The sequence below is a fragment of the Schistocerca nitens genome, chromosome 3 (assembly GCF_023898315.1).
Source record: "Schistocerca nitens isolate TAMUIC-IGC-003100 chromosome 3, iqSchNite1.1, whole genome shotgun sequence".
NCBI lineage: Eukaryota > Metazoa > Arthropoda > Insecta > Orthoptera > Acrididae > Schistocerca > Schistocerca nitens.
This window is the reverse complement of record NC_064616.1, coordinates 473618308-473690396: the sequence shown is the minus strand read 5'-3', so window position 1 is coordinate 473690396 and position 72089 is coordinate 473618308.

The following is a 72089-nucleotide window of genomic DNA, read 5'->3' as shown; positions in this document are numbered from 1 at the left end:
TTGCTCAAAATGAAATACATCGCCCATTCAAAACGGCGAAAATTACCACAAAACTCGGACATTTCGACAAAACTCATCTTCCCCTCCTAAGACGTTACGCATGGTTAACACCTTATACACTTCCAGACAATGAGCCACACTCATTCATGATAGGCATTAATAACGTTCATATTTACACATCCTCAGAACACAGTCTGAATTTACTTGTCACATGTCACACATGAAAACAGAACTGAAAAGCTGGAAAAACGTGCACAGACTCGACGTGATACTCGCATTTGGGAAAATTAGAACAGTTAGTGCACTCACCCTTTGCATAGTGATGCTGTTGTGGAGGTCTGAGTTGTGGTGGTGGATTATTGCCAGGATGATGATCGACGCCTGCTCATAAAAAAATTCGCGATTAGTCATACGTTTTTCTGACGAACAGACTAGAACATTCTGTGGTGCGACGTCCTCCATAGTGTGTGCTGAAGACAGCGAGTGTTAAGGAACTGACGCAACAGGTTTTCATGGCCTCAAACGACTTTCAATGGCCGAAGGCTGGTTGCACCTGGTAGTTGGCCCACAGGCTGGAAGATGCTAAGCTGACAGCACTGATCCTAAAAACAGCAGCAGGGACCCATAGTTAATGGATGCCAATCTCGTGGTGGCCGCATCTAGCATCATGCCGCCTCGTGGAGCCGAAAAATAGTGATGGCACTGCAGGTCGAATAATTGATAAGAGGATACTGAGACGAACTGGGGAAAACAAGAAACATATGGCACGACTTCGTTTGATAGGCCATATCCTGAATCACCAAGGACTTGTCAGTTTAGTAATGGAGAAATGTGTGTATATGGGGGTTTTGGGGAGGGAGGGGGGTGTTAAAATTGTAGAGGGAGACGAAGTCATGAATAAAGTTAGCAGGTTCAAACTGATGTACATTGCGTTTGCTGTGCAGCGCTGAAGAGGCTTGCACAGAACAGACTATCTTGGTCCGTTGCATCAAAGTAGTCTTCAGACTTCTGGTCCATAATTTTTCAAAGTTCTTTACTGGGAGAACTCATGAGTAAGGTAGACCTCGTGTGATTCAGCATCCTCGGCTGTTGACATGGCAAAAGACGTTTCTACATTACTTTAAATTAAAGGTGTTGCTCATTCCCGTATGAGAAAGCTATTTAGTTCACACTATTGGCCGATACAGCGAACTGAAGTAGCGGTTCTTGTATATTTTGTTTTTGTAAACAGAAATGTCTCTGGTATGACATAAAACTGCAACCACACATGGAGTGACCACAATATAAGTGGTCCCCATCCAACAATAGCAACAACCTCTCTGGTAGGTGGATGAGCGAGTGGAGGTTGTTTGTCAACGCAGTAATGTCAATTGAAATTAACCGAGCAGTACTTCATGTTTCCTGTTATGATTTCCTATTACTCCAGGTTGGTGTTCGGGAGAAACGCAAAGTTACAGATGTGCCTCCAATACGAATAGCTGAACACTAAACTGATAAAGACATTAATACAAAGGGATATGTTTAGTTTACATCTGAAAGTTATTAATTTAAATACACTTAAATATATTCATGGTTCTTAAGAGCTAACAAGATAGATGCTTACATAGCGAAAGCAGAAGAACAAAGTACGATACGAAACAGGAAGTCATCCCCTAGCAGACTGCAGTAAAAAATGTGAAGGCTTCTCTGTTCTTTATCATCATAGAAAGTATTACATGTACTTATTAACACTTGTGGACTCTGTGGTACACACATATTTCATATACATGAAGAAAGAAACATTTTCTTGGTGTCTTACGTTTGTCTAACAAGGGGAGGCCGCCAATTGTGAAATTCAGATTCGATTCATACTGCGCATAATAAAAGCTCATGGCCAGAGGTGTAATGTGGCAAAGCACCAAGATGCACTTCTCAGCCGTTGTCGAGAAAATCAACAGTTAAAAGAAACCGTTGGGGTGAAATACTCTACGATATATAATTTCCTACAGCGTCGTCGCGCAGCGGTAAGCGGTCGGGTTCGTAATCCGAAGGTCGCCGGATCGAATCTCGCGCCATGCAACTTTTTTTTTAGTATTTGTTTTTTGTAATTATATATATAATTCCCGGCAATCAGTTGCAACAATTATGCATATAATAAGTTGCTGAAAGTAGTTTGTCGTGGAAAAACTGGCGACTTCGAACATGAATATGTTTTCCGCAAACAAAGTTGTATATAACAAATGTTATTAATTGTCTTCATAATGTTTACACGTGTAGTTAACGGAAGACGTAGAAACGATATTCCGAAACGAATACGTATGGTGCAAGTCAAACGTTCGAATTAGAGTAGAGACCCCACGATATATATATATATATATATATATATATATATATATATATATATATATATATATATATATATATATTTGAATTACAAAAAACAAATACTAAAAAAAAGGTTGCATGGCGCGAGATTCGATCCGGCGACCTTCGGATTACGAACCTATGCGCTTACCGCTGCGCCACGACGCTGTAGGAAATTATAAATCGTAGAGAGTATTTCACCGCAACGGATTCTTTTAACTGTCGATTTTCTCGACAACGGCTTAGAAGTGCATCTTGGTGCTTTGCCACATTACACCTCTGGCCATGAGCTTTTATTATGCGCAGTATGAATCGAATCTGAATTTCACAATTGGCGGCCTCCCCTTGTAAGATACATTTGACTACGATACTGACTGTTACATGAGTACTCATTCAAGTCGTGTACAACAAAATTACAAGCTTGGTGAATACAAGAAAAAACAATACCCTATTTTACATGTTTTAAATAAACAGTTTGACAAATCATTTACATTGGCAAGGAAGATATTTGTACAGGATACACTAACTTAAAATTTGAGAGGTATCAATGTTCTGAGGATAAGAGGTTAAGTCAGTTCAGTGACGTGTCTTCCCTGTGGGAATTGATGCAGCCACTGCTGGAGTGATGTCGCACTTGGCTTGTCTGATGTCAATCGGTCCGTGACGACCAGCTTGTGTGAGCCCTGGTTGTGCACTTCGCAGCAGAGGTGGGCATCGAAGCGCCTCCCGTCCAGGACCGTGGCCATGACAGTCGTGCGAACCTTCCCTCGCGTTGTCAGTTCAGACGGGGCAGCCGCATCGAGGTCCGACGGGAGAGTCGTGCGAAGAGTGAAACGTCCCCTTAGAAAAATTTATGAATGATTGTGCTGGTAAACCCCTGACGGTATTTTATTTTCAAACATCTGAGCAACACTGAACGTGCTCAGACATTTCTCTTTTTACTTATTCTTCTTGCTGTTTGCGTTAATTTGTAGTGTGTTGCTGCATTGCCTCGTCCCTTAGTATATATATCTGAGCTCAGTAGATTTAAGTTAGCTTAAGAGGGGGTAAACTATATAAGAAACTAACTATGAAGAATAGGGAAAGAATCCATTGAGAAGTTATATGAAAAAGATTTGGGCAAAAATGAGTATCGTAAAATGTGAAATATTTGTTTTGATAGAGGATACGAACAAAACAGTAGGGCTTAGGGACAACAGGGTTAGATAGGTTTTTTTTTTCTTTTTTTTTTTTTTTTTTGGAAGGAGCAAATGTTGGAATAAGAGAAAAGATCTAAGGAATGAGTTTTGGGTTGGACTGCAGTACCAGACGTCTCACTGGAAACAAACCCTGTCCTTTCCTTTTGTGTTATTCCTCTATGTGTCTGTGTACCCTTGTGTATTTGTGTTCTTCCTGTCCTTATATGTTTATCTAATAAGAGATATGTTGTAGAATTTTTCTAATACTATGTTATTTACTTTGTAAAGATGTTTAGACATTATTAATTCTGTTCTGTTTCAATGCTCATGTGTGAAATTAATGTTTCGGAAACTATTTTCATTATTTTATTTATTTATTTATGTCATAATTCCTCTAACACGGATGTATATGTTTATTTCTATTCTTCTGTAAAGCCCGTATTACTACAATTGTTATCTGTATTGTTATGTTCTTTAATGATGTATTTTGTACCTTTATAATTGTATTCTCATGTTATAAAATTGTAATTGACACCAGTTCATCAAATTAAGTAACTTGTAAGCATTAATTTCACTGCACACATTTCTGTAGGTCATAGTATATGCTCAATATGTGAGAAGTTGGGACTGTTAGTGTTTGCACGTGTGTTAATAATTCAGCAAGGGACTGGTTAACAGCATTGCTGGTTCTAAGGACAATTCCAAAAACTTTGTGAGTGCACAAGTGGTGGTTTATGGACTTGTTATATAGTACAAGACTCTTCGGTGGTGATTGTGCATCTGCACAGTCGCAACAGATGGCTGCTGGCCGTCTTTACAAGAACTAGAGTGGGTCTGCATCATTGATGGCCCACCATTATCTATACAAGGACTACAGTGGGTCCGCACCTTCGATGGCCCACCAATACCCTTACCTCTACAAGGACTACAGTGGGTTTGCTCTGTTGTGGCCTATTACCTGTCTGCATGTCAAGAGTCAGCACAGTCTTCCCGTTGGAAGGACAACACTACTTCTTCAAGACTGCATGGAAATCCACAACTTCCGTGTGCATTTTCTTTTACTGCTCAGACTTTGAGAAAAAAAAAAACCACTACAATTTGTCTGTGATGAATGATCAGGACTGTCTTTATGGACTGTGAGAAAATCTTTGGTTTTCACCAACATTGTATCGATAAGTGCGTGCATTTGATATCTTTGTTAGCGTTAATATAATTTTTTTAACAAATATGTATTGGTCAGTGCCCAAAACAATTTGTAAATTTTTTTGTGGGGAGAATGGGGGCTATGTATGTAGGCTGTTTAGGTTTTTATATTGGCAACGGCACATAGCGCTCTGTATGAAAATTACTGGCTGTGCTATGTGCAGTCTGTGACTGGTTGGCATTGTTGTAATATTCGCTATTGTAGTGTTGGGCAGTTCGATGTGAACAGCACGTAGCGTTGCGCAGTTGGAGGTGAGCCGCCAGCAGTGGTGGATGTGGGGAGAGATATGGCGGAGTTTTGAGAGTGGATGATTTGGACGTGTGTCCATCAGAGACAGTAAATTTTTTAAGACTGGATGTCATATTCTGATATATATATTATGAGTTTTGAACACTATTAAGGTATATACATGGTTTTTTCTCTATCAAAATCTTTCATTAGCTAACTATGCCTATCAGAAGTTAGAATCCTTTATTTAGCTGGCAGTATTGGCGCTCGCTGTATTGCAGCAGTTCGATTAACGAAGATTTTTGTGAGGTAAGTGATTCATGAAAGGTATAGGTTGTTTATAGCCAGGGCCATTCTTTTGTAGGGATTATTGAAAGTTATATTGCGTAGCGCTAAAAAATATTGTGTGTCAGTTTAGTGATGATCAGAATAAGTAAAGAGAGAAATGTCTGCGTACGTTCAGTTTTGCTCAGCAGTTTGAAAATCAAATAACGTAAGCAGTTTACCAGCACATTCATCCATAAATTTTTCTAAGGGGACGTTTCAAGAGGTCCGGCCCTCGAGCTGCGGCCGCACTCGACTACAGCAGTCTCGGGTAGAGTGAGTCCCTGACGTCACCCAAAGGGCGAGCAGTGCTGTTGCGAAAGCACCTGTATGCCCACAGGCACAGCAGAGTTGCGCAGGGAGACACAACCCAGGGGCCGCAGCATTACCGCTCCACGGTAAGAGAGCCCGTGACGTCAGTGGGTCAAGTGGCTCTTCGCACATTTCTAGCCATCCATGCGTGTCTAATAAACAATGGCCTTATGTGGACGAGAAACGACTTCCTAAATCTGCTCAGGAGATAACTGTCGATAAATGTGTAGCTATGTGTGCACGTGATGTAAGTTCGTGCGGAACTATAAGACGTGAAGGTCTTATGGATCTGAATCGGCACTGCAATGACCGTTATAGCTCACCGCACAACTGTGTCGCTGTACATGGCACAAAGTGCTCAAAGCCTTCGACATATAATTATGCCTCAGATAATTCTCACATAACAGAAGGTAAATACACAGCAACTACAAACAAGTGGACATCCAGTGCAAGAAGATACCATTACCTGGCATGTACTGTCTCCTGTTTTATTGACCGTACTCTCATATCTCTCATTTTCTTTACAACCCAGCTTCCACACGAACGAAAAACGGAGGTAACAATCTAAGAGAATTGTTTGGACAATTTATGTCTCTTGGTACCCACCATTCTACTTTGAAAGACATGCAGCGCAAAACTGATCAAGGTACCAACTCCCTGGAATAAATAGCTCACAATGTTAGAATGTCTTTGTGCGAAAAGCTATCTGAGAAGCGAGAAATTGCACGAAATGAAGGAACAGATATCACGCTGATGAAAGAACTTTTTACGGTATGTATGCTATTCTGTTACTGTAAATCTTATACGCAAAACGTTTATTTTATAGCTTTTAAAACTTAAGAATTTTTGTAGCTCTTCAAAGCGGCGTCCAAGGAATTAGAACTGGAGAATTCACCTACACTGCACCATCCGTAGACATGGACGATGACAATGTTAAAGCATTTGTGTCAGGCGCCCCAGGACAGAGAGACTTCTGAAATCGGACTTTTACATAAATGCCTCAGATTATCCTTCGATGAAAAGCTATTTGTCCAGAGACAATGTGAGGTAGCAACTTTCCTCTGGCCACAATTCCTCATTTAAAAGTGATATCTGAAGGTAAGAGGCGTAAAGTCATGCAAATGATTTCCCTTTACCGCATCTCCAACCGTCTTTTCTGTTTGTTCTCGCTAGTAGGTTTGATCGGAACTGGCTTAGCTTTCGATCTAGAAATAGTTATCTCAAAGTACTCTGCTCTTCTGGAAGTTACAAGAAGAACATTTAATGTTCGGAAAGAGGAGAGACGCTCATTTCTACATGTTCCTCCACAACTTATAACACGTGAATCCTTGGGACTCCATGTTGTCCTAAATGAAAGTTTGAGTTTTTGCCGTATATGCACTGAAATATGAATTTTGGTGTCCTCAGGTAAAAAGAAGAGAGGTGTAATGAGGCTGGACATGTATTTCACAGCCCCACCCCATCAAAAAACAAATCTTGTTGAAGCACATAAATTCTGCCACTCCATCCGCTGGATTTCTAGTTGTACAAGTTGAAGATGGGAGTGAGACATTTGGGTAGCCTACACTCGATGTCATTCAATATCTGCACCGAACTAGAGTAAAGCATACAAGGATAAATTTGGAAACAGAATTAAATATTTGGGAGATGCAATAAACATTTTGAAGTTTACTGGTGACACTGCAGTTCTGTCAGAGACAGCAAATAACTTGGAATAACAGTTGAACGGAATAGATAGTGCCCTGGAAAGGGATTATAAGATACCGCTCAATGGAACTAAATGGAAGGTAATGGAACGTATTCGAATTCAACCTAGCAGTGCCAACGGATTTTCCATAACGTGTACTACAAAAGCAATGCGTAATATATGATAAACACAAAGATATACTGATTTCGTTAATTTTCGTTCTCTTTTACGCACAACATACTTTTAAAAGATATATTTATTTGTAAGAAGGGTCGTAAACCTGAAAATACGAATATAACACCCGTTCAGAAACTTGACATCCACCGAAAAGACCTAAATTTTTAGGGTTACGTTTTACTGAAAAATTTAAAACAATTACAGAATCTGGTTGAAGAAATCATTAAAAATCACAAATATATTTTTTTCAAATTTTTAAAATATAATGTACATGACTAGATTACAGTATTCTAAAAATGTAGGCATAAAGTACCCCTTCCATCTCCTTTGGTATTGCGAGGATTAATTCAGGTAGTGTTAAGGAATCAGATTACGATATGAGACACTAAAAGGACTATTGGGCAGCAAAGTAACTGATGATAGCCAAAGTAGAGAGGATACTAAATGAAGACTGACTATAGCAAGAAAAGCATTAATGAATAAGAAGGATTTGCTAACATTGAATATAAATTTAAGTGTTAGGAGGTACTTCTTGAAGGTACCTGTATGGTTTCCAAGATGCTATTCCAGGCGGATGTAAAAATGAATGTGCGCAGTATAAAATACTGAACGCAAATATAAAGATTTGGTCCTGTCTCACTACCCCCTGAAGCAGATCTTAGGATCTGTTAACGGTGATATTTTTCCTCCTTCTTGCCCTTTAACATATAAATTGCAACATACAAATAAATAAATGTTTAAGGGAACTAGTAACGACTAAATATTAATGTTGTTTCTACTTGTACATTTATTGTAGATTGAAATCCCTTTATATATTACAAATATTTATATGTCGATGTGTAATGGACATAAAGAGATACAAATGAATTTCCTGACTAATATTACCGGTCAACTGCTCAAATCTGCCCCTTTTTATGGCTACGCTATCTAATATAAATAACGTGAGATGACTGACATAGTCTACGTCCCAAACACTGGAAGACACTACTATCAAAGATGATCTACGGTTGTGTGTAACCTCAGTGGAAACGAAACTTATATTATCACAGTTGTTCACCTTTATAGTCCTAATAAGCCGAAGCAATCAGCAATATCACCGAGTGTACTGTGTCCCATGCGTCGGAGTGATGGTTCTCGTACACGGCTGCGACGATGGAAGAACTCCAGCCACAAAATAAAATACTCATTAACCACCAGGATGGCAAAAGGTGGTCCTCTGACTAGTATAATCTAATACAATCCTCTCCTCTCTGTATTCTACAGACAAGAAGCGCGAACTCCCAGCCACAAGGACGGAATTCAGATACCGTCTCAACGTGAGTATAGACAGGAGAAGTGCTCTCAGTCACTGAACGCTGCTTACATAACGTCGATTCCGTACCCGATGGCGAAGTTCAGAATCTTATAAGTTAGCAACACCTTCGGTCACCTAAAGGAACTTCCCAGTGCCTTGTGGCATTATATCATGCAAATTATGCCTTAGAGATTTTGCTCGCATTTGTCCTATCATGATAAACGAACCTTGCGACAGTATTTCACTGGTGATAGCTCCCCCCAGCTTGGACATTATCCCCCTGAGTTCCACCGCCCGTCATCGAAAGTCAGTTTCGGCATGACGCTTGATGAGAAAGTTTAGCCATAGAATTGCACAGCAGCATTCGCCTGCATAACGTATTAAACTGCAAGAGTTGTCGCTTTTGTCAATCTCCATATCCACTGGCATAAGCCTTGCCGGCCAGATCATTAACCTCGAAAACACGTTTTCTCTTTCTCCTCCTCCCACGTTCAGAGGAGGCAGTGCCGTCACAGATGGTGCAGAATCTTCGTCCTTCGGAAATACTAAATGCGTCTGTACCATTTCAGTACCCGCAACATATGCAATACAATCTGCCTTATTGACAGCTTTCTGTGCAACCTCCAAAGTATCTACAACAAAATTACTGTCGGCAGTAGCACTCTGCATGTCACAAAAGTCATCGGCACATGCGCTTCCTGCACATCTGGTCCAGGCTGCTGAAATTCGCAACATCTGCGCTAGGGTATCCGTACTAATTATGCGAACAACAAACGAGGAGAACAAAACAGTACAACGTCAAGGACACTTAAACTAATTCCATTCTAACACGTACTGTAACTTAACATTTCCGCTTGAGCATGTACTCATGAGTACTACTTTACGTGCTTAAACGTAGTGAGCCACATTTATTACTCGAAATGAAATACATCTCCCATTCAAAACTGCGTAAAGTACCACAAAACTCCGACTTCTAAACAAAACTCATCTTCCCCTCCTAAGAAGTTACACATGGTTAACACCTTATATCCTTCCAGACAATGAGACACACCCATTGATGATAGGGAAAAAAAACGTTCATATTCACACATCCTCAGAATAGAGTCTGAGTTTACTTGCCACATGTCACACATGAAAACGGAACAGAAAAGCTGGTAATAGGTGGACTGACTCTACGTGATACTTGCAGGGGAGAAAAAAAGAACATTCAATGCAATCACCCACTCCATAGTGATGCTGCCTGTCGACAAAACTGCAACCCTGAGGTAGTCGAGAGTCATCGTCTCCAGGGAGGGTGGGTGGTAAGGTTCCTCCTTTCACTGAAATTTCGTGGTGACACACACTTCTGAAATCAAAATGCACAGGTCACCCCATGACGAAGCAGGCAGCAAAAGACTTTCCAAGCGGCCGCACATAAGGCCTCCCCGGTTTGTCTGACAAACTGGTTCCAGCTGCTTTCTGTGGCTGACACTGTCGCTGAGCCGGATGCTATCACCTGTCCTGTTTCAGAGGAAACCTCTCAGACTGCAACATCCGGGCAATCGCAGTGGGTGGGATTACTGGCAGTTGGCAGCTCCAACGTTAGGGGCGTTATGGGGTCCCTTAGGGCCTTGCTGACAAGGAGGGGTAAGAAAATCAATGTGCATGCCGTGTGCATACCTGGTGAAGTCATTCCAGATATGGAAAGGGTCCTCCCGGGTGCCACGAAGAGCACAGGGTGCAGCCAACTGCAGGTGGTTGCTCACGTCGGTACCAATGATGTGTGTCACTTTGGATCAGAAGGGATTCTCTCTGGTTTCTAGCGGTTAACAGAAGTGGTAAAGGCTGCCAGTCTCGCTTGCAAGAAGAAAGCAGAGCTGACCATTTGCAGCATAGTCGACAGGACCGATTGCGGACCTCTGGTATAGAGCCGAGTGGTGGGTCTGAATCAGAGGCTCAGACGGTTCTGTGACCGTGTAGGCTGCTGACTCCTAGACCTGCGCCAACGAGTGGTTGGGTTTCGGGTTCCGCTGAATAGGTCAGGTGTCCACTAGACGCAGGAGGCGGCTACACGGGTAGCAGGGGCTGTGTGGCGTGGATTGGGCGGTTATATAGGTTAGAGGGCCTCGGGAAAACACAAGAAGGTCTTCAGTCACAAAGCGTGCAAGCTGAACACAGGAAGAACGTAGATACAGGAACCAGTGGTATAACAGTTGTAAACTGTCGTAGTTATGTTAGGAGAGTACCAGAGCTCCACACGCTAATAGAAAGCACTGATGCTCAAATCTTTATAGGCACTAAAAGCTGGCTGAAGTTGGATATAAGCTCAGTCGAAATTTTTGTGAAGAACCTATCGGTGTGACGGCCGCGGTGGCCGAGCGGTTCCAGGTATTTCAGTCTGGAACTGCGAGACTGCTACGGCCACAGGTTCGAATCCTGCCTCGAGCATGGTTGTGTGTGATGTCCTTAGGTTAGTTAGGTTTAAGTAGCTCTAAGATCTAGGGGACTGATAACCTCTGATGTTAAGTCCCATAGTGCGCAGAGCCATTTTTGAACCTAACGGTGTTCCGAAAAGATAGGCTAAACACGGTTGGCGGTGGCGTGTTTGTTGCTCTCAGAAGTAGTTTAACTTGTCGCGAAATTGAAGTAGATACTTTCTGTGAGTTAGTATGGGCAGAGGTCATTGTTGGTAACCGGAGTAAATAATAATTGGATCCTTTTACTGACCTTCCAGTTCAGATGATACAGTTGCTGAAAGGATCAAAGAAAACTTGAGTTTGGTTGCAAACACGTACCAAACTCATACGATAATAGTTGGTGCTGACTTTAATTTACCCTCGATATGTTGGCGAAAATACATGTTTAGTTCCGGAAGTACACATTGTAATGTTGTTGCATTAAGTTGTTCTGAAAGCGGTGCTGATATTCAAGACAATAAAAGCGGGTTAAAAGCTGTGAGCTATCTGGGGAAGTTAACCTTGCATTACTGAGCAATTGTTTCACCAGGTACCCAGTCTAGCTTACCAAATTCCCAACCAGACCAACATAAATTATAATCTTCTAATAGTCATCTTACGACAACCGGTGATATATAAAAAATAAAAAAAGAAGTAAATCAGTTTATATTTGGACATTAATCATTGTTCCGTTAAAACTTCAGCATATTAAACTTGTTTCATAACTGAACTGGTGCCTTATTTAGGATTGTGAAAATGTGGGTTTATAATCTTATGGAACACATCAAATTTGGAGCCAAGATTTGGAGATTGCATACAACACTGCATTCATAAAATAACACACGAAGAACGTTGAAACATATGCAAGAGGAAATTAACAACAACCAACCTATTCAATTTTCACCCAAAGAAGTTACGTTCGTAGCGCAATCCACACACTGGTATACTAAATTCATACTAACTCTCTGTGAAATCTTCCCGAAAAGAATAGCTGAGGGCTACTTTGATGATTACACCACATGCTTCACGTGGTCAACTTGGTTTACATAAAGAGTGTAACTCCATAATAATTTTTATAATTAAAATAAATTACATCGAAACGCAATTTACAAAAGAAATACTTCGAACTGGTTACTATCGTCTTACTATTAACCTGATGGGTCAAACAATTGTATAACCACGTGGTACTGGTCTCAAAGTACACCCCACGTGGCTTGAACATAAAGAAACGTTGCTATATTGAAAAATATTGTCAAGACGAGACGTTATAATCTCACGCACATTCGCATTTAAGATTGATAATCTTACTTAGAGTTATGGCTCATCAACATGTGGTTCCACTTTACTCACAAAGTAGTGACAAAGCAACTACTGGAAGATATTCTGAACTTCACACTCGAATTACACTGTGTTGCAATTTAAGATAACATAAGATATTTTAGATTTAAACCTGAAATAAAGGTGATTAAATTTTCAGTTACGCTGAACTTAAGAAATCCATTGTGCTACGGACTTAGCAGAGTCGCACTTAGCTGGAGATCTTATCACTTTAGACGCTCGCCGCGGACAGAATGCCGTGGGCCCCTACCGATGGTGCTTCACAGATACAAACAGAGGCAGCTTCCTATACCAACATGACAAGGAACGGACAGGACCATACTAATAATAGAAAACTCTTTGCTTTTAGAAAGCGTAGCTACCTTTTCCGACGTTGGTCCTACTGTTCTCTAGTAGACAGGCTTCTCTGCTACCGTCAAGCATGCAACTAGAAATACATTTGCTCATTCATACTTTCACACAGAAGGGAAGGGGGATAACAGTATCTTATCGTATACAGTATATAAAATAAAGCGGATATAGGATCCGTATGAGACTGTGTGACATGAATTACATATAAACTGTGTTTTAAAGTGTAGTAGTGTGACACATCGGTCTTGATTATGTGTAAAAGTAACACATTCCACTGCTCAGTCTCCTCCCAGATAGAGTCAGAAACACCACAGTAAATTTAGAAGTGGAATGTTTGCCGTAAATGATAACAGATATAAGAAATTAACATGAAAGGAATCCAACAGAGTCCTTTCAACATAAAATATCATCCGAAATTTTGCTAAACGCATTCTCTGAAAATTATTTCTAGCAGTTAGTTCATGAGCCCACAGGAATAGTAAACGGTTGTGAAAACACACTTGACCTCTTAGCAATCCCGAGTTAATAATGAACATCAAAACCGATATATTGATTAGTGAACACAGGGTTGACGTAGCGTAATTGAATATTGTAGTACCCAAATCCACGAAAAATATACCTATTCAAGAAAGCAGATAAAAATTCACTTCACGCCTACCTGAGACAATCTCCACTCATTCCAAATTAATAATGTAAGTGTAGACCAGATGTGGCTGAAATTCAAAGAAATAGTATCGGCAGCATTTGAGAGATGTACACCAAATAAACAAACACACGATGGAGCTGATCCTCCTTGGTACACAAAACGGGTTAGAACACTGTTGCAGGAACAACGAAACAAACATGCCAAATTTGAACAGACGCAAAATCCCCAAGATGGGCGATCCTTTACACGAGCTCGAAATTTAGAGTGGAGTTCAATGCGAAACTCCTATAACAGTCTCCACAACTAAACTTTGTCTCAAAACCTGGCAGAAAATCCGAAAAGATTCTGGTCGTATGTGAAGTACGTTAGCGGCAAGAAACGATGAATGCCTTCTCTCCGCGATAACAATAGAGATACTATCGAAGACAGTGCAGCCAAAGCAGAGTTACTAAACACAGCCTTCTGAAATGCCTTCACAAGAAAAGACTAAGTAAATATCCCAGATTTCGAATCGAGAACAGCTGCCAACATGAGTAACATGGAAGTAGATATCCTCGAAGTAGTGAAGCAACTCAAAACACTTAATAAAAGCAAGACTTTTGGTCCAGACTGTATACCAATTAGATTCCTTTCCGAATATGCTGATGCATTAGCTCCATACTTAAGAATCATATATAACCGTTCGCTCCACGAAAGATCCGTACCCAATGACTGGAAACTTGCACAGGTCACACCAATATTCAAGAAAGGCAGTAGGAGTAATGCACTAAATTACAGGCCCATACCGTTAACATCGATATGCATCAGGATTTTAGAACGTATATTGTGATCGAACATTATGAATTACCTCGAAGGAAACGGTCTATTGACACACAGTGAACAGGGGTTTAGAAAACATCGTTCCTGTGAAACACAACTAGCTCTTTATTCACACGAAGTGCTGAGAGCTATTGACAAGGGATTTCAGATCGATTCCGGAACACCGGAAGTCTTTTGACACTATACCACACAAGAGCTTGTGGAATATCGTCTGCCTTATGTGAGTGGACTTGCGATTTCCTGTCAGAGAGGTCACAGTGCGTAGTAATTGACGGAAAGTCATCGAGTAATACAGAACTGATTTCAGGTGTTCCCCAAGGTGGTGTTACAGGCCCTTTGCTGTTCCTTATCGATATAAACGATTTGGGAGACAATCTGAGCAGCCGTTGTTTACAGATGACGCAGTAGTTTATCGACTACTAAAGTCATCAGAAGATAAAAACAAAATACAAAACGATTTAGAAAAAATATCTGAATGGTGCGAAATGTGGCAGTTGACGCTCAACAACGAAAAGTGTGAGGTCATCCACATGAGTGATAATAGGAACTCTTCAAAGTTCGGTTACACGATAAATCAGTCTAATCTAAAAGCAGTATATTCAAAAAAATACCTAGGTATTACAATTACGAACAACTTAAAATGGAAAGAGCACATACAAAATGTTATGGAGAAGGCTAAAGAAAGGCTGCGTTTTATTGACACGACACTTTGAAAATGTATCAAACCTACTAAGGAGGACACTACGCTACAAGAGGACACTACGCTTGTCTCTCCTCTTTCAGAATACTGCTGCACAGTGTGGGATGATTACCAGATAGGCCTGACGGAGTACATCGAAAAAGTTCAAATAAAGGCAGCACATTTTGTATTATCACGAAACATGGGAGAGAGTGTCACAGAAATGATACAGGATATGAGTTGGAAATCATTAAAAGAAAGGCGTTTTTCGTTGCGACGGAATCTTCTCACGAAATTCGAATCACCAACTTTCTCCTCTGAATGCGAAAATATTTTGTTGACACCGACCTACATAGGGAGGAATGATCACCACGATAAAATAAGGGAAATCAGAGCTCGTACGGAAAGTTGTAGGTGTTGATTCTTTCCGCGCACTATACGATATTGGAATAAAAGAGAATTGTGAAGGTGGTTCGATGCACCCTCTGCCAGGCACTTACATGTGATTTGCAGAGTATCCATTAAGATGTAGATGTACATGTGGAGGTCTAAGTTGAAGTGGGGCACGGTTGTCGGGATGACGATAGATGGCTGCTCATAAAAATTTCACTATTAGTCATACATTTTACTGAAGAACAAACTAGGACATTCTGTGGTGCAACGTCCTCCATAACGTGTACTGATGGCAGCGAGTGTTAAGGAACTGATGCAACAAGTGTCCATGGTCTCAAGCGACTGCCTTCAATGGTGGAAGGCTGTTTGCACCTGTTAGTTGGCCCGAACGTGGTCCACTGGCTGGAAGACGCTACGCCACAGCACTGATCTTAAAACCAGAAGCAGGGGCCCACAATTAGTGGAAGCCGAATCTAATGGTTGCTGCTTGGAGCATCATGTCGCCTCGAGGAGCGGCATACACCTCTCCTCGTAAATAGTAGCTACCAGATTGAGACACCTTTGACTGAAAGTAACTGTAATTTATGTTGGGACAGTGCGTTCTTGCTTTGCAAATCACAGCTCGCAGCCATGTACACCATAAGAAGTCTGTTGATTGGATGTGTAGTAACTGACCTACAAACGCCTTTCTGCTGTGTCTTCGTAATGGCAGTGCCAGCCCCTTTCCTGCAACACAATGTGGGAATCTGCCAGTGGCATTGCTTCATCTGACGTAATGGTGTTTTGTCGGCTCTGAGCTGGCCCACTAACTAAGTCTTTTGCAACAGCCATGGCAATATCATTTTTGTATCCCGCCTGGAAGGTAGCACGTGGGTCTGCTCCTGAAAACTGGAAGGTTGGCCGAATGAAGGAAGTGAGTAGGAGCAGGAAAATGTGAAAATTTCTCGGTACTGCTCTTAGAAATGGTTTTACTATTTCACAATATTAACTGAATACATAACTTTGCACTGAGATTCGAAGCCTTAGACCCATCATAAGTAGTACATAGTCTCAATAGCAAGCAAAGTCTCCCGGCCGTCTTTTCTTGATCAAAATGGGCAGAATCTGTCATGGAGATCGTACACCTCCACAGCAGCAGCTAGAGGGCGCTGTGATCGGTGTCTGTTGTAGTACCAGCTTACGAACTTTTACCTACGCCGTGGCATCGTAGCTATCGATACCTTATCACTCCCCCCTGAAACGACACGCCGTCGTTGAGTAGGGCTTCCGACGACAGGTGGAGGGACCCAGGGGAGCGCAGTGGACAGCGGAACTGCCGGGGCGTGGTTTCCAGCCACGACCCCGAATTGTTCGGGAAGGGGCGAGGCAAACGCCCCGTGGGAAACCACACCAGGCCGCTCACCACCACAGGGTATGCTCCGATGAGGAGGCAGAGCAACGACCTCTATGGGCCACGGCGGCGGTGGCGTGATGGCAGCCTCAGCGTCCATCGGTTCCGGAACAGTGGAGGAACGCGGCGGCGGCGGCGGCGGCGGCTGCGGCGACGACGACCGGAGGTGGGGACGTGGCGACGGCGAGAGGCGCCCGTCCTGTGGAGGTGACTGGACAGGCAGCGGCGACGGCGACGACGGCAGACGCGCCCGTGGTGGGGGCGCGAGCAGCGGAGGCGCCGTCGGTGGAGTCGTGGGCTGAGGCGACGGAATCCGTGAAGCCTCCAATTCTGCCGGAAACAGCGAACGGCAGAAAACCGAGGACGGCACGAACTGATCTGGTTCCGGTGTCGCTTGTCCGTGCTGGAGGGACCTGAAATGACAAATAAGGCGCCGGCAAGCTGGCGAAGAATGCGTCCCTGCTCTTAGCGCTGCCTGCCAGAGAAATCGCGATAGAACACTAAATCATGCGGCGCCAAGCCAAAACGCAGCGAAGCAGCGGGAGCGCAAGGCGGCGGGCGCAATTGCTGCAGGAGCGACAGATGGGTGCGGCCATGTAGCAGTTCCACTGGGGAACGGATGCCGAGCGGCTGCGAGCGATATGAAGCAAGGAAAGGCCAGAGCGCGTGTTTGTTAGAGTGTGTGGCGCGCAACTTGCTTATCTGCGACTTAAACGTACGGACAAAGAATTCAGCCTCGCCATTGGACTGGGGGTGGAACGGGGCGGAGGTCAGATGGCGAATGCCATTAGCAGCACAGAACGCTTCAATCTCTGAGGACACAAATTGGGGGCCATTGTCGGAGACAATAACTTCAGGAAAGCCCTCAATGCAGAAAATAGTCGTCAAACCGCTAATAGTACTGGCAGATGTAGTAGAATACATAGGTAGAACAAACGTAAAGTTGCTGTACGCATCAATGTCTATCATACGGCTGTCGCAGAAGCGACCCGCAAAATCAATATGAACGCGCTGCCAAGGCGCAGTAGGAGTCGGACACGCGAAGAAGCGCTGTCGGCGAGCAGATTGATGCTCCACGCAGGAGCGACAGTTAGCAAGCAAATTCTCAATACGTTTATCAATGCCGACCCAAGTGCAGTGACGACGCGCTAATTGCTTCATCCGCACTCTAAACCAATGACCACCGTGCAGCAAGCGGAGAATTTCCGACTGCAACGAACGAGGTAAAACTACACAAGGCTGATCATTGTCAGTTCGTAACAAATAACACCGAGGTTCACAAAAATGTCTCTGAGCACTATGGGACTTAACATCTGTGGTCATCAGTCCCATAGAACTTAGAACTACTTAAACCTAACTAACCTAAGGACATCGCACACATCCATGCCCGAGGCAAGATTCGAAACTGCGACCGTAGCAGTCGCGTAACACTGTGGTGTACAGACAAATTGTGACATTGCGCAAAGTAACGTCGAACATGTGGACCACGAATCTGCGTAGCATATGGAGGCCATTGAGTACGAATATACTGCAAAAGAATCTGCAAAGAAGCATCGGCGGCTGTCGCGGAAGCAATGCGACGAAAATCCACTGGAAAACCATCAGCTTATTCCTTATCTTGTGAACCAATAAACATGCATCACAATTCGGAAGAATCAAACACTTCGTCAGGACCGATAGGCAGACGAGACAAAGCATCAGCATTGCCATGCTGGGCTGTGGGCCGAAACAAAATTTCGTAATTGTAGTTAGAGAAAAACAAAGACGAACGTTGCAACTTTTGTGCACTATGGTCCGGAACTGGCTTTGACGGGTGGAACAACGACATCAAAGGCTTATGGTCGGTGACCAAATAGAACTTGCGACCGTACAAAAAATCATGAAATTTTGTCACACCATATAGAATAGCTAAAGCTTCTTTCTCGATTTGAGAATAGTGTTGCTGGGCAGAATTGAAAACTTACAGGCAAAGCTATCGGGCTAACGACAGACTTAACGCGGAGTGAGAGAACCGCTCCGACGGCGTGAGAAGATGCATCGACAGTCAAAATAACTGGTTTGGAGGGATCGAAAGGCATGAAACAGCGATTACTCAACAAAGCAGATTTGAGGTTGTGGAAAGCAGCGTCACATTCTGAAGACCAAACAAAACGTACGTTCTTACGCCGAAGGCGATGCAAAGGCGCTGCAATCTGCGCTGCATTTGGTATAAACCGAATATAATATGAAATTTTGCCCAACACAGACTGAAGTTCTTTCAAGTTCCTGAGTGCTGGCAAGTCTCTAATTGCACTGAGATGTGAGGGCGAGGGGTGGATACTCTGTACGTTAATCATATGTCCTAAATACTGAATCGAAGTTTGAAAAAAATTGCACTTGCCTCTGTTACACTTTACACCTTCCTGCAAAAGTACAATAAATAAGGCACGCAAATTCTGCAAATGTTCGTCAGGGGTGCGACCTTATACCACAATATCGTCCAGATAATTTGAGCAACCAGGGACAGTGGCCGACAACTGCTGCAGATAAGACTGAAAAATAGCAGGAGCCGAAGCACAACCGAACGGAAGGCGGCGAAACTTGAACAATCCAAGGTGGGTGTTGATCACAAAATAGCGCTGCCACTGTTCGTCGAGCGGAATCTGAAAGTGTGCGTCCCGCAAGTCAATCGTGGAAAAGAATTTTCACGCATCAAGCTTATCAAAAATATCTTCAGGACGCAGTAAGGGAAATGTTGCTACCACTGTCTGGGGATTTACTGTAGACTGAAAGTCAGCACATATACGGAGACGACCGTTGGGTTTCTTCACACACATTATAGGCGAAGCCTATGGCAAAGCAGAAACAGGTTCTATGACACCAATATCTTGCAAATGCTTAACTATAGAAGCTACGGCGTCGGGCAGTTCGTGCAGTACTGGGCGCGCACGCTGGAAAATAGACATGGCATTGTCTTTAGTTACAACATGCGCTGCAAAGTCTGTGGCAGTACCAAGGCCATCAGAAAAGAGTTCAGCAAAATCAACACTGTCTGCATGGTCAATAGGGTTGATGCAAAGTACATTGTCCTGAATTGCGAGGTCAAAAAGTTTAAATGCGTCCATGCCAAAAATATTCGTACCATCACTAGAGCAGAGCACATGGAAGAACACTGTACGTGTCGTGGCACCATACGTTGCTAGCAAACTAGACACGCCATGCACTGATATTTCCTGTCCAGTAAGTGTAGTCAGTGTGGAATGTGAACGATGAAGCGGGAGTGAATAAAGCAACTCATACGTCGATTTGTTGAGTAAAGAAACTGGCGCACCAATGTCCAGCTGCATGCGAACAGAGCGAACACAAATGAGCAAAGTCACAAAACGTTTCCTCGCATCGTGCTGAATGCGAGAGGAAGTGACTGGCAAAACTTGATTCACACGACGTGCTGTCGAAGCACGTGAAGCAGAAGGCTTTGAATAAATGGCATTAACATCCATAGGCTGATGTGAATCATGATCATGGCGGTTGCCGTTGCGGTGACCCCCACGCGAGTCACGCGAACGGGAGTCAATTGGTGAATTAGAGTTTCTCTTACTACACATAGCTTGCACATGTGCTTTCTTATTACAAAAATAACACCGTGCTTGGCGGGATGGGGAACTGTCCCGTGGGTGGGCACGAAAGCAGTTCGGACATGACTTCAGTTTCTTAGTGGGTGCCTGGTGTAAAATTTGTTTACTTGCGCGCGGCGGAGCGTCGTGGCTGGCCGTGCTGGCGGGTGGGAGGGCACGTGTTGTGCCGCGCTAACAGCACACACACCCGGGGTCACGTCGAACGCGGAAGCAGCCATGTCTAATGTATCTTCTCTGTGTAGCAAGTCCACTTCGTGCAAAGACGGGTTTTTATATCTCAGGATTTGTTCGCGGACGCGGTGATCCGCCACATTCTGCGCAATAGCGTCTCTAATCATTACATCCGCATATGAGTGTCCACACGAGTAATTAAAGTCACAATCAGAAGTTAGTCCCTGAAGGCCCGCTAACCAAGCTTTATTCGACCGAGTAGAGCCACACCGGAGGCGAAAGAATTTGTAGCGTGCAGCTACCACATTTACACAATCACGAAAGTGGGAGTTCAAAGCATTAATTACTTCATAGTAAGTTTGAGTTTCTGGGCGGGTGGTGTGAAGCAATTTCACGAGCACACGGTACAACAGAACACCCGCGTTGACAATGAAAAAAGCAAGCCGCTCTGTACCTGGTATGTTGTAAGCTGCGAAGTGTGCCTCGAGCTGTACGATGTATTCTGGCCAGCGTCCGACGTCAGGATTGAAGGTACGGAATGGTGGTGCCGTCGGCGACGGCGTCGGTACAGGCGGTGGCGCCGGAGGCACCGAGGTAGCTGCAGTGTGCAGTGTGACCAGTCCATTTATGGCCGCAAGCAGCTGCTTCAGTTGGTAAGCCTGAATACGTACAAGATTGGACAGCGAAGCCTGTTCCTGTGGCGAACCCATGGTTTACACAATTGAAAGTCTTAATAGCGAATCATGGGAACACCTAAAGACAGTCACTCAGCCACACGGGGATATCACAAAAAGCTATAGCAGTACCGAGTAAAAAAGGAAATGAGAGGAGAGGAAAAAATATTGTAATTCTTGTTCGTCTCTAAGTATTGTATCCCGCCTGGAAGGCGGCGAGTAGGTCGGCTCCTGCAAACTGAAAGGTTGGCCGAATGAAGGAAGTGAGTAGGAGCAGGAAAAGGTGAAAATCTCTCGGTACTGCTTTTAGCAATGGTTTTACTTTATCACAATATTATCTGAAAATATATCTTTCCACTGAAGTGGGAAATCTTAGACCCATCGTAAGCAGTACATAGTCTCAATAGCAAGCGAAATGTCCTGGCCGTCTGCTCTAGATCAAAATGGGCAGAATCTGACGCAGAGATCGTAGACATCCAGAGCAGCGGCTAGAGGGCGCTGTTGTCGGTGTCTGTCGTAGTGCCAACTTAAGAACTTCCACCTACGCCGTGGCATCGTAGCTATCGATACCACAATCACAATTTTAATCAGTAGCGCCACAAATTAGTGATGGCACTGCAGATCGAATAACTGATATGAAGATACTGAGTTGAACTGGGGAATACAAGAAACTTATAGCACGACTTCGTTTCATAGGGCATATCCTGAGGCACCAAGGAATTGCCAATTTGGTAATGGAGAGAAGTGTGTATATGCGCGTGTTTGGGGAGGGGGCAGGATATTAAAATTGTAGAGGGAGACAAAGCCTTGAATACAGGTAGCAAGTTCAAACTGATGTACATTGCATTAGCTGTGCAGCGCTGATGAGGCTTGCACAGAATAGACTAGCTTGGGCAGCTGCATCAAACCAGTCTTCGGACTGAACACCACAACAACAACACTGGGGAAGAGGGCGGGAGAGAGAAGTAGGCTTCTGGTCTACAATTTTGCAAGTTCTTAACTGGGAAATCTCATGAGTAAGGTAGTCCTCGTGTGATCCAGCTCCCTCGGCTGTTGACATGGCAAAAGACGTTTCTGTATTGCTCTAAATTAACGGCGCTGCTCATTCTTGTATGAGGAAAGCTATTTATCTCACACTGTTGGCCGATGCAACGAACTGAGGTAGCGGTTCTTGTATTCTTTTGTTGTTGTAAACAGAAATGTCTCTGGTACGACGTTAAATCGTATACACATGTGGAGTGACCACTGTACAATCAACAATAGCAGCAACCTCTCTGGAAGGTGGATGAGCGAGTGGAAGTTGTGAGCTGTAACTGTTAGCTTGCCTGCTTGCGAAGGTGGAAGGAAGACAGAGAATGTAAAGAAAATAGTCGTGATCACCTACCACTTACAAGCAGGTAGTCAGATCAGTACTGTCAATTGAAATTAACCGAGCAGTGCTTGTTGATTCCTGTTGTAATTTCTTATTACTCCAGGTTGGTGTTCGAGAGAAGCGTAAAGTTACAGATGTGGATCCAATGTAATTTTCATAAGGCAAGTGCATAACGTGATCGGTCAATCGCATTATGCTGTGTAGTTAATTGACTATCGGACTTCGTTTCTGAAAGACTGCAGGTTCAGTGGTGCACCATAAAATAACTGATAATTGTTAACCGGTATTTGGATCACACCAATGGCAGACTGGCTCCACGTCAGCGGTTTTGCATTTCTTTCATGAATAGCTGTACACAAAGCTGATAAAGACATTAATACAAAGCGATATGTTTAGTTTGTTAAATTAATACATCTCAAAGGTATTAATTTAAATAGACTTAAATACATTCATGCATCTTACGAGCTAACAGAATAGATGCTTACATAGCGAAAGCTGAAGAACAATGTACGATAAGAAACAGGAAGACATTTCCTAGCTGATCGCCGGAAAAATGTGAAGGCTTCTCTGTTCTATATTATCGTGGGAAGTATTACAAGTACTTATTAACATTTGTGGACTCTCTGCTACACACACATTTCATAAACATAAAGAAAGAAAAATTTTCTTGGTGTCTTATATTTGACTATGATACATTTGATTATGACACTCGCCATTACAAAAAAGGTAATTCAAGTAGCAAGTACAAAAAAACTACGAGATTGGTGCATACAAGAAGAAACAATACACAAATTGACATGTTTTAAATGAACAGTTTGACAAATCATTTTCATTGGCTAAAGAGATATTTGTACAAGATACACTAACTTAAAATTTGAGAGGTATCATTATTCTGAGGAGAGGAGGGTAAGTCAGTTCAGTGACGTGTCTGCCCGTGGGAACTGATGCCGCCACTGCTGGAGAGACGTCACAGTTGGCTTGTATGGTTCCAATCGGTCGGTGACAAAAGGCTGAGAGCGAGCTCTGGTTGTGCAGTTTGCAGTAGAGATGGACATCACGGCCCAGCCCATGCAGGAGCGTAGCCATGACATCCCTGTGAGACTTGCCTAGCGCTGCCGGTTCAGCCGCATCGACGTCCGACGGGACGCACGGCGTAGAGTCGTGCACAGAGGCCCAGCCCGCATGCTGCGGCCGCACTGGACTGAAGCAGTCTTGGGCCGAGCGAGTCCCTGACGTCACCCCAAGGGCCAAGCAGTGCTGTTGCGAAAGAACCTGTATGCCACGGGCTCAGCAGAGCTGCGCATGGAGACGCAGCCCACGGGCCGCGGCCTCACTGCTCCACACTGAGCGAGCCCATGACGCCACTGCAACAGTGACGTGTGCAAGTGCTCGTGTGCTGCGGCCTACGGGGTGTTGGTAGTACTAACCACACTTGCGAGCTACGGCCTAAGAGCAGTGAGTGGAGCAGTGTTTAGTGTAGTGTGTCATTTCCTCATAATGCACAAAATGAGCGAGGAAACTAATATCGATTGCAGAAGAAGGAGCGCATGTCAATAAAAAGGGAACTAAAAGAAAAAGTAATAAGTGGTGAGTAGAGAACCACACATCCTGAAGCGAATCTTAAAAGTTCAAATTGGACCGTGTTAAAGCCTATTGTCTATGGCGTTAGGAAAAATGTTAGTTTTGTTTACTGTTCGCTGTGCGGAGAAATTTACTCTCACGCTGAAGGGTCAAGTATCACTTCACACATTTCTCGCCATCCATGCATGTCTAATACACAAGGGTCTTGTGTGGACGAGAAACGACTTCCTAAATCTGCTCAGGAGATAACTGTCGATAAAAGTGTGGCTATGTGTGCATGAGACGTAAGGTCGTACAGAACTATAAGAGATGAACGTGTTATGGATCTTGTTCAGATGTTAGTTGACACTGCAAAGGCCATTATATCTCACCCCACAACTGTGTCGCGGTACATGGCAGAAAGTGCTGAAAGCCTACGACATATAATTATGCCTGAGGTAATTGCTCATATAACAGAAGGTGAATACTCAGCAGCTACAGACATATGGACATCCACTGCGAGAAGGAACAATTATCTCACAGCTACTATATCCTGTTTCATTGACTGGACTCTCAGATTTCGCAATTTTTTACAACTCAGTTTCCAGATGAACCAAAAACGGGCGGTAACATTCTAAGAGCATTATTTAGACGATTTATGTCTCTTGGTATCCACCACTCTACTTTGAAAGACATGCAGCACAAGACTGATCCAGGTACCAACATTGCCGTGGCACTGCGCGATATATTCGCGATTGATTTGTTCCTCCCGTATGCTAAATACAGGGCTAGGAAATAATTTTTATGCCGAGTATATATGCGTCAATTGTCCATATGTTCGTGGTCTTTTGATGCGGCGAAAGATCATTTCACTTACGTAAAGAAAAGTGGTCTTCTTAATGCTCTTGTTAGATAAATGAGCCAGCTGGAATAAGCAGCTGACAATGTTAGAATGTCTTTGTGCGAGAAGCTCTCTGAGAAGGGAGAAATAGCCCGAAATGAAGGAACTGATATCACGCTGATGAAAGAACTTTTCACGGTATGTTTGCTATTCTATTTCTGTAATTCTCATACGCAATCGTTTATTTTATAGCTTTTAAAACATAGGGATTTTTGTAGCTCTCCAAAGCGGCGTCCAAGGAATTAGAACTTCAGAAATCACCTGCACTGCACCTTCTTTTGACATGGACAATGACAATGTTAAAGGATTTGACTCAGGCGCCCTAGGACAGAGAAGCTTCTGAAATTGGACTTTTACATGAACGCCTCAAATTATACTTAGATGAAAAGCTATTGTCCAGAGATGCTGTGAGGTAGCAACTTTTCTCTGGCCACCATTCGTCATTTAAAGATGATATCTGAATATAAGAGGCATAAAGTCATGAAAAGGATACAATAGTTTCCCTTCTTCAATCCCAGAATGCACCCTAACGACATTTCCTATTACTGCATCTCCAACCGTCTTTTCTCTTCGTTCTCGCTAGTGGGTTCGAACGGAACTGAGTTCCCTTTCGATCTAGAAATAGTTATCTCAATGTACTCTTTTCTTCTGGAAGTTACAAAAATAACGTGTAATGTGAATCTTCAGTATTTGGTGGCGCAAAGACTTCCATTAAGTTTCGGGTGTGCAGCCGCAAGAAATCTCCTTCTTCTTCTAATATTTCGGCTGTATAACGTTCAACCATCTTCAGAGTGAGCCGCAAGACTGCCGCTCGAGTGCTCGCTTCGTCCCTTTATACTGTTGCACCTCGCGACTGCACATGCGGCCACAGATGCAAATGCGCCAGAGACGTTGGTCGGCGGCAGAGACGTGCATAATGCGCGAGTTGTATCTATGACTCCGCAGTTGATCTGTGTTGGCATATCGATATATCATTGTGAGCTGCACTGTGACGACGTCTTTGCGAGTTTATTACAGCAAGTGCAAGATTCCATGATTTATCAAGATTGAAACCACTATCTCTATTAATTAAATTCGTCGTCAAGCGAATTTCAATTGCCTCCTTCACTATCGTGTCCCAAAAGGATGATGTAGTTGCCAAAATTTTGACGTTGTCATACAACATACTGTTGCCATTATCAATACAGTGCTCTGCCACTGCCGACTTGTTAGGTTGTAAAAGTCGTGTATACCTCCGGTGTTCTTTACATCTTTCTTGGACAGTACGAGTTGTTTGTCCTATGTAAGAAAGGTCACATTCACATGGAATTTTGTAAACTCCAGATTTTCGGAGCAGCAAATCATCTTTGACGGAGCCCACGAGTGCAGCTGTCTTGGGTGGAGAACGAAAAATCACTTTTACTTTGTGTCTGCCGAGAATGCGTCCTATTTTTGATGAGAGGCTACCCTCATATGGCAGGAAGGCCATCGATTTAAAGGTTTCTTCATATTCTTCTGCTTTCTTTGTGGCCTCTTTCGGTTTCATTTTTAGTGCCCTCTGTATGTGTTCAAACACTCTTTGTAAGTGGGAAAGTTCAACTTGCAGACCGCTTTCGTCAGAAATAATATGCGCTCTGGAGTCAAAGTTCGGAGAACACTCATTGTCTGGGTAGGATGGTGGCAGCTATTTGCACGTAAATACAGATCGGCTTCCTATACACTTCATGTCCCAAAGTGCCATCCTCTCTGCACCGAACTAAAACATCCAAGAATGGAAGGCATCCCTCCTTTTCAATTTCCATTGTGAACTTTATTTGATCGTGGAGGGAGTTCAGATGTCTTAAGAAGTCTTGCAAGTTGTCTTCACCTTGGGGCCAAACTACAAAGGCGTCATCAACATACCTCCAGAATATCGTGGGTTTCAAGTCAGCAGATTCAAGCGCCTTCTCCTCGAAGTCCTACATAAATAAATTGGCCACCAGAGCGGATAAGAAACTACCCATGGCGACTCCGTCCGTCTGTTCAAAAAATTCGTTGTTAAATAAGAAATATGTGGAGGTCAGAACATGTTTAAATAAAGCTGAAATCTCTTTGTCAAAACTTCTAGCACTTACCAGCAGGTAGTCAGCTCAGTAATGTCAATTGAAAATAACCGATCAGTGATTGCTGATTCCTGTTGTGATTTCCTATTTCTCCAGCTTGGTGTTCGAGAGAAACGTATAGATACAGATTTGGCTTCAATGTAATTTTCATAAGTCAAGTGCATAACGCGATCGGTCAATAGAATTATGATTTTGAGTTAATTGAGTATCAGATTTCGTTTCTGAAAGACTGTACGTTCTTTGGTGCACCATAAAAGATCTGATAAATTGCTAATCAGTATTTGGGTCACACCAATGGCAGACGGGCAGCACGTCAGCAGTTTTGCATTTCTTTCACGAATAGCTGTATATAAAGCTGATAAAGACATTAATACAAAGAAATATGTTTAGTTTGTTAAATTAATACATCTGAAAGGTATTAAGTTAAATATTCTCAAATACGAGAGGCATTTGAAAATTCCATGCAAAGTCCGAGAGATGCCACCACCGGCGGCTTTAGAGGTCATGTTTAGTTAGCAGCATCTTTGGAAAGAACGCACACCAAGTTTCAGTCAATTTGGTCTATTTGTTTGTGTTTGGCATTCGTGCACATCATGGAAGTCGAGTGATTGCCAAAAAATGGACGAAAAAGAATTTCGTGTGGTGATTAAACATTACTTTATGATAGGCAAAACACCTCAGGATACTAAATAGAAGCTTAATAAAGTTTACGGTGACTCTGCGCCTTCGATTAGAATAGTTTATAAGTGATTTCAAAATTTTAGGGGTGGCCATATGGGCACAAGTGATGCTGAACGTTCTGGACGCCCTGAGGAGGTTACCACTGTAGAAATCATTGATAAAATCCATAATATGGTAATGGATGACAGAAGAGTTCAGATGCATGAGACTGCTAGTTCTGTGGGCATCTCGAATGAACGGGTGCATAATATTTTGCGTGAACATTTGGACATGAGAAAGCTATCCACAAGATGCGTGCCGCGATTGCTCACGCTTGACCAAAAATGGAATCGTGTGAAGTGTTGCAAGGATGGTTTGCAGCTGTTCAGAAGAATCTGCAGCACTTTACGCGTCGTTTCGTCACTGTAGATGAAACATGGATACGTTACTATACTCCTGAGACCAAACAACAATGTAAACAATGGGCTACCAAGGGAGAATCTGCACGAAAAAAGGCGAAGACCATTGCTTTGGCCGGAAAAGTTATGGCGACTGTCATTTGGTATTCGCAAGGGATAATCCTCATCGACTAAATGGGAAAGGGTGAAACTACTACAGGTGAATATTATTCATCGTTATTGGACCGTCCTTTTCCATCACGACAATGCACGAGCGTACACCTCAGCAATTGTGGTCGCAAAGTTAATGGAAATTTGATGCCAACTCGTTTCACATCCCTCCCCCCTTCACCTATTCTCCAGACTTGGCTCATTCGGACTGCTATGTGTTTCCCAGTTTGAAGAAATGGCTGGCGGGACAAAGATTTTATTCAAACGATTATGTGATTTCAGCAACTATTAGCTATTTTGCAGGCTTAGACTATTCCTATTATTCGTAAGAGATCAGCAAATTAGAACAGCATTGGAAGAAGTGTATAAGTCTAAAAGGAGACTATGCTGAAAATAAAAAAAGGTTTACCCCAAACATGTAAGCAGTTTTCATTTTTGAACGGACTTTTCAAACGCCCGTCGTATATTCGTAGTTCTTAAGTGCTAACAAGATAGATGCATACATAGCGAAAGCAGAAGAACAAAGGATGAAACAAAACAGGGAGGCATCTCCTAGCTGATCGCAGAAAGACGTGAGGCATCTCTGTTCTTCATTGTCGTAGAAAGTAATACATGTACTTATTAACATTTGTGGACTTTCTGGTACACACATATTTGATAAACATAAATAAAGAAAATTGTTCTTGGTGTCATACATTTTCCTACGATATATTTGACTATGATACTGGCTGTCACATGCGTAGTCATTTAAGTCGTCCGTAGAACAAAACTACAAGATTGGTGTATACAAGAAAAAACAATACACAATTTGACATGTTTTAAGTAAACAGTTTGACAAATCATTTTCATTGGCACAGAAGATATTTGTACAAATTAGAATAACTTAAAATTTCAGAGGAATCGTTGTTCTGGGGATAAGAGGTTAAGTCAGTTCAGTGACGTGTCTGCCCGAGGGAATTGATGCAGCCACAGATGAAGTGACGTCGCAGTTGGCTTGTATAATGTCAATCGGCTGGTGACGACCGGCTGAGCGCGAGCTCTGGTTGTGCACTTTGTAGCAGAGGTGGGCATCAAGGCGCGGTCCGTCCAGGACCATACCCATGATGGACGTGCGAACCTTGAGTCACGCTGCCGGTTCAGCTGGGACAGCCGCATCGAGGTCCGACAGGTAGCACAGTGCAGAGTTGTGCTCAGAGGACCGGCCCGCGAGCTGCGGCCGCACTGGACTGCAGCAGTCTCTCGCCGAGCGTGTCTCTGACGTCACCCCAAGGGCCGAGCAGTGCTGTTGCGAAAGAACCCGTATGCCACAGCCTCAGCAGAGTTGCGCATGCAGACGCAGCCCACGGGCCGCGCCCTCACGTGACGTTACTGCAACAGTGCCATGAGCAAGCAATGGCGTGTTGCGGCCTACGTACTTTTGATAGTACTGACCACTGTTGCGAGCTACGGGCTACGAGCGGTGAGTAGAGCAGTGTATAGTGTAGTGGTGGGAATTCTTCATTTTTGTCGTAACGCACAAAATGTGCTCGCAGAATAAACGTGGTATGCAGAGGAAGGAGCGCATTTCAAGAAAAAGGGTAGTAAAATAAAAATTAATCAGTGATGAGTAGAGAACTGGACAGCTTGAAGCGAATCCAAAAAGTTCAGTTTGGACCGTGTTAAAGCCTATATTGGATGGCGTTAGGAAAAACGTTCATTTTGTTTGCTGTTCCTGTGCTGTGAAATTTACTCTCATGCTGAAGGGTCAAGTGGCACTTCACACATTTCTCGCCATCCATTCGTGTCTAATAAACAAGAGTCTTATGGGGACGAGAAACGACTTCCTAAACATCCCCAGGAGGTAACTGTCGATAAATGCGTGGCTATGTGTGCACGAGACGTGAGGTCGTACGGAACTATAAGAGGTAAAGGTCTTATGGATCCTGTTCAGATGTTAATTGACACTGCAAAGGCTATTATCTCTCAACCCACAACTGTGTCGTGGAACATGGCAAAAAGAGTTAAAACCCTACGACATATAATTATGCCTGAGGTAATTGCTCATACAACAGAAATTGAATACTCAGCAACTACAGATATGTGGACATCCAGTGCGAGAAGAAACAATTATCTGGCATGTACTGTCTCCTGTTTCATTGACTGGACTCTCAGATTTCGCATTTTGTTCACAACTCAGTTTCCATATGAACCAAAAACGGGCGGTAACATTCTAAGAGAATTGTTTAGACGATTTATGTCTCTTGGTATCCACCACTGATGCAGATACCAACATTGTCGTTGCACTGCTGGATATATTGACGATTGACTTGTTCCTGCCGTATGCTAAATACAGGGCTACAAATTTATATTAATGCTGAGGATATATGCGTCAATTGTCCATAAGTTCACGGTCATTTGATTGCGGCGAAAGAACGCGTTATTTACGTAAAGAAAAGTGGTCTTCTTAATGATCTTGATATATGACTGAGCCAGTCTAACGATACTCGGTGGAATAAGCAGCTGACAATGTTAGAATCTCTTTGTGCGAGAAGCTCTCTGAGAAGTGAGAAACAGCCCGAACTGAAGGAACTGATATCACGCTGATGATAGATCTTTTCACGGTATGTTTACTATTCTATTACTCTAATTCTTACAGGCAATCGATTATTTTACAGCTTTTAAAATATAAGGGTTTTTGTAGCTCTTCAAAGCGGCGTCCAAGAAATTAGAACTGCAGAAATCACCTGCACTACACCTTATGTTGACATGGACGATGACAATGTTAAAACATTTGAGTCAGGCCCCCCAGGACAGAAAAGTTTATGAAATCGGACTTTTACATTTACGCCTCAAATTATACTTAAATGAAAAGCTATTTGTCCAGAGATACAGTGAGGTAGCAACTTTCCTCTGGCCACCAATCGTCATTTAAAAATGATATCTGAAGCTAACAGGCATAAAGTCATGGAAAGGATACGATAGCTTTCCTTCTTCATACTTCTCCATTCCCACAATATGCTCTAACGACAATTCCCATTACTGCATCTCCAAACAAGTTTCTATTTGTTCTCGCTAGTGGGTTCGAAAGGAACTGGCTTACCTTTCGATCTAGAAATAGTTATCTCAATGTACTCTGCTCTTCTGGAAGTTACAAAAACAACAATTAATGTTCGGGAACAGGAGAGACGCTCAATCCTACATGTTTCTCCACAACTGGTAACATGTGAATCCTTGGGAATCCATGTTGTCCTAAATGAAAGTTTGAATTTTTACCGTATATGCACTGAAATATGAATTTTACTGTCCTCAGGTAAAAAGAAGATAGGAGCAATGAGGATGGACATGTATTTCACAGCCCCACCCCACCAAAGAACAAATCTTTTTGAAGCACATAAATACTGCTACTCTATCTGCTTCATTTCTAGTTGTGCAATTTGAAGATGGGAGTGAGACATTCTGGTAGCCTACACTCGATGTCATTAGACATCAGCACCGTACAAGCAGTAAAGCATGCAAGGATTAATTTGTAAACAGATTTAAATATTAGGGAGATGCAATAAACATTCTGAAGTTTACTGGTGACACTGCAATTCTGTCAGAGACAGCAAAGAACTTAGAATAACAGTTGAATGGAATAGATAATGCCCTGGAAAGGGATTATAAGATAACAATCAATGCAACTAAATGAAAGGTAAATCCTATTCGAATTGAGCCTAGCAATACTAACGGATTTTGCATCACTTGCACTACAAAAGGGGGTTGTAATATATGACCAACACAAAGATATACGGATTTCGTTAATTTTCTTTGTGTTTTACGCACAGCATACATTTTAATGATATATTTATGTGTAAGAAGGGTCCTAAACCTGCAAATGAATATGACACATGTTCTGAAAATTCACATCAACTGACAAGACCTAAATTTTGGAGTTAAGTTTTACTGAAAAATTTAAAACAGTTACGTAATCTGGTAGATGAATCCATTAAAAGACACAAATACACTCCTGGAAATTGAAATAAGAACACCGTGAATTCATTGTCCCAGGAAGGGGAAACTTTATTGACACATTCCTGGGGTCAGATACATCACATGATCACACTGACAGAACCACAGGCACATAGACACAGGCAACAGAGCATGCACAATGTCGGCACTAGTACAGTGTATATCCACCTTTCGCAGCAATGCAGGCTGCTATTCTCCCATGGAGACGATCGTAGAGATGCTGGATGTAGTCCTGTGGAACGGCTTGCCATGCCATTTCCACCTGGCGCCTCAGTTGGACCAGCGTTCGTGCTGGACGTGCAGACCGCGTGAGACGACGCTTCATCCAGTCCCAAACATGCTCAATGGGGGACAGATCCGGAGATCTTGCTGGCCAGGGTAGTTGACTTACACCTTCTAGAGCACGTTGGGTGGCACGGGATACATGCGGACGTGCATTGTCCTGTTGGAACAGCAAGTTCCCTTGCCGGTCTAGGAATGGTAGAACGATGGGTTCGATGACGGTTTGGATGTACCGTGCACTATTCAGTGTCCCCTCGACGATCACCAGTAGTGTACGGCCAGTGTAGGAGATCGCTCCCCACACCATGATGCCGGATGTTGGCCCTGTGTGCCTCGGTCGTATGCAGTCCTGATTGTGGCGCTCACCTGCACGGCGCCAAACACGCAACGACCATCATTGGCACCAAGGCAGAAGCGACTCTCATCGCTGAAGACGACACGTCTCCATTCGTCCCTCCATTCACGCCTGTCGCGACACCACTGGAGGCGGGCTGCACGATGTTGGGGCGTGAGCGGAAGACGGCCTAACGGTGTGCGGGACCGTAGCCCAGCTTCATGGAGACGGTTGCGAATGGTCCTCGCCGATACCCCAGGAGCAACAGTGTCCCTAATTTGCTGGGAAGTGACGGTGCGGTCCCCTACGGCACTGCGTAGGATCCTACGGTCTTGGCGTGCATCCGTGCGTCGCTGCGGTCCCGTCCCAGGTCGACGGGCACGTGCACCTTCCGCCGACCACTGGCGACAACATCGATGTACTGTGGAGACCTCACGCCCCACGTGTTGAGCAATTCGGCGGTACGTCCACCCGGCCTCCCGCATGCCCACTATACGCCCTCGCTCAAAGTCCGTCAACTGCACATACGGTTCACGTCCACGCTGTCGCGGCATGCTACCAGTGTTAAAGACTGCGATGGAGCTCCGTATGCCACGGCAAACTGGCTGACACTGACGGCGGCGGTGCACAAATGCTGCGCAGCTAGCGCCATTCGACGGCCAACACCGCGGTTCCTGGTGTGTCCGCTGTGCCGTGCGTGTGATCATTGCTTGTACAGCCCTCTCGCAGTGTCCGGAGCAAGTATGGTGGGTCTGACACACCGGTGTCAATGTGTTCTTTTTTCCATTTCCAGGAGTGTATATTTTTTTCAGAATTTTAAAATGTAATGTACCTGACTAGATTACAGTATTCTAAAAAGGTAGACATAATGTACCTCTTCCCTCTCCCTTGGTATTGCGAGGGTTAAACCAGGTGGTGTTAAGGAAATCTGATTACAAAATGAGACCCTAAAACGACTATTGGGCAGCAAAATAACTGATGATGGCCGAAGTGGAGAGGATACAAAATGAAGACTGATTATAGCACGAAAATTATTATTGAAAAAGAGGGATTTGCTAACATCGAATATAAATTTAAGTGTTAGGAAGCATTTCTGGAAGTTATTTGTATGGTTTCCAAGATGCTGCTCCAGGCGGGTGTAAAAAAGAATGTGCGCACTGGAAAATACTGAACGCGCAAATGAAGATTTGGTCCTATCTGACTACCCCCTGAAGCAGATCATAGGATCTCTTAACGGTGATATTATTTCCTCCTTCTTGCTCTTTAACATATAAATTACAACATAAAAATAAATGAATGATTAAGGGAACTAGTAACTACTAAATATTAATGATTCTGCTTATACATTTATTGTAGATTAAAACATCTTTATTTATTACAAATGTTTATATATCGATGTTCAATGGACAACTGCCCAAATCTGCCCCTTTTTATGGATACGCGGTCTAATATAAATAACGCGAGATGACTGACATCATCTAAGATGACACTAGAAGACACTATTTACAAAGATGATCTACAGTGGTGTGCAACCTCAGTCGAAGTGCAAGTTACGTGATCACAGCTGTTCAGCTTTATAGCCCTAATATGCCGAAGCTTTCAATATCACTGAATGTACTGCGTCCGGTGCGTCGGATTGATGGTTCGCATACACGTCTGCGACGATGGAGGAACTCCAGCCACAAAATAAAAAACTCATTGAAACACTAGGACGGCAGAGGGCTGTCCTCTGACTAGTATAATCTAATAATATGTTCTCCTCTCTGTGTTCTACAGACCATAACCGCGAACTCCCAGAGTTCTTCCATCGTCGCAGACATGTACGTGAACCATTGCTCCGACGCAAGGGGACGCAGTACATTCGGTGATAGTGATTGTTTCGGTATATTAAGGCTATAAAGCTGAACGGCTGTGATCACGTAAGTTTCACTTCCACTGAGGTTGCACACCACTGTAGATCATCTTTGAAAGTAGTGTCTTCTAGTGTTTGGGATGTAGATAATATCAGTCTCTATGCGGAACTCTGCTGAGCCCCTGGCATACAGGTGCTTTCGCAACAGCACTGCTCGGCCCTTGGTGTGACGTTAGGGACTCGCTCGGTCCGAGACTGCTGTACTCCAGTGCGGGCGCACTACTCCGCACCGTGCGGCGCGTCGGACCTCGATACGGCTGCCCCGGTTGAACCGGCAGCGCGAGACAAGTCTCGCACGGCTGACATGGCTACGGTCCTGGACGGGCATCGGCTCGATACCCACCTCTGCTGCGAAGTGGACAACCAGAGCTCGCACTCAGCCAGTCGTCACCGACCAGTTGACATCATACATGCCAACTGCGAAGTCACTCCAGCAGTGGCTGCATCAATTCCCACGGGCAGACACGTCACTGAAATGACTTAACCTCTTATCCTCAGAACATTGATACGTCTCAAACATTAAGTTCGTGTAACTTTTACAAATTTCTCCCATGCCAATGTAAATGATTTGTCAAACTGTTTATTTAAAACATGTCAAATTGTGTACTGTTTTTTCTTGTATACACCAATCTTGTAATTTTGTTGTACTGACTATTTGAATGATTACTCATGTAACAGACAGTATCGTAGTCAAATGTGTCGTAGGAAAACGTAAGACACCAAGAAAATATTTCTTTCTTTATGTTTATGAAATATGTGCGTACCAGAAAGTTCAAAAATGTTAATAAGTACATGTAATACTTTCTACAGTAATGAAGAACAGAGAAGCCTTCACATTTTTTCTGCGATCAGCTAGGAGATGCCTTCCTGTTTCGTATCGTCCTTGTTCTTCAGCTTTCGCTATGTATGGACCTATTTTGTTAGCTCTTGTTGTCGTTCTTGTGCTCTTCAGTCCAGAGACTGGTTTGCGGCAGCTCTCCATGCTACTCCAACCTGTGCAAACTTACTCATCTCCCAGCACCTACTGCAACCTATATCCTTCTGAATCTGTTTAGTGTATTCATCTCTTGGTCTCCCTCTACGATTTTTATCCTCTACGCTGCACTCCAATACTAAATTGGCGTTCCCTTGATGCCTCAGAATATGCCCTACCAGCCGATCCTTTCTTCTAGTCAAGTTGTGCCACAAATTTTCTCTCTTCTTTAATTCTATTCAGTATCTCCCCGTTAGTTACGTGATCTACCCATCTAATCTTTTACATTATTCTGTAGCACCACATTTTGAAAGCTTCTATTTTCTTCTTGTCTTAACTATTTATCGTCCACGTTTCACTCCCATACATGACTACACTCCATACAAATACTTTCAGAAACGACTTCCTGACACTTAAATCTATACTCGATGTTAACTAATTTCTCCTCTTCATAAACATTTTCCTTGCCATAGCCAGTCTATATTTTATATCTTCTCTACTTCGACCATCATCAGTTATTTTGCTCCCCAAATAGCAAAACTCATTTACTACTTTAAGCCTCTCACTTCGTAATCTAATTCCCGCAGCATCACCCGATTTAATTCGACTGCATTCCATTGTCCTCGTTTTGCTTCTATTGATATTCATCTTATATCTTCCTTTCAAGGCACTGTCCATTCCGTTCAGCTGCTGTTCCAGGTACTTTGCTGTCTCTGACAGAATTACACTGTCATCGGTGAACCTCAAAGTTCTTATTTCTGCTCCATATACAGATTGAATAACATCGGGGATAGGCCACAACCCTGTCTCACTCCTTCCCAACCTCTGCTTCCCTTTCATGCCCCTCGACTCTTATAACTGCTATCTGGTTTCTGTACAATTTGTAAACAGCCTTTCGCTCCCTGTATTTTTCGCCTGTCACCTTCAGAATTTGAAAAAAAGTACTTCAGTCAACATTGTCAATAGCTTTCTCAGAGTCTACAAATGCTAGAAACGTAAGTTGGCCTTTGCTTAATCTTTATTCTAATTTAAGTCGTACGGTCAGTATTGTCTCACGTGTTGCAACATTTCTACGGAATCCAAACTGATCTTCCCCGAGGTCGGCTTCTAACAGTTTTTCCATTCGTCTGTAAAGAATTCGTGTTAGTATTTTGCAGCCGTGGTTTATTAAACTGGTAGTTCGGTAATTTTCACATCTGTCAACACCTGCTTTCTTTTGGGATTGGAATTATTATATTCTTCTTGAAGCCTGAGGGTATTTCGCCTGTCTCATACATCTTGCTCACTAGATGGTAGAGTTTTGTTAGGCCTGGCTCTCCCAAGGCTGTCATTAGTTCTAATGGGATGTTGTCTACTCCTGGGACCTTGTTTCGACTTAGGTCTTTCAGTGCTCTGTTAAACTCTTCACGCAGTAGCATATCTCCTATTTCATCTTCATGTATATTTTCTTCCATTTCTATAATATTGTCCTCAAGAACATCGCCCTTATATAGATCCTCTATATACTCCTTCCACCTTTCTGCTTTCCCTTCTTTGCTTATTACTGGATTTCCATCTGAGCTTTTAATATTCATGCAAGTCGTTCTCTTTTCTCCAAAGATCTCTTTAATTTTCCTATAGGCAGTATCTAACTTACCCCTAGACAATTACATTTGCCCTCTAGCCATCCCTGCTTAGCCATTTTGCACTTCCAGTCGGTCTCATTCTTTAGACGTATGTACTCTTTTTTGCCTGCTTCATGTAATGCGTTTTTGTATTTTCTCCTGTCATCAATTAAATGATATACCAAACTGAGGAGTCCTTAATGCCCTATGAAACGAAGTTGTGCCACAAATTTCTTGTCTTCCCCAGTTCGACTCACAAGGGAACCTCCCCATCGCACCCCCCTCAGATTTAGTTATAAGTTGGCACAGGGATAGGCCATGAAAAACTGAACACAGATCAATCGAGAAAACAGGAAGAAGTTGTGTGGAACTATGAAAAAATAAGCAAAATATACTAACTGAGTAGTCCATGCGCAATGTATGCAATATTTAGGAGAGTGCCAGCCTACGAGCGCCGTGGTCCCGTGGTTAGGGTGAGCAGCTGCAGAACGACAGGTCCTCGGTTCGAATCTTCTCTCGAGAGAAAAGTTTAATTTTTTATTTTCAGACAATTATCAAAGTTCAGGCTCTGACACATAATCAACTTCGCTCTCCAAAATTCCAGGGCATGTTCAGATTTGCTTGGACATCTGCATAATTTTACGGTCTACACAAGGAACCATTTGAAAACGTAAAAAACATATGTTTTGACAGAGCACAGGGAAAACTGTGCGACTGTGAAACTGTTGCATTCATTTGTTGCAGTTTATGTGACAAACTCTTGTGTTTTCATCACTTTTTTGGGAGTGATTATCACATCCACAAAAAAACCTAAATGGGGCAAGGTAGAAGAATCTTTTTACCCATTCGCCTAGTGTGCAAGTTAGGTGGGTCGACAACATATTCCTGTCATGTGACGCACATGCCGTCACCAGTGTCGTATAGAATATATCAGACGTGTTTTCCTGTGGAGGAATCGGTTGACCTATGAACTTGCGATCAAATGTTTTCGGTTCCCATTGAAGAGGCACGTCCTTTCGTCTACTAATCGCACGGTTTTGCGGTGCGGTCGCAAAACAGACACTAAACTTATTACAGGGAACAGAGACGTCAATGAACGAACGGTCAGATCGTAACTTTGCGAAAATAAAGAAAGTAAAATTTTCACTTGAGGGAGGACTCGAACCCAAGACCTCTCGTTCCGCAGTTGCTCACTCTAACAACGGGACCACGGCGCTCCTCAGCTTACACTGTACCAAATGTTGCATATCTTGCACATGTACTACTCAGTTTGTATATTTTGCTTATTTTTTCATAGTTCCACACAACTTCTTCTGTTTTCTCTATTGATCTGTGTACAGTTTTTCAAGGCCTATCCACTGTGTCAATTTGTAACTAAATCTGAGGGGGGTGCGATGGGGAGGTTCCGTTGTCAGTATATTCTTATCAGTTATTCGATCTGCAGCGCCACCCCTACTTTTCGGCGCTACTGAGTAAAATTGTGATGTTGCCATCGCTGTTCAAAAGATCTTGGGAGTGGACCAGCTCAGAGCCGACCAAACACCATTACGTCAGAGGCAGAAATGCCACTGGCAGACTCCCACAATGTGCTAAAAGAAAGGCCATAACGACGACGCAGCAGAAAGGCGTTGGTTAGCCAGTAACTACACATCCAATCAACAGACTTCTTATGGTCTACATGGTTACAAGCTATGATTTGCAAAGCAAGAACGCTCTGTCCCAACACAAATTACCATTATTTTCAGTCTGGTACCTACTATTTAAGAGGAGAGGAGTATGCCGCTCCAGAAGGCGGCATGAGGCTACAAGCAACCACCATGGGACTTGGCCTCCACTAACTGTGGGCCCCTGCTGCTGGTTTTAAGGTCAGTGCTGTGAGTTTAGCATCTTCAAGCCTGTGGGCCAACTACCAGTGCAATCAGGCTTCAGCCATAGAAGGCAGTCGTTTGAGATCATGGCCACTTGTTGCATCAGTTCCTTAACACCCGCGGTCTTCAGCACACACTATGGAGGACGTTGCACCACAGAATGTTCTGGTTTGTTCTTTAGTAAAATGTATGACTAACAGTGAAGTTTTTATGAGCAGCCATCGATAATCATCCCGACAACAATCCACCAGCTCAACTCAGACCTCCACGTGTAGAGGCCATCCACCCTGGACCTCCACATTTTGATGTCAGAAATGTGTGTCACTTCTAAATTTCAGTGACAGGAGAACCTTACCAGCCACCCTTCCTGGAGACGATAACTCTCAACTACCTCAGGGTTGCGGTTTCGTCGACACACAGCATCACTATGCAAAGGATGAGTACACTGTCTGTTCTATTTTTTTCCCCTGTGAGTATCACGCCGAGTCAGCGCACCTTTTAGCAGCTTTTCAGTTCTGTTTTAATTTGTGACTTGTCTCAAGTAAATTCAGACTGTGTTCTGAGGATGTCTAAATATGAGCGTTATTTTATCCTATTATCAATGAGTGTGGCTCATTGTCTGGAAGTGTATAAGGTGTTAACCATGCGTAACTTCTTAAGAGGGGAAGATGAGTTTTGTCGAGAAGTTGGAGTTTTGTGGTAGTTTTCGTCGTTTTTAATGGGCAATGTATTTCATTTTGAGCAATAAGTGTGGCTCACTACGTTTAAGCATGACTAGCCGCTCAGGTGGAGAAGTTAAGTTACAGTAAGTGTTCGGATAGAATTAAATTAAGTGTCCTTGTCGTCGTGTAACACCATAGCTCTAATGCTGTATGGATTTATTTTGCCTTTTTCTTTGGTTTAATGTTTTAACATTGAGTATCTGTAAATGTGTTTCATTGAATAGATAACACAAAATTGTATACTCCATTCTTTGTAAAAACTTTGATATCATGGTTTGATTCTATGCAATGTCGTGTATCTGTCATTTAAATTCTTTGTCCCATTTGGAGGGAACAAAACTTACTGTACATAATTGGAATTTGTTTAAATAATTTTGTTTAGAACTACCTATATGTGCAAATGTCCTGTTTTAATTAATATGTTCGATTACTGTTATGTAAACTGCTGTTCCTCACTTAGGGTTCTTAGTCATTTTGTATGTAAAACGTCTTGTGGTTCCCATCGGGAACGGAACTGTGTAGCGCGCGCAAAATGTGGTTGGCCTAGGTAGAAAAGGTGGAGCCAAGAGTCAGTCGGGGGCGAGCTACCAAACTGTGCACTGCCTGTGTCAGAGTTGTATATTGTGCAGGTTCCGAGAGAGACTTTTCCTGCCGCTTACCAATGCCTCGGATGGATGGATAAATAGCTGGAACAATTCTGGAATTGGTATCCATCATCGCCACCAAGAAGGGACAGAGTCCAGCAATTCTGTCTGCAAATCCACCTACCAACATGCAGTTGCCACCACATTGCGCAATCACTGTAACGGAATGCTATAATAATGTACAGTGAAGGATCAGCTTATTGGGTGATTTAGTGTGCACAAATATAAGGTAACTTATAACTGAATTTATATACCTACCTTGATTTTTTCCCTACCACAACACCTCTCAGGTTCCTCTCCATTTGAACTATGATTACCGAGTGTCCTATTTTGTGGAAAAAATGAAAGCCTCAATGTTAGACAGTTAATTACATAATGTAGTTTGATCTTTGATGAGAAGGGAATATTCAGATTTATTGTGAATTTAGTGAAATTGTGGTAGGCAGTAAATGTAGTTTTGTGAAGTTTCAGAGTCACATATTTAATCATTTACTTGAAAGTAGAAGATTGTGGTAATAAAGACAATTTGCTGTTTCTTTTATAAATTCAAGTTCTTAAAATTGAGGCTTATAAAGTTTTGCTTAGTTAATGATCATAGTGCTACCTGTCGTAAATTTTAAAAGGTGAGTGAGTTTCTTGCAGTTTGTCAACATTTTGTTTCACTGTAGTAAAAGTGGAAAACTGCAATAGTAGAAAATTATATGTTCATGATTGCTAAGTGTTTGTCTCTCTTGTGTATTGTAAATGCATATTAATAGTATAACAGGATCCACAGTTAGTCTATTGTGCTAATGCTAGGTAACAAGGAACGGGAAGACCACTATTTATCAAAACCATAATTTCTTTATTCAAAAGATAGTGAGAAGCAACCTGTTAGTGGACTCCAATTAACTTTCATTTTAAATAGTACAGTATTTAACTGAGAGAAGCTTAACCTATGTCCAATTTATGATCCTGCAGTGACTGTTAATAGTAATGTTATAAATACTATTCAGTCTGAACAAGCCCTGAAAGTAATAGTGTGTTTCGGTATCTGTTATATTTTTTTTCAAATAGTTTGTGCTGCTCTAGCTGTTAGCTTCAATCTTACAGTAAACATATGTATGTGTCAGAGTTCATTGCACTCACGTGTGACAAAGTATAGGTTGTGTTTATCCGTTAAAGTTACTAATAACTATTTTTTTGAACAAGAATGTTAATCATTCTCTTGCCTAATTAGGCTGGCGACCGTTTTCTTTATCCGTTAAACAGTGCCGATAAACGAAAATTTTGTTTGTTACTCTTCAAATATTTACGTAATTCTGACTTTCATTTCCCATAAGCCACCCCCGTTAGGTACAACTCGGTCAACACAACAATATTCCTCTCAGAGGGTAACTCTGCTCTGTTGCTTTATACCATAATTGTTTTAACTAGATAGTTATATTTCACGACCTGCCTCCTACTTTAAGGTTATGGTATAGCAGTAGCAGACGGTAGTGTTATAGTCGTACTGTTTTGTTCTCCTCGTTTGTTGTTAGCATAATTAGTGAGGTATACCCTGGCGGAGAGGTTGCGAAATTCTGAAGCCTGGACCAGATGTAGAGGGAGGTGCATGTGCCGATGATCTTTGTGTCTTGTAGAGTTCAACTGACAACAGTAACATTGTTGTAGATACTTAGGAGGTAACACAGAAAGCTATCAATAAGGCTGATTCTACTGTAGATGTTTTAGGTACTGAACTGGGACATACGCATTTACTATTTACGAACTCCGCAGATTCGGCACCATATTTGACGGCACTGCCTCCTCAGAATGTAGGAGGAAATGTGTTTGTAAGGTTTATGATCGGGCCGACAAGACTTGTGCCAGTGGATCAGGAGATTCACAAAAGTGACAACACTTGCAGTGTAATGCGTGGTGCAGGCGAAGGCTGCTGTGCAATCCCAGGGCTAGACTTTTTCATCAAGCATCACGCCGAAACTGACTTTCGATGACGAGCGGTTGAACTCAGGGGGATAATGTTCAAGCTGGGGGAAGCTGTCACCAGTGATATACTGTCGCAGGGTTCGTTCATCATGATAGGACAAATGCGGACAATATCACTTATGCTTAATTTGCATGATATAGTGCCACAAGGCACTGGCAAGTTGCTTTAGGTGACCGAAGGTGTAGCTAACTTATACGACTCTGGACTTCGTCTTCGGGTACGAAATCGTCGTTGAGTAGGCAGCGTTCAGTGACTGAGAGCACTTCTCCTGTCTATACTCATGTAGAGTCGTTATCTGAATTCCGTCCTTGTGGGTGGGACTTCGCATTTCTTGTCTGTAGAATACAGAAAGAAGAAGATAGTATTAGATTATACTAGTCAGAGGACCGCCTTCTGCCGTCCTAGTGTTTAGTGAGTTTTTATTTTGTGGCTGGAGTTCGTATCTCTTATCGTCCATTACACATCGACGTATAAACATTTGTAATATATAAAGGTGTTTTAATCTACAATAAATGTATATGCAGAAACAACATTTATTATTTAGTACTTACTAGTTTCCTTAATCATTCATTTATTTTGATGTTTTAATTTATATGTTAAAGAGCAAGAAGGAGGAAATAATATCACCGTTAACAGATCCTAAGATCTGCTTCATGGGGTAGCCAGACAGGGTAAAATCTTTATTTTTGCTTTCAGTATTTTCCATTGCGCACATTCAATTCTACACCCGCATTTCAGTACCCGAAACATCTTCAATACAATCAGCCTTATTGATAGCTTTCTTTGTCACCTCCTAAGTATCTACAACAAAATTACAGTCGGCAGTTGCACTCTGCAAGACACCAAAATCATTGGCACATCCACTTCCCTGCACATCTGGTCCAGGCTGCAGAAATTCGCAACTTGTCCGCCAGGGGATCCCGCCATCAATCATGCAAACAACAACGTGGAGAACAAAACAGTATGATTACAAGAACACTTAATCTAATTCTATCCTTACACAGTTACATAACTTCTCCAAATGAGCGGCTACTCATGACTACTACATCATGTGCTTAAACGCAGTGAGCCACATTTATTGCTCAAAATGAAATACATTGCCCACTAAAAACGACGAAAACTACAACAAAACTCCGACTTCTCGACAAAACTCATCTTCCCCTCCTAAGAAGCTACGTATGGTTAACACCTTATACACTTCCAGACAATGAGCCACACCCATTGATGATAGGCTAGAATAACGTTCATATTTGCACATCCTCAGAACACAGTCTGAGTTTACTTGACACATGTCACACATGAAAACAGAACTGAAAAGCTGCTAAAAGGTGCACTGACGCAACGTCATACTAGCAGGGAAAAAAAACTAAAACAGTCAGTGCAGTCCCCCACTGCACACTGATACTGTGCGTCGATGAAACTGCAACCATGAGGAAATCGGGAGTCATCGTGTCCACGTAGGTTGGCTGGTGAGGCTCCTCTTTCACTGAAATTTACAGGTGACGCACACTGACATAAAAATGTAGAGGTCCAGGATGGATGACCTCTACACGTGGAAGTCTGAGTTGAGCTGGTGGATTGTTGTCGGGGTGATGATCCGTGGCTGTTCATAAAAACTTCACTGTTGGTCATACATTTTACTGAAGAACAAACTAGAAGATTCTGTGGTGCAACGTCCTCCATAGTGTGTGCTGAAGACAGCGGGTGTTAAGGAACTGACGCAACAGGTGGCCGTGGTCTCAAACAACTGCCCTCTATAGCGGAAAGCTGGTTGCACTGGTAGTTGGCCCACTGGCTGGAAGATACTAGGCCCACACAACTATTATTAAAACCAGCAACAGGGGCCCACAGGTAGCAGAGGCCACATTCGTGGTGGTTGCTTGAAGCATCACGTCGCCTCGAGGAGTGGCATACACGTCTTCTCGTAAATAGTAGCTACCAGACTGACACACCTTTGACTGAAAGTAATGGTAATTCATGTTGAGACAGAGCGCTCTTGCTTGTAACCATGTAGACCAAAAGAAGTCTGTTGATTGGATGTGTAGTAACTGGCCTAACAACGCCTTTCTGCTTTGTCGTCGTTACGGCGGCGACACCCACTTTCCTGGAGCACAATGTGGGAATGTGCATCGGACGAAATGGTGTTTGTTCTGACGACTTAGTAGTTAAGTCCCATAAGATTTCACACACATTTGAACATTTGAACTAAACTCTGTCCTACTTACCGCTCACAGCCCGTAGCTCAAAACTGCCGTCAGCGCTACCAACAGCACGTACGCCGCAGCACGCCAGCGCTTGCGCACGTCACTGATGCAGTGACGTCACAGCCTCGCTCAGTGTGGAGCAGCGAGGCCGCGGCCCGTGGGCTGCGTCTCCATACGCGACTCTGCTTAGCCCGTGGCATACTAGTTGTTTCGCAACAGGTTTGCTCGGCCCTTGCGGTGACGTGAGGGGCTCGCTCGGCAAGAGACAGCTGTAGCCCAGTGCAGCCGCATGACTCTGTCGGACCTCCATGCGACTGCCCCTGCTGAACGGGCAGCGCTAGGCAAGGCTAGCACGGCTGTGATGGCTACACTCCTGGACTGGCCGCGCTTCTATGCCCACCTCTGCTGCAAAGTGCACAACCAGAACTCATTCTCAGCCGGTTGTCACCGTCCGATTGACGTCATACAAGCCAACTACGACGTCACTCCAGCAGTGGCTCCATCAATTCCCACAGACAGACACATCCATGAACTGACTTAACCTTGTTGTACACGACTTGAATGAGTACTCATGTAACAGCCAGTATCATTGTCAAATATATTGCAGGAAAATGTAAGACACCAAGAAAATGTTTCTTTCTTTATGTTTATGAAATATGTGTGTCCCAGAAGGTCCACAAATGTTAATAAGTACATGTAATACTTTCTACGACAATGAAGAACAGAGAAGCCTTCACATTGTATATCAACTATCGGCTAGGAGATGACTTTCTGTTTCGTATCGTCTTATGTTCTTCAAATTGCGCTGTGTATGCATCCATCTTGTTAGCTCTTAAGTACCATTACTATACGAGGCGCGTTTGCAAAGTCCGTGCAAAAATAATAACTGCTTACATCTTTGGTGTAAACCTTTCTTTTTTTTTCAGCATAGTCTCCTTTTAGAGACATCGTCCAAAGCTATTCTAATTTGTTGATCCCTTCCGAATAATAGGAATTGTCTAAGTCTACAATATAGCTAATAGTTGCTGCAATCACCTCCTCGTTTGAATAAAATCTTTGCCTCGCCAGACATTTCTTCAAATTGGGGAACAAATACTATTCCGAGGGAGTCAAGTCTGGAGAATATTGGGGTATGGGAAACGAGCTGGAATCCTGTTCCCATTAATTTTGCCACCAGAACTGCTTAGGTTTGTCCTGGTGCATTCTCATGATGGGAAAGGACGGTCCTAAAACAATGAATAATATTCACCTGTAAAAGTTTTCCCTTTTTCCAGATAGTCGATGAGGATTATCCCTTGCGAATCTCGAAAGACAGTCGTCATAACTTTTCTGGCCGAAGGAATGGTCTTCGTCTTTTTTGGTGCATATTCTCCATTGGTAACCCATTGTTCAGATTGTTGTTTGGTCTCAGGAGTATAGTAATGTATCCATGTTTCATCCACAGTAACGAAACGACGCTCAAAGTCCTGCGGATCCTTCTGAACAGCTGCAAACCATCCTTGCAACACTACACACGATTCCGTTTTTGGTCAAGAGTTAGCAATCGCGGAACGCATCTTGCAGTAAGCTTTCTCGTGTCCAAATGTTCATGCAAAATATTTTATAACCGTTCATTCGAGAGGCCCACGGTACTAGCAATCTCACGCTCCTTAACTCTTCTCTCATGCATCAACATATCATGGATTTTATCAATGATTTCTGGAGTCTTAAACTCCACAGGGCGTCCAGAACGTTCAGTATCACTTGTGCCCATATGGCCACTCATAAAATTGTGAAATCACTTATAAACTGTTCTAAGCGAAGGCGCAGAATCAATATAATGTTTATCAAGCTTCTCTTTGGTCTCCTGAGGCGTTTTGCCTTCCATAAAGTAATGTTTAATCACCACACGAAATTCTTTTTCGTCCATTTTTTGACAGACACTCGACTTCCTTGACTCACACGAATGCCAAACACAAAGAAATAGAATAATATGACTGAAACTTGGTGTGCGATCTTTCCAAAGATGCTACTAACTAAACATGACCTCGATAGACACCGGTGGTGGCATCTCTCGGACTTTGCACAGACTTTTCAAACGCCCCACCTATTTTGGTATATTTAAATTAATACCTTTCAGATGTATTACTTTAACAAACTAAACATATCTCTTTGTATTAATGTCTTTATCAGCTTTGTATACAACTGTTCGTGAAAGAAATGCAAAACTGCTGAGGCCGCCTTTGTGACCGAGAGGTTCTAGGCGCTTCAGTCCGGGACCGCGCGATTGCTACGGTCGAAAGTCGAATCCTGCCTCGGGCATGGATGTGTGTGATGTCCTTAGGTTAATTAGCTTTAAGTAGTTCTGAGATATAGGGGACTGATGACCTCAGATGTTAAGTCCCATAGTGCTCAGAGCCATTTGAACCTATTTAAAACTGCTGACGTGGAGCCCGTCAGCCATTGGTGTGATCCAAATACTGATTAGTAATTTATCAGATCTTTTATGGTGCACCACCAAAGAACCCGCAGTCATTATGAAACGAAGTCCAACTCTTTTAACTATGCAGCATAATTCGCTAGACCGACCTCGTTATGCACCTGCCGTATGAAAATAACATTGGTGCCACATCTCTAATTTCGCGTTTCTCTCGAACACAAACCTGGAGTAACAGGAAATCACAACAGGAATCAACAAGCACTGCTCAGTTAATTTCAATTGACAATAATGTGGTGACTACCTGCTGGTAAGTGGTAGGTGATCACGACTATTTTCTTTACATTCTCTATCTTTCTTCAACCTTCCTGCTCTTGATAGATCACGGAGCCACTCTAACGATACTCCCTGGAATAAGCAGCTGACAATGTTAGATTGTCTTTGTGGAAGAAGCTCTCTGAGAAGGGAGAAATAGCCCAAAATGAAGGAACTGATAAGACGCTGATGAAAGAACTTTTTACGTTATGTATGCTATTCGATTACTGTAATTCTTATACGCAATCTTTTCTTTCATAGCTCTTTAAACATAAGGGTTTTTGTAGGTCTTCAAGGCGGCGTCCAAGGAATTAGAACTGGGGAAATCACCTACACTGCACCTTCTGCTGACATGGACAATGACAATGTTAAAGCATTTGAGTCAGGCCCCCCAGGATAGAGAAGTTTCTGAAATCGGACTTTTACATAAACGCCTCAAATTATCCTTAGATGTAAAGCTATTTGTCCAGATATACTGTGAGGCAGCAACTATCCTCTGTCGACCATTCGTCATTTAAAAATGGTATCTGAAGATAAAAGGCGTAAAGTCATGACAGGATACAATAGTTTTCCTTCCTCATACTTCTCCAATCCCACAATACACTCTAACGACATTTCCCTTTACTGTGTCTCCAACCGACTTTTCTCTTTGTTCTCGCTAGTGGGTTCGAATGGAAGTGGCTTCCCTTTCGATCTAGAAATAGTTAACACAATGTACTCTGTTCTTCTGGAAGTTACAACAATTACATTTAATGTTCTGAAGTAGGAGAGACGCTCATTCCTACATGTTCCTCCACAACTGGTAACTTGTGAATCCTTGGGTATCCATGTTGTCCTATATTAAAGTTTGACTTTATACCGTATATGTGCTGAAATATCAATTTTGCTGTCCTGCGATAAAAAGAAGAAAGGAGTAATGAGACTGGACATGTATTTCAGAGACCCACCCCATCAAAGAACATATCTTGTTGAAGCACATAAATTCTGCTACTCCATCCGGTGGATTTCTAGTTGATCAACGGGAAGATGGGAGTGAGACATTCAGGTAGCCTACACACGATGTTATTCAACGTCTACACCGAACAAGCAGTAAAGCATCCAAGGATAAATTTGTAAACAGAATTAAATATTAGGAAGAAGCAATAAATATTTTGAAGTTTACCGGTGACACTGCAATTCTGTCAGAGACAGCATAGAACTTGGAATAACAGTTGAATGGAACAGATAGTGCCCTGGAACGGAATTATAAGATAACCCCCGATGGAACTAAATGAAAGGCAATGGAACGTATTCGAATTAAACCTAGCAGTACCAACGGATTTTAAGTAACGTGTACTACAAAAAGGGTCGTAATATATGACCAACGCAAAAATATACTTACATCGTTTATTTTCGTTGTCTTTTACGTACAACAGGATGTAAAATGAAGACTGACTATGGAAAGAAAAGTGTTAATGAGAAAGAGGGATTTCGTAATATCGAATATAAATTTAAGTGTTAGGAAGTATTACTGGAAGGTATTTGTATGGTTTTCGAGATGCTGCACCAGGCGGATGTAAATATGAATGTGCACAATGGAAAATAATGTTCGCGAAAGTAAGGATTTGGCCCTGTCCGACTACCACCTGAAGGAGATCTTAGGATGTCTTAACGGTGATATTATTTTGTCCATCTTGCTCTTTAACATATAAATTACAACATAAAAATAAATGAATGATTAAGGGAACTGGAAACTACTAAATATTAAAGTTTTTTCTGCTTATACATTTATTGTAGCTTAAGAACCCTTTATATATTACAAATGTTTTTATGCCGATGCGCAATGGATATAAAGATATACAAATGAATTTCCTGACTAATGTTATTGATCAACTGCCCGAATCTGCCCCTTTTATGGCTACGCGATCTAAAACAAATTACGCGAGATGATTGATATCATCTAGGTAACAAACACTAACCGGCCGGAGTGGCCGAACGTTTCTAGGCGCTACAGTCTGCAACCACGCGACCGCTACGGTCGCAGGTTCGAATCCTGCCTCGGGCACGGATGTGTGTGATGTCCTTAGGTTAGTTAGGTTTAAGTAGTTCTAAGTTCTAGGGGACTGATGACCTGATATGTTAAGTCCCATAGTGCTCAGGGCCATTTGAACCATTTTGAACAAACACTAGAAGACACAACTTTCAAAGATGATAGCCAGTTGTGTGCTTCAGTTGAAATGAAACTTACGTGATAACAGCTGTTCAGCTTTATAGTTGTTATAAGCCGAAGGAGTTAGCAATAGCACCGAATGTTCTGCGTCCCGTGCGTCGGAGTGATGGTTCTCGTATACGTCTGCGACGATGGAAGAACTCCAGCCACAGAATAAAAAACTTATTCAAACACTAGAACGACGGAAGGCGGACCTCTGACTAGTATAATCTAATGCTGTCTTCTCCTCTCTGTATTCTACAGACAAGAAACGCAAACTCTCAGCCACAAGGACGGAATTCAGATAACGTCTCAACATGAGTATTGACAGGAGAAGTGCTCTCTATCGCTGAGCGCTGCGTAGCCAACGACGATTCCCTACCCATGGGCGAAGTCCACAATCGTGTAAGTTAGCAGCACCTTCGGTCACCTAAAGCAACTTCCCAGTGCTTTGCGGCACTATATCATGCAAATTAAGCATTAGTGATTTTGCCCTCATTTGTCCTATCATGATAAACGAACCTTGCAGCAGTATTTCACTGGTGACAGCTTCCCCGAGCTTGAACATTATACCCCTGACTTCCACCACGTGTCATCGAAAGACAGTTTCCGCATGATGCTTGATAAGAAAGTCTAGCCCTGGGATTGCTTAGCAGCCTTCGACTGCATCACGCATTACACTGCAAGTGTTGTCACTTTCGTGAATCTCCTGATCCAATGGCACAATCCTTGTCGGCCCGATCATTAACCTTACAAACACATTTCCTCTTTCTTCTCCTTCCACGTTCTGAGGAGACAGGGCCGTCACAGATGTTGCCGAATCTGCGGCATTCGGAAATACTAAATGCGTCTGTAGCATTTCAGTATCCGCATCATCTGCGATACAAGCAGCCTTATTGATAGCTTTCTGTGCAACATCCAAAGTATCTACAACAAATTTACTGTTGGCAGTTGCACTCTGCAAGACACAAAGATCATCGGCACATGCACTTCCCTGCACATCTGGTCCAGGCTGCTGATATTCGCAACATCTCCGCCAGGGTATACCTCCCTAATTACGCAAAGAACAAACGAGGAGAACAAAACAGTTCGACGACACGGGGACTTAATCTAATTCCATTCTAACACTTACTGTTACTTAACTTCTCCGCTTGAGCATCTACACATGACTACTACGTTCCGTGCTTAATCGTAGTGAGCCACATTTATTGCTCAAAATGAAATACATTGCCCATTCAAAATGGCGAAAACTACCACAAAACTCTGAATTCTCGACGAAACTTGATCGGCTACTCATGACTACTACTTCGCGTGCTTAAACGTAGTAAGCCACATTTATTGCTCAAAGTGAAATACATTGGACATTAAAAACTGCAAAATCTACCACAAAACTCCGACATCCGAACAAATATCACCTCTTCCTCCTAAGAAGCTACGCATAGTTAACACCTTATACACTTCCAGACAATGAGCCACAATCATTGATTATAGGTAAAAATGACGTTCATATTTACACAGCCTCAGAACACAGTCTGAGTTTACTTGACACATGTCACACATTAAAACAGAACTGAAAAGCTGCTACAAGGTGCACTCATTCGGCGTGATACTCGCAGTGGGTAAAACAGATCAGTTAGTGCACTCACCCACTGGATACTTGGCTTCAACAGGCTCTATGGCACTTAACTTCTGAGATAATCGGTCCCCTAGAACTTATAACTACATAAACCTAACTTACCTACGGACATCACACACATCCATGCCCGAGGCAGGATTCGAAACTGTGACCGTTGCGGTCGCGCGGCTCCAGTCTGATGCGCCTAGAACCGCTCCGTCACTCAGGCCGGCCCACTGCATACTGATGTTGTGTGTCGACTAATCTGCAACCCTGAGGTAGTCTAGAGTCATCGTCTCCAGGTAGGGTGACTGGTAAGATTTCCTGCCACTGAAATGTAGTGGTGACACACACTTCTGACATCAAAATGTAGAGGTCGCCCCAGGGCGAGGCAGACGGCAAAAGACTTCCCAAGAGGCCGCACGTAAGGCCTCCCCGGTTTGTCTGGCAAACAGGTTCCAGGTGCTGTCTGTGGGTGACGCTGTCACTGAGACGGATGCTGTCGCCTGTCCTGTTTCAGGGGAAACCACACAGCCTGCAAGATCCGGGCAATCGCAGTAAGGGGGATTATTGGTCGTTGGAAGCTCCAACGTTAGGCGCGTTATGGGGCCCCTTAGTGTCTTTCTGACAAGAAGGGTAAGAAAACCAATGTGCTTTCTATGTGCATACTGGGTGGAGTCATTCCAGATGTGGAAAAGGTCGTCCCGGATGCCACGAAGAGCACAGGGTGGAGCCAACTGCAGGTGGTTGCTCACGTCTCTACGAATGATGTGCGTCACTTTCGATCAGAAGAGATTCTCTCTCGTTTCTAGCGGCTAACCGAAGTGGTAAAGGCTGCCAGTCTTGCTTGCAAGATGAAAGCAGAGCTGACCATTTGCAGTATAGTCGACAGGACCGATTCCGGACTTCTGGTACAGCGCTGAACACAGGAAGAACGTAGCTACAGGAACCATCGGTATAACAGTTGTAAATTGTCGTAGCTGTGTTGGGAAACTACCACAGCTCCAAGCGCTAATAGAAAGCACTGATTCTCAAATCGTTATAGGCACTAAGAGCTGGCTAAAGTCGGATATAAGCGAGGCCGAAATTTTTGCGAAGAACCTAACGGTGTTCCGTCCGCGGTGGCCGAGTCGTTCTAGGCATTTCAGTCTGGAACTGCGAGACTACTACGGTCCCAGGTTCAAATCCTGCCTCGGGCATGTGTGTGCGTGTGACGTCCTTAGGTTAGTTAGGTTTAAGTAGATCTAAGTTCTAGGGGACTGATGTTAAGTCCCTTAGTGCTCAGAGCCATTTTTGAACCTAACGGTGTTCCGAAAAGATTGTCAGAAGTAGTTTAACTTGTCGCGAGATTGAAGTAGATACTTCCTGTGAGTTAGTATGGGCAGAGGTCATTGTTGACAACCGGAATAAAATAATAATGGGATCCTTTTACTGGTCTCCTAGTTCAGACGATACAGTTGCGGGAAGGTTCAAAGAAGACTTGAGTTTGATTTCAAACACGTACCCGACTCATACGATAATAGTTGGTGGTGACTTTAATTTACCCTCGATATGTTGGCGAAAATACATGTTTAATTCCGGAAGTACGCATAAAATATCATCCGAAATTTTGCTAAACGAATTCTCTGAAAATTATTTGGAGCAGTTAGTTCATGAGCCCACGCGAATAGTAAACGGTTGTGAAAACACACTTTACTTCTTAGCAACAAATAATCCTGAGTTAATAACGAGCATCAAAACCGATATATTGATTAGTGAACACAGGTTTGTCGTAGTGAGACTGAATATTGTAATCCCCAAATCGTGGAAAAATGAGCGAAAAATAAACCTATTCAAAAAAGCAGATAAAAATTCACTTCACACCTACCTGAGAGGCAATCTCCACTCATTCCAAATTAATAATATAAGTGTAGACCAGACGCGGCTTACATTCAAGGAAATAGTATCGGCAGCAGTGGAGAGATTTATACCAAATAAACAAACAAACAATGGAGCTGATCCTCCTTTGTACACAAAACGTGTTAGAACACTTTTGCACGAAGAACGAAACAAATATGCCAAATTTAAACAGACGCAAAATCCCCACGGTTGGCGATCCTTTACAGGAGCTCGAAATTTAACGCGGAGTTCAATGCGAGAAGCCTATAACAGTTTCCACAACGAAACTTTGCCTCTAAACCTGGCAGAAAATCCAAAAAGATTCTGTTCGTATGTGAAGTACGTTAGCGGCAAGAAACAATCAATGCCTTCTCTGCGCGATAACAATGGAGTTAATATCGAAGACAGTGCTGCCAAAGCAGAGTTACTAAACACAGTCTTCCGAAATGCCTCCACAGAAGAAGACTAAGTAAATATCCCAAAATTCGAATCGAGAACAGCTGCCAAAATAAGTAAATATCTTCTAAGTAGTGAAGCAACTCAAATCACTTAATAAAAGCAAGTCTTTTGGTCCAGACTGTATACCAATTAGATTCCTTTCCGAGTATGCTGATGCCTTAGCTCCATACTTAACAATCATATACAACCATTCGCTCGAAGAAAGATCCGTACCCAAAGACTGGAAAGTTGCACAGGTCACACCAATATTCAAGAAAGGTAGTAGGAGTAATCCACTAAATTACAGGCCCATATCGTTAACGTCGATTTGCAGCAGCATTTTAGAAAATATATTGTGTTCGAAAATTGTGAATTACCTCGAAGGAAACGGTCTATTGACACACAATCAACACTGGTTTTGAAAACATCGTTCCTGTGAAACACAACTAGCTCTTTATTCACACTAAGTGCTGAGTGCTATTGACAAGGGATTTCAGATCGATTCCGTATTTCTGGATTTCCGGAAAGCTTTTGACACTGTACCACACAAGCTGCTCGTAGGGAAATTGCGTGCTTATGGAATATCACCTCAGTTACGTGACTGGATTTGCGATTTCCTGTCAGAGAGGTCTCAGTTCGTAGTAACTGACGGAGAGTCATCGAGTAATACAGAAGTGATTTTAGGCGTTCCCCAAGGTAGTGCTATAGGACTTTTGCTGTTCCTTATCTATATACACAATTTGGGAGACAATCTGAGCAGCCGTCTTCGGTTGTTTTCAGATGACACTGCAGTTTATCGACTAATAAAGTCATCAGAAGATCAAAACAAAATACAAAACGATTTAGAAAAAATATCTGAATGTTGCGAAATGTGGCAGTTGACCCTCAACAACGAAACGTGTGAGGTCATAGACATGAGCGCTAAAAGCAGCTCTTTAAACTTCGGTTACACGATAAATCAGTCTAATCTAAAAGCCGTATATTGAAATAATTACCTAGGTATTACAATTACGAACAACTGTAATTGGAAAGAGCACATAGAAAATGTTGTGGGGAAGGCTAAAGAAAGGCTGTGTTTTATTGGCAGGACACTTAAAAAATGTAACAAACCTACTAAGGACGACACTATGCTACAAGAGGATACTACGCTTGTCTGTCCTTTTTTAGAATACCGCTGCACAGTGTGGGACCCTTACCACATAGGACTGACGGAGTATATCGAAAAAGTTCCAAGAAAGGCAGCACGTTTTGTATTATCACGAAATATGGGAGAGAGTGTCACAGAAATGATACAGGGTTTGGGCTGGAAATCATTAAAAGAAAGGCGTTTTTCGTTGTGATGCAATCTGCTCACGAAATTCGAATCACCAACTTTCGCCTCTGAATGGGAAAATATTTTGTTGACACCGACCTATATAGGGAGAAAAGATCACTAAAATAAAATAAGGGAAATCAGAGCTCGTACGGAAAGATATAGGTGTTCATTCTTTCCACGCGCTATACGAGATTGGTATGAAAGAGAATTGTGAAGGTGGTTCGATGAACCCTCTGCCAGGCACTTAAATGTGATTTGCAGAGTATCCATGTAGATGTAGATGTACGTTTTGAGGTCTGAATTGAGGTGGTGGACTGTTGTCAGGATGATAGTAGATGGCTCCTCGTAAAAACTTCACTATTAGTCATACATTTTACTGAAGAACAAACTCGAACATTCTGTGGTGCAACTTGCTCTATAACGTGTGTTGAAGACAGGAGTGGTAAGGAACTGACGCAACAGGTGGCCATGGTCTCAAGCGACTGCCTTCTATGGCAGAGGGCTCTTTGCACCTGGTAGTTGGCCTAAAAGTGGTCCACTGGCTGGAAGACACTAAGCCACAGCACTGATCTTAAAACCAGAAGCCGCGGCCCACAGTTGGTGGAGGCCAAATCTCGTCGTGGCTGCTTGTAGCATCATGTCGCCTCGAGGAGCGGTATACACCTCTCCTCGTAAATAGTAGCTACCAGACTGAGATAACTTTGACTGAATATAATTGTAATTTATGTTGGGACAGAGCGTTCTGGCTTTGCAAATCACAGCTCGCAGCCGTGTAGACCATAAGAAGTCTGTTGATTGGATGTGTAGTAACTGGCCTACAAACGCCTTCTGCTGTGTCTTCGTTAGGGCCGGCAAGAGTGGCCGAGCGGTTCTAGGTGCTTCAGTCTGGAACCGCACGACCGCTACGGTCACAGGTTCGAATCCTGCCTCGGGCATGGATGCTTGTGATGTCCTTACGTTCGTTAGGTTTAAGTAGTCCTAAGTTCTAGGGGACTGATGACCTCAGACGTTTAGTCCTATAGTGCTCAGAGCCATTTGAACCATTTTTGTCTTAGTTATGGCAGTGCCAGCCCCTTTCCTAGAGCACAATATGGGAATCTGCCAGTGGCACTGCTGCATCTGACGTAATGGTGTTTGATCGGTTCTGAGCTGGCCCACTAACAAAGTCTTTTGCAACAGCTATGGCAATATCACTTTGTGTCCCACCTGGAAGGCAGCACGTGGGTATGCTCCTGTAAAGTGAAAGGTTGGCCAAATGAAGGAAGTGAGTAGGAGCAGGAAAAGATGAAAATCTCACGGTACTGTCCTTAGAAATGGTTTTTGTATATAACAATATTAACTTAATACATAAATTTTCACTGAGATGTGAAGCCTTAGACCCATCATAAGTAGTACATAGTCTCAATAGCAAGCAAAGTCTTCCGTCCGTCTGCTCTTGATCAAAATGGGCAGAATCTGTCATGGACCTCGTACACCTCCACAGCAGCAGCTAGAGGGCGCTGTCATCGGTGTCTGTTGTAGTACCACCTTAAGAACTTTCACATACGCCGTGGTATCGTAGCTATCGATACCACATCCCTCCCCCCTGAAACGACACATCGTCGTTGAGTATGGCTTCCGACGATGGGTGGAGGGAAACAGGGGGGCGCAGGAGACAGCGGAACTGCCGGGGCGTGCTGTCCACCCGTGACCCCGAATTGCTCGCGAGGGGGCGAGGAAAACGCCCCGTGGGAAACCTGCCGAGGCCGCGCACCGCCACTATGTATGCTCGGATGAGGAGGCAGAGCAACGACCTCTATGGACGACGGTGGCGGCGGCGTGACAGCAGCCTCAGCGTCCATCGGTTCCGGCACCGTGGAGGTACGCGGCAGCGGCGGCGGCGACGGAGACGGCCGGGGGTGTTGACGTGGCGACGGCGAGAGGCGCCCGTCCGGTGCAGGTGACTGGACCGACAGCGGCGACGGCGACGACGGCAGGCGAGACCGCGGCAGGGGTGCGAGCAGCGGGGGCGCCGTCGGTGGAGTCGTGGGCTGAGGCGGCGGAATCCGTGAAGCCTCAAATTCTGCCGGAATACAACCAATGGCAGAAAACCGAGGACGGCACAAACGGATTTGGTTCCTGTCTCACTTGTCAGTGCCAGAGGGACCAGAAATAACAAATAACGGCTGGCCAAGCTGGAGATGAATGAGTCCCTGCTCCCAGCGCTGCCTGCAAGAGTAAACGCAATAGCACACTAAATCATGTGGCGCCAACCCACAACGAGGCGAAGCAGCGGGAGCGCGCGGCGGCGGGTGCAATAGCTGCAGGAGCGACTGATGGGCGTGGCCATGTAGCAATTCCGCTGGGAAACGGGTGCCGAGCGGTTGCCAGCAATATGAAGCAAGGAAAGTCCAGAGCGTGTGCTTGTGACAGTGTGTGGCGCGCAACTTGCTTTTCTGCGACTTAAACATACGCACTAAGCGATCAGCCTTGCCATTTGACTGAGGTGGAACGGGGCTGAGGTCAGATGGCGAATGCCATTAGCAGCACAGAACGCTTCAAACTCTGAGAACACGAATTGGGGGCCATTGTCGGAGACAATAACTTCAGGAAAAGCGTCAATGCAGAAAATAGACGTCAAAGCCCGAATAGTACCAGCAGATGTAGTTGAAGACATAGGTACAACAAAATGAAAGTTGCTGTACGCATCAATGACTATCAACCAGCGGGTGTCCCAGAAAAATCAATATGAACGCGCTGCCGAGGCGCAGTAGGGCTCGGCCACTCAAAGAAGCGCTGGCGGTGAGCAGATTGATGCTCCACGCAAGAGCGACAGTTAGCAAGCAAATTCTCAATATGTTTATCAATGCCAACCCAAGTGCAGTGACGACGCGCTAATTCCTTCATCCGCACTATACCCCTATGACCAGCGTGCAGCAAGTGGAGAATTTCCGACTGCAACGAATGAGGTACAACCACACAAGACTGATCATTGTCAGTTCGTAACAAGATAACGCCGTGGTTTGTAGACAATTTGTGTCTTTGCGCAAAATAACGTCGAACAAGTGGATCACGAACCTGCATAGCAGATGGAGGCCATTGAGTGCGAATATACTGCAAAAGAATCTGCAAAGAAGCATCGGCGGCAATCGCGGAAGCAATGCGACGAAAATCCACTGGAAAACCATCAGCTAATTCCTTATCTTGCGAATCAATAAACATGCATGACAATTCGGAAGAATCAGACACATCGTCAGGACCGATAGGCAGACGAGACAAAGCATCAGCATTGCCATGCTGGGCTGTGGGCCGAAACAAGATTTCGCAATTGTAGTTAGAGAAAAACAAAGACCAACGTTGCAACTTTTGTGCAGTACGGGCCAGAACTGGCTTTGACGGGTGGAACAACGACGTCAAAGGCTTATGGTCGGTGACCAAATAGAACTTGGGACCGTACAAAAAATTATGAAACTTTCTCACACCATATACAATAGCTAAAGCTTCTTTCTCGATTTGAGAATAGTTTTGCTAGGCAGAATTGAGCAACTTAGACGCAAAAGCTATCGGGCGATCGACAGATTTAATGCGATGTGAGAGAACTGCTCCGATGCTGTGAGAAGATGCATCGACAGCCGAAACAACTGGTTTGGAGGGATCGAAAGGAATCAAATAGCGGTCACACAACAAAGCAGATTTGAGCTTGTGGAAAACAGCGTCACATTCTGAAGACCAAACAAAATGAACGTTCTTACGCCGAAGGCGATGCAAAGGCGCTGCAATCTGCGCTGCATTTGGTATAACCCGAATATAATATGAAATTTTACCCAGCACAGACTGAAGTTCTTTCAAGTTCCTGGGTGCTGGCAAGTCTCTAATTGCACTGAGATATGAGGGCGAGGGGTGGATACCCTGTTCGTTAATCATATGTTCTAAATACTGAATCTGAGTTTCAAAAAAATTGCATTTACCCCTATTACACTGGAGTCCCGCCTGCAAAAGTACAATAAATAAGGCACGCAAATTATGCAAATGTTCGTCAGGGGTGCGATCTGATACCACTATAACGTCTAGATAATTTGAGCAACCAGGGACACTGGCACGCAACTGCTGAAAATAAGACTGAAAAATAGCTGAGCTGAAGCACAACCGAACGGAAGGCGGCGCAACTTGAACAATCCACTGTGGGTGTCGATCACAAAATAGCGCAGCGACTGTTCGTCGGGCGGAATCTGGAAGTATGCGTCCCGCAAGTCAATCGTGGAAAAGAATTTTCCCGCATCAAGCTTATCAAAAACGTCTTCAGCACGCAGTAAGAGATATGTAGCTACCACTGTCTGGGGGTTTACACTAGACTTAAAGTCAGCACAAATACGGAGACGACCGTTTGGTTTCTTCAGACACACTATAGGCGTGGGCCATGGCGAAGCAGAAACAGGTTCAATGACACCAATGTCTTGCAAAAGCTTAAGTTCAGAAGCTACGGCGTCGCGCAGTGCGTGCAGTACCGGGCGTGCACGCCAGAAAATAGGCATTTCATTGCCTTTAATTGCAACATGGGCTGAAAAATCTGTGGCAAAACCTAGACCATCAGAAAAGAGTTAAGCATAATCATCGCATAGTGCGGCAACATTGTCTGCATGGTCAATGGCGTCGATGCAAAGTACATTTTCCTGAATAACGAGGCCTAAAAGTTCAAATGCGTGCATGCCAAAAATGTTCGTAGCATCACTAGAGCAGAGCACATGGAAAGACACTGTACGGGTCGTGGCACTATACGTGGCTTGCAAACTACACACGCCGAGCACTGAGTGAGATTTCCTGACCAGTAAGTGCAGTCAGCGTGGAATATGAACGATGAAGCGAGAGTAAGTAATGTAAGTCATACGTCGATTTGTTCAGTAAAGAAAGTGATGCACCAGTGTCTAGCTGCATGCGAACAGAACGAACACTAATGAGCAGTCACACAAAGTTTCCTCGCATCGCGCTGAATGCGAGAGGAGGTGTCTGGCAAAACTAGATTCACACGACGAGCTGTCGAAGCACGTGAAGCAGAAGGCTTTGAATAAATGGCATTAACATCCATAGGCTGATGTGAATCATGATCATGGCGGTTGCCGTTGCGGTGACGCCCACGCGAGTTACTCGAACGGGAGAATATTGGTGAATTAGAGTTTCTCTTACTACACACAGCTTGCACATGTCCTTTCGTATTACAAAAATAACACAGTGCTTGATGGGATGAGCAAATGTCCCGTGGGTGGGCACGAAAGCAGTTCGGATATGATTTCAGTTTGTTAGTGGGTGCCTGGTGTGAAATTTGTTTACTTGTGCGCGAGCGGCGCGTCGTGGCTGGCCGTGCTCGCTGGTGGGAGGGCACGTGTTGTGCCTCGCTAACAGCACACACGCCCGGGGTCACGTCGAACGCAGAAGTAGCCATGTCTAATGTGTCTTCTCTGTCTGGCAAGTCCACTACTTCCTGAAAAGGCGTGTTTTTAAATCTGAGGATTTGTTCGCGGATGCGGTGATACACTACTTTCTGCGCAATAGCGTCACTAATCATTACATCCGCATATGAGCGTCCACACGAGTAATTAGAGTCACAATCAAAAGTAGTCCCTGAAGGCCCGCTAACCAAGCTTTACTCGACTGAGTATAGCCACGCCCGAGGCGAAAGAATTTGTAGCGTGTAGCTACCACATTTACAGTCTCACGAAAGTGGGAGTTCAAAGCATCAATGGTTTCATCGTAAGTTTTAGTTTCTGGGCAGGTTGTGAGAAACAATTTCACGAGCACACGGTACAACACACTACCTGCATTGGCAATGAAAAAAAAACAAGCCGCTTTGTACCTGGTATGTTGTAAGCTGCGAAGTGTGCCTCGAGCTGTACGATGTATTCTGGCCAGCGTCCGACGTCAGGACTGAAGGCACGAAATGGCGGTGCCGTCGGCGACGGCGTCGGTACAGGCGGTGGCGTCGGTCTCGCCGAAGTAGCTGCAGTTTGTAGTGTGAACAGTCCATTTATGGCAGCAAGCAGCTGCATCATTTGCTGAGATCTGACAGCTAAGCCAGATCCTGTGGCGAAGCCAAGGTTTACACACATGAAAGTCTTAATAGCGAATGGTGGGAACACATAGACAGTCACTCAGCCACACGGGCATATCACAAAAACCTTAAGTACTACCGAGCAAAAAATTAAATGAGAGGAGAGAAAAAAAAATTAATCATGGCAATAGCACTTATGTATCCCGCCTGGAATGCGGCGCGTGGGTCTACTCCTGCAAACAGAAACGTTGGCCGAATGAAGGAAGTGAGTAGGAGCAGAAAAAGGTGAATATCTCTCGGTACTGCTCTTAGAAATGGTTTTACAATATCACAATATTAACTGGATGCCTAACTTTGCACAGAGGTGGGAAGCCGTAGTCTCAATAGCAAGCGAAGTCTCCCGGTCTTCTGCTCTTGATCAAAAGGGGCAAAATCTATCGCGTAACTCGTAGAACTCCACAGCACCGGCTAGAGGGCGCTGTCGTCGGTGTCTGTCGTAGTGCCAACTTAAGAACTTTCACCTACGCCGTAGCATCGTAGCTATGGATGGTTCAAATGGCTCTGAGCACTATGGGACTCAACTGCTGTGGTCATAAGTCCCCTAGAACTTAGAACTACTTAAACCTAACTAACCTAAGGACAGCACACAACACCCAGCCATCACGAGGCAGAGAAAATCCCTGACCCCGCCGGGAATCGAACCCGGGAACCCGGGCGTGGGAAGCGAGAACGCTACCGCACGACCACGAGATGCGGGCGTAGCTATTGATACCACAATCACAATTTTACTCAGTAGCGCCGAAAAATAGTGGTGGCGCTACACATCGAATAACTGATAAGAAGATACTGAGTCGAACTCAGGAAAAACATAAACTTATGGCACAACCTCGTTTCATAGGACGTATCCTGAGGCATCAACGACTTCTCAGTTTGGTAACGGAGGTAAGTGTATATATGTGAATGTTGTGGAGGGGGGAGGGTATTAAAATTGTGAAAATTGTAGACGGAGACAAAGTTTTGAACACAGTTAGGAGGTTCAAACTGATGTACATTGCATTAGCTATGCTGTGGAGAAGAGGCTTGCCCTGAATAGACTATCTTGGGCAATTGCATCAAACCAGTCTTCAGACTGAAGACCACAACAACAAAATTGAGGAAGGGGGTAGGTGGGAGAGGTAGGATTCTGGTCCCCAATTTAGCAAGTTCTTTACTGGGAGAACTCATGAGTAAGGTAGATCTCGTGTGATGCAACACCCTCAGCTGTTGACATGGCAAAAGACGTTTCTATATTGCTCTAAATTAACGGCGCTGCTCATTCTCGTATGAGAAAAGCTATTTATCTCACTCTATTGGCCGATGCAACGAACTGAGGATGAGGTTCTTGTATTAGTTTGTTGTTGTATACAGAAATGTCTCTGGTATGATGTTAAACAGCAACCACACCCGGAGTGACCACGGTATAAGTGCTCCCCAGCCAGCAATAGCAACAACCTCTCTCGTAGGTGGAAGTTGTGAGCTTTAACTGTTATCTTGCATGATTGCGAAGGTGCAAGGAAGATAGAGATTGTAAAGAGAGTAGTCGTGATCACCTACCACTTCGCTACGGTCGCAGGTTCGAATCCTGCCTCGGGCATGGATATGTGTGATGTCCTTAGGTTAGTTAGATTTAATTAGTTCTAAGTTCTAGGCGACTGATGACCTCAGAAGTTAAGTCGCATAGTGCTCAGAGCACTTTGAACAATTTTTGTATGGCATTGTAGGCTGGGAGGCCCCAGGCGGGAGAGATCGGCCGCCGTATTGCAAGTCCTTTTTAGACGACGCTACATCGGCGACTTGCGAGTCAATGATAATGAAAATGATGATGAAGGACACACAACACCCAATCCCCTGCCAGGAATCGAACCCGGGCCCCCTAGTAGTTGGTAACGCTACCGCTACAATGCGGAGGCGGACATTAATACAAAGAGATATGTTTAGTTTGTGAAATTAATACATCTGAAAGGTATTAATTTAAATATACTTAAATATATTCATGTAAATTTAGAGCTAACACGATAGATGCGCCGGCTGGAGTGGCCGTGAGGTTCTAGGCGCTTCAGTTTGGAACCGCGTGACCGCTACGGTCGCAGGTTCGAATCCTGCCTCGGGCTTGGATGTGTGTGATGTCCTTAGGTTAGTTAGGTTTAAGTAGTTCTAAGTTCTAGGGGACTGATGACCTCAGATGTTAAGTCCCATAGTGCTCAGAGCCATTTTGAACGATAGATGCTTACATAGTGAAAGCTGAAGAACAAAGGACGATACGAAACAGGAAAGCATCTCCTAGCTGATCGCAGAAACAAAGGTGAACGCTTCTCTGTTCTTCACTATCATAGAAAATATTAAAACTTACTTATTAACATTTGTGGGCTCTCTGTTACACACATATTTCATAGACACAAAGCAAGAAAAATTTTCTTGGTGTCTTACATTTTCCCCTTGAGTGACTACGATACTGGCTGTTACATGAGCAGTCATTCAAGTCGTTTAATTACAACAGAATAAAAACATTGGTGTATACAAGAAAAAACAATACACAAACTGACGTGTTTTAAATGAACAGTTTGACAAATCATTTTCGTTGGCATGGGAGATATTTGTACAAGATATACTAACTTAAAATTTGAGAGGTATCATTGTTTTGAGGATAAGAGGTTAAGTCTGTTCAGTGATGTGTCCGTCCATGGGAATTGATGCAGCCACTGCTGGAGTGACATCGCAGTTGGCTTGTACGATGTCAATCGGTCGGTGACGACCGGCTGAGTGCGAGCTCCGGTTGTGCTCTTCGCAGCAGAGGTGAGCATTGAGGCGCGGCCCGTCCAGGAGCGTAGCCATGACAGCCCTGAGAGCCTTGCCTCGCGCAGCTGGTCCAGCCGGGTGAGCCGCATCGTGGTCCGACGGGCCGCACGGTGCAGAGTCGTGCACAGAGGCCCAGCCCGCGTGCTGCGGCCGCACTGGACTGCAGCACTTTCGGGCCGCGCCAGTACCTGACGTCACTCCAAGGGCCCAGCAGTGCTGTTGCGAAAGAACCTGTATGCCACGGGCTCAGCAGAGTTGCGCATAGGAACGCAGCCCACGGGTCGCGGCCTCCCTGATCCACACTGAGCGAGCCTGTGACGTGACTACACCAGTGCCTTGCGCAACCACTAGCGTGCTGCGGCCTACGGGCTGAGTTGCGAGCTACGGGCTAGGAGCGGTGAGTAGAGTGGTGTTTAGTGCGGCCTTGGGATTTCTTCATTTTTGTCGTAGCGCCCAAAATGAGCGCGGAATCTCAAAGTGGTATGCAAAAGAAGGAGTGCATGCCAAGAAAAAGTGAAGTAAAAGAAAATTAATCAGTGATGAGTAGAGAACCACAAAGCTTGAAGCGAATCCTAAAAGTTCAGTTTGGACCGTGTTACAGTCTATTTTGGATGGCGTTAGGAAAAATGTTCATTTTCTTACCTGTTCGCATTTATCGCCATCCATGTGTGTCTAATAAACAAGGGCCTTGTGTGGACGAGAAACGACTTCCTAAACCTGCTCAGGAGATAACTGTCGATAAATGTGTGGCTATATGTGCACGAGACATAAGGTCATACGGAGCTTTAAGATGTGATAGTCTTATGGATCTTGTTCAGACGTTAATCGACACTGCAAAGGAAATTATATCTCACTCCACAGTTTGGCGCGGTACATGGCAGAAAGTGTTAAAAGCCTACGACATAAAATTATACCTGAGGTAATAGCTCATATAACAGAAGGTGACGAAACCATTAGCTGATATGTACTGTCTCCTGTTTTATTGACTGGACTCACAGATCTCGCATTTTGTTTACAACCCAATTTCCAGATGAACCATAAACAGTCGGTAATATTCTAAGAGAATTGTTTAGACGATTAATGTCTCTTGGTATCGACGACACTACTTAGAAAGACATACAGCACATGCAGACTGGAGTGGCGAGCGGAACTAGGCTCTTCAGTCTGGAACCGCGCGTCCGCTACGTTCGCAAGTTCGAATCCTGCCCCGGGCTTGGATGTGTGTGATGTCCTTAGGTTACATATGTTTAAGTAGTTCTAAGTTCTAGGAGACTGATGTCCACAGAAGTTAAGTCCCATAGTGCTCAAAGCCATCCGAACCACACAGTACACGACTGATCAAGGTACCAACATTGTCGTTGCACTGCGCGATTATTCACGACTGAATTGTTCCTGCCATATGCTAAATACAGGGCTATGAAATAATTTTGTTGTGGAGTATATATGCATTAATTGTCCATTAGTTCATGATCTTTTAACTGCGACTAAAGAACGAGTCAATAACGTAAACAAAAGTGGTCTTCTTAATGCTCTTGATAGATGACTGAGCCAGTCTAACGATACTCGCAGAAATAAGCAGCTGACAGTGTTAGAATGTCTGTGTGCGAAAAGCTCTCTGAGAAGGGAGAGATTGCCCAAACTGAAGGAACTGACGTCATGGTGATGAAAGAACTTTTCACGGTATGTATGCCATTCTATTACTGTAATTCTTATACGCAAACGTTTGTTTTATAGCTTTTAAAACATATTGGTTTTTGTAGCTCTTCAAAGCGGCATCCAAGGAATTAGAAATGGAGAAATCACCTACACTGCACCTTCTGTTGATATGGACGATGACAATGTTAAAGCATTGAGTCAGGCGCCCCAGGCCAGAGAAACTTCTGAAATTGGACTTTTACATAAACTCCTCAAATTATCCTTAGATGAAAAGCTATTTGTCCAGAGATACTTTTAGATAGCAACTTTCCTCTGGCCACCATTCGTCATTTAAAAATGATATCTGAAGGTAAGGGCTGTAAAGTCATGAAAAGGAAACAATAGTTTCCCTTACTCATACTTCTCCAATCCCAGAATACACTCTAACCACCATTCCCCTTTACTACATCTCCAACCGTCTTTTCTCTTTGTTCTCGCTAGTGGGTTCGAACGGAACTGGTTTACGTTTCGATCTAGAAATAGTTATCTCAATGTACTCTGCTCTTCTGGAAGTGATAAAAATAAAATTTAATGTTCTGAAATAGGAGAGACGCTCACTCCTAAGTGTTACTTCACAAATGGTAACATGTGAATCCATGGGCATCCATGTTGTCGTAAATCAAAGTTTGAATTTTTGCCATACATGTACTGAAATATGAATTTTGCTGTCCTCCGGTAAAAAGAAGAGAGAAGTAATGAGACTGGACATGTATTTCAGAGACCCACCCCATCAAAGAACAAATCTTCTTGAAGCACATAAATTCTGATACTCCATCCGGTGGATTTCCAGTTGTGCAATTTGAAGATGGGTAGCCTAAACTAGATTTTATTCAACATCTGCACTGAATAAGCAGTAAAGCATACAAGGATAAATTTGTAAACAGAATTAAATATTAGGGAGATGCAATAAGAATTTTGAAGTTTACTGGTTACACTGCAGTTCTGTCAGAGACAGCAAAGAACTTGGAATAACAGTTGAATGGAATAGATAGTGCCCTGGAAAGGGATTATAAGATAACCCGCAATGCAACTATATGAAAGGTAATGGAACGTATTAGAATTAAACATAGCAGTACCAACGTGTTTTCCATAACGTGTACTACAAAAGAGGGGGGTAATATGTGACCAACACAAAAAATACTGATTTCGTTAATTTCCGTTGTCTTTTACGCACAATCTACTTTTTAAAGTTATATTTATGGGGCTTACCCACCTGAAAATATGAATATGACACCTGTTCTGAAAATTCACATTTACATTCACTGACAAGACCTAAATTTTTGCGTTAAGTTTTACTGAACAATTTAAAACAATTACGGAATCTGGTAGAAGATATCGTTAAACATGATAAATATATTTTTTTCAGAATTTGAAATACAATATACATGACTAGATTACACTGTTCTGAAAAGGTAGGCATAAAGTACCCCTTCCCACCCCCTTGGTATTGCGAGGGTTACATCAGATGGTGTTAAGGGAATCCGAATACGAAATGAGACACTAAAAGGACTATTGGGCAGCAAAATAACTGATGATGGCCGAAGTAGAGAGGATATAAAATGAAGAAGGACTATAGCAAGAAATGTATTAATGAAAAAGAGGTATTTGCTAACATCGAATGAATATTTAAGTGTTAGGAAATATTTCTTGAAGGTATTTGTATGGTTACCAAGATGCTGCTCCAGGCGAGTGTAAAAATGAATGTGCGCAGTGGAAAATACTGAACGTGAGATATTATTTCCTCCTTCTTGCTCTTTATCATATAAATTTAAACATAAAAATAAATGAATGATTAAGGAAACTAGTAACTACTAAATAATAATTGTTGTTTCTGCTCATACATTTATTGTAGATTAAAACCCATATATATTACAAATTTTTATATGTCATTGTGCAATGGACAGAAAGAGATACAAATGAATTTCCTGTCTAATAGTATTGATCAACTGCCCAAATCTGCCCCTTTTTATAGTTGCGCAATCTAATATAAATAACGCGAGACACTAGAAGACACAATTTTCAAAGGTGATCTATAGTGGTGTGCAACCTCAGTGGAAATGAAACATACGTGAACGTAGCTGTTCAGCTCTATAGCACTAATAAGCCGAAGCAATTAGCAATATCACCGAATGTACTGCGTCCCTTGTGTCAGAGTGATGGCTCTCGTACACGTCTGCGCCGATGGAAGATCTCCAGCCACAAAATAAAAACCTCATTAAGGCCGTCCTCTGACCAGTATAATCTAATACTATCTCCTCCTCTCTGTATTCTACAGACAAGAAATGCAAACTACGAGCCACAAGGACGGAATTCAGATCACTTCTCAACGTGGATGTAGACAGTAGAAGAGCTCTCAATCACTGAACGCTTCGTACTCAACGACGACTCCCTAACTGGAAGCGAAGTACAGAATCGTGTAAGTCAGCAACACCTTCGGTCACATAAAGCAACTTCCCAGTGCCTTGTGGCAATATATAATCCAAATCAAGCCTTTGTGATTTTGCCCACATTTGTCCTTCATGACAAACGAATCTTGCGACTGTATTTCACTGGTGAAAGCTACCCCCACCTTGAACATTATCCCCCTGAGTCCCATTGCGCTTTGTCGAAAGTCAGTTTCGTCATGATGCTTGATGAGAAAGTATAGCTCTAGGACTGCGCAGCAGCCTTCGCCTGCGTCACGCATTACACTGCAAGTGGTTTCACGTTTGTCAATCTCCTAATCCACTGGCACAAGCTTTGTCGGCCCGATCTTATACCTTGCGAACATATTACCTCTTTCTTCTCTCCCACGTTCTGAGGAGGCAGTGCCGACACAGGTGGTGCTGAATCTGCGTCGTTCTGAAATACTAAATGCGCCTGTACCATTTCAGTACCCACATCATCTGCAATACAATAAATGGAAATGCCTGGGGCTAGGGATCTCGTCGGGTAGACTGTTCGACTGGTGCAGGTCTTTCAAGTTGACGCCACTTTGGCCACTTGCGTGTCGATGGGGATGAAATGATGAAAAGGACAAAACATCACCCAGTCCCTGAAATGAGAAAATCTCCGATCCAGCAGAGATTGGAACCCGGGCTAGTAAGTATGACATTCTATCACGCTGACCATTTAGCTACCAGCTACGTAATGCAATACATTCAGCCTTATTGATAGCTTTCTGTGCATCCTCCTAAGTATCTACAACAAAATTATTGTCGGCAGTTGCACTCTGCAAGACACAAAAATCATCGACACATGCACTTCCCTCCACATCTGGTCCAGGCTGCAGAAATTCGCAACCTCTCCGCCAGGGTACACCTCACTAATTATGCAAACAACAAACGCGGAGAACAAAACTGTATGACGACAAAGGACACTTCATCTAATTCTATCCTAACACTTACTGTAAGTTAATTTTTCCGCTTGAGCGGCTACTCGTGACAACTACTTCACGTGCTTCAACGTAGTGAGCAACATTAATTGCACAAAATGAAATACATTACCAATCAAAACGGCGTAAACTACCACAAAACTCCAACTTCTCGACAAAACTCATCTTCCCCTCCTAAGAAGCTACGCATGGTTAACACCTTATACACTTCCGGACAATGAGTCACACCCATTGATGATAGGCTAGAATAACGTTCATATTTGCACATCCTCAGAACACAGTCTGAGTTTACTTGACACATGTCACACATGAAAACAGAACTGAAAAGCTGGTAAAAGGTGCACTGACTCAACGTGATACAAGCAGTGGAAGAAAAATACCAGTCAGTGGACTCACCCAGTGCATACTGCTGAAGTGTCTCGACGAAACTGCAACCCTGAGGTAGTAGAGAGTCATCGTCTCTAGGGAGGGTGGCTGGCAAGGTTCCACTGTCACTGAAATTTAGACGTGACACACACGTTTGACATCAAAATTTAAAGGACCAGTATGGATGAGATCTACACATGGAGGTCTTGAGTTGAGGTGGTCAATTGTTGTCAGGATGATGATCAATGGCTGCTCATAAAAACTTCACTATTAGTCATACATTTTACTGAAGAACAAACCTAGAACATTCTGTGGTGAAACGTCCTCCATAGTTGGTGGCCATGGTCGCAAACGACTGTCCTCTATGGCGGAAGGGTGGTTGCACCTGGTAGTTGGTACACTGGCTGGAAGATGCTAAGCCCACACCACTGATCTTAAAACCAGCAGTGGGGGCCCACAATTAGTGGACACCAAATCTCGTGGTGGCTGCTTGTAGCATCATGTCGCCTCGTGGATCGGCGTACACCTCTCCTCGTAAATAGTAGCTACCGACTGAGACACCTTTGACTGAAAATATTGGTAATTTATGTTGGGACAGAGTGTTCTTGCTCTGAAAATCACAGCTTGCAACCATGTAGGCCATAATAAGTCTGTTGACTGGATGTGTAGTAACTGGCCTCCCAACGCCTTACTATTGTGTCGTCGTAATGTCGTTGCCAGCCCCTTTCCTGGTGCACAATGTGTGGGAATCTGCCAGTGGCTTTGCTGCATCTGACAATATTGTGTTTGGTCGGCTCTGAGCTGGCCCACTCTCAAGGTCTTTCAACAGCCATGTCAACATCACAATTTTACTCAGTAGCGCCGAAAAATAGAAGTGGCTCTGCAGATCGAATAACTGATAACAAGATACTGATTTGAACTGGAGAAAACAAGACATTTATGGCAAAACTTCGTTTCATAGAGCATTTCCTGAGCATCAAGGAATTGTCAGTTTGGTAATGGAGAGAAGTGTGTATATGTGGGTTTTCGCGAGGGGTGTGGGGTGTTAAAATTATAGAGGGAGACAAAGTCTTGAATACACTTAGCAGGTTGAAACTGTTGTACATTGTATTAGCTGTGAAGCGCTGAAGAGGCTTGCACAGAATAGACTAGCTTGGCCAGCCGCATCAAACCAGTCTTCAGACTGAAGACCACAACAACAACATTGAGGATGGGGACGGGAGGGATAGGTAGGCTTCTGTATCACAATTTTGCAAGTTCTTTACTGGGAGAACTTATGAGTAGGGTAGATCTTATGTGATTCAGCGCCCTCGGCTGCTGACATGGGAAAATACGTTTATATATTGCCCTAAATTAAAGGCGCTGCTCATTCTCGTATGAGAAAAGCTATTTATCTCACACTATTGGCCGATGCAGCGAACTGAAGTAGCGGTCCTTGTATTATTTTGTTGTTGTAAACAGAAATGTCTCTTGTATAGCGGTAAACTGCAACCACTTATGGAGCGACCACAGTATAAGTGGTCCTCTTCCAACAACAGCAACAATCTCTCTGGTAGGTGGCTGAGCGAGTGGAAATAGTTAGCCAACCCAGTAATGTCAGTTGAAATTAACCGAGCAATTCTTGTTGATTCCTGTTGTGATTTCCGATTACCTCATGTTGGTGTTCGAGAGATACGCAAAGTTACAGATGTGGCCCCAATGTGATGTTCATAAGGCAAATGTATAACGTGATTGGTCAATTGTATTATGTTGTATAGTTAATTGAGTATCATAATTCGTTTCTGAGAGACTGTAGGTTCGTTGGTGCACCATAAAAGAACTGATTAATTGCTAATCAGTATTTGGATCACACCAATGGCGGACAGGCTCCATGTCAGCAGGTCTGCATTTCTTTCCCGAATAGCTGAATATAAAGCTGAAAGATATTAATTAAAATGTATCTAAATATATTCATGGTTCTTAAGAGCTAACAAGATGGATACTTACATAGCGAAAGCTGAAGAACAAAGGACGATACGAAACATGAAGATATCTCGTAGCTGATCGCACAAAAAAATGTGAAGGCTTCTCTGTGCTGTATCATAGAAAGTATTACAAGTAGTTATTAACATTTGTGGACTCGCTGGTGCACACATATTTCATAAACATAAAGAAAGAAAAATTTTCTTGGTGTCTTGAGTTTGCCTACGATACATTTGACTATGATACTGGCTGTTACATGAGTGGTTATTCAAGTCGTGTACAACAAAATTACAAAATTGGTGTATACAAGGAGAAGTACACTATTTCACATGTTTTAAATAAACAGTTTGACAAATCATTTTAATTGGCACGGAAGATATTTGTACAAGGTACACTAACTTAAAATTGGAGAGCTATCAATGTTCTCAGTATAAGAGGTTAAGTTAGTTCAGTGACGTATCTGCCTGTGAGAATTGAAGCAGCCACTGCTCGAGTGACATCGCAGTTGGCTAGTATGATGTCAGTCGGTCGGTGACGACTGGCTGTGTGCGAGCTCTGGTTGTGCACTTCGCGATGCCCGTCCAGGACCGTAGCCATGAGAGCCGTGCGAGCCTGGCCTCGCCCTGCAGCTTCAGCCGGGGGCCCGCGTCGAGATCCAACGGTCCGCACCGTGAAGAGTCGTGCGGCCGCACTGGATCTCAGCAGTCTCGGGCCGAGCGAGCCCATGACGTCACCCCAAGGGCCGAGGAGTGCTGTTGCGAAAGAACCTGTG